Source organism: Mytilus edulis, chromosome 14 (assembly GCF_963676685.1).
Source record: "Mytilus edulis chromosome 14, xbMytEdul2.2, whole genome shotgun sequence".
NCBI classification, from domain to species: Eukaryota; Metazoa; Mollusca; class Bivalvia; order Mytilida; family Mytilidae; genus Mytilus; species Mytilus edulis.
In genome coordinates this window covers 14,002,117-14,061,938 of record NC_092357.1, presented here as the reverse complement: position 1 = coordinate 14,061,938, position 59,822 = coordinate 14,002,117, and the positions used below count along the sequence as shown (strand labels likewise).

General features: G+C 32.0%; 2 protein-coding genes across 2 annotated transcripts; both read right to left on the bottom strand.

Annotated features, from left to right (window-relative positions):
- Window positions 1-20,655: 20,655 nt before the first annotated feature.
- LOC139503991 (uncharacterized) lies at window positions 20,656-27,532 on the bottom strand. Its single transcript, XM_071294039.1, has 3 exons — window positions 25,820-27,532; window positions 21,731-24,472; window positions 20,656-20,661 (listed from the first exon to the last, which is right to left on the bottom strand). The coding sequence occupies exons 1-3, from the start codon at window positions 27,530-27,532 to the stop codon at window positions 20,656-20,658; spliced, it is 4,461 nt and encodes a 1,486-aa protein (XP_071150140.1).
- A 755-nt stretch (window positions 27,533-28,287) lies between these two features.
- LOC139503612 (uncharacterized) lies at window positions 28,288-57,089 on the bottom strand. Its single transcript, XM_071293421.1, has 3 exons — window positions 56,603-57,089; window positions 38,088-38,297; window positions 28,288-29,718 (listed from the first exon to the last, which is right to left on the bottom strand). Exons 1-3 carry the CDS (start codon window positions 57,057-57,059, stop codon window positions 29,057-29,059), a joined length of 1,329 nt encoding a protein of 442 aa, XP_071149522.1. The 5' UTR covers window positions 57,060-57,089; the 3' UTR covers window positions 28,288-29,056.
- Window positions 57,090-59,822: the final 2,733 nt, after the last annotated feature.

Below are 59,822 nucleotides of genomic sequence, written 5' to 3'. Positions count from 1 at the left end.
TATACAATGGAAATATTTTAAATCGTCCATTAGAACAACGATGGAAATGGTCGTTTGCCCTGATGAGTGTTAAATCTTCATGGTTGGTTTGCTGTCTATGTAAAGTCATTCTAGTCCGCAGTTCATTTTTTGTCTCTCCAACATAGAATTCCTCACAATTTGAACATATGAGAGAATAGATGACGTTTGAACTTTTACAAGACATATTTTGCTTAACAGTAAAATGCTTTCCATTTTTGAAATAAATTGAACTTTCTTCTATTAAATTTGGACAAGTCATACATCGTTTATCGGTACATTTTTTTACAATTGGCACAGTTTCATTGAAGTCAAATTTCGAAGATGTTAAATATCGTTTCAGACTTTTTGACCGTCTTTTCCCAGTCAACAGACTAACAGTGGGCCAACGTTGGCAAATTGTCGGCCCGTTGGTCGACTGTTGGTGTTGGCTACACAACATTGGCCCAACGTTGGCAAATTGTCGGTCCGTTGGTCGCAAGTTTATGTTGGCTGCACAACATTGGCCCAATGTTGGCAAATTGTCGGTACGTTGGTCGCACGTTGGGGTTGGCTGCACAACATTTGCCCAACGTTGGTCTGTTGTTGTAAATCCGTATTATTATCTCATGTTGGTTATAAAAAAAATCGGGCAAATGTTGGCATTATGTTAATAGCAACATAGGGCCGATATGAAATTTTGTTTATAAAAATTGATTATGAAATATTTTACGCTTTATTTCTCTTGGGAGGCGGATAATTTCGATTGCTACATGCTTTATGAAAAGTTAATGTTATACCGAAAGTGTTTATCAACTGAAATTACATTTACAACTCTATGTTGGGCCAATGCTGGGCCAACGTTGATCATATATTATACTCCATATATAAGCCAGGTAAAATTTATACTGGAATATCATTACTGTTATAAAAAAATGTATATCGTAAACATAGATTGCCTGGATAAAAGTTTAAATTTATTGCAATCATTATTTATAATAACTTTATTCATTAAACTTTGTGAAACATAATAATTTAGCAATTATATGCAGAGTGATATTTGATACAGCCAGTCTGTTAATCAAGCACATTCTGATAAGGTTGACCATATGTTCGACAAATTTCAAAGACAGTTGCTATGGTAATTAAGTTTATAAGAAATCTGAATATAATGGGATGGTCACTTTTGTGGTTATTTCCTGTTGTGTATTTGTAAGAAAGCAGTAAAACGAAGAAAACAAATGAGAAAATGATATCATATGAGGTTCAAAGAGAAAGAAGTAACATGTAAGTTGTAACTTTAAAAAATCTGATATATAAATATACGATTTATAATAATGACAAATACAATATGAATTTTTAATCTGAGGGATGTTGTTAAAAATTAAAACATATATTAATTTCTATTATTTTCTAATGTTGATCTTGAAGTTTATACGTTTCGGGAGAAATATTTTCTTGATTTTAAATCATTTCAATCCTATTAATCTTAATGAAATATTTGCCTATGAATATTAGTATCTTCAAACAAATTGTAAATTACCAATATTTTAATAGTTTTTTTTTCTAAAATCTATAACCATGATAACGATAACATTTATGACCATTACTGAAGTTAATGGAAAAAATCTGTCTTAAGATGTACCTTATTCCGTAATGTTCCGAAATGTGGTATAATGATTTCTACTTCATTGAAATATAAATGAATTTGTTAGTTTTACATGTTTTATTGTATTTCTAAATCGCATGCAAACATATACGATACATTTGTGAAACCTGATCATATACACACTTGCATGTGTAACAGTGTATGATATATCAAATAGAGTATTTATTTCTTAATCTTATTTAAAAATCTTATCTAAATTCATTGCAAGAATATGTTGTTATTTGTATATAATTATACGGACTCGGCTGAATTTAGTTTTTTGTCCTCGGCAAAACTTTTGCAAAATAAAATCGGGGGGTGCGGTAAAAAAACTATACCACACAGACGGATATTTATAAAAGAAAAAGACTATAAATTAGTGTCTGAATTACTTGAAGTAGCTTTTCTTTTTAATAGACAATTTTGTTTTAATATAAATTTATAGGTCAGGTATTTGAGTACTACAGAAGACAAATAAATCAGAGTGCAAAAGGAAAAAAAAAGAGAACTAGGAATAGTAAGAATTATTGACAACATCCAGTCTACAAAATGCATTGGAATGGAGATGGGAAAAAATGCATTCTACCATTTGATAGCCCAGAATGAATAACTATAAGAAAGTAAGTTAACATAATAGCCATACTTTATGCTACATCGGATTCGAATTTCACAGATATTATATGCATAACATGTTTAATACTACCGTTAATGCTAGTGTATTTAGATTTGACTTTGTTTTTTATTCAACTAGTTTTATTTATTTACTTAGAACATTTTTTGACAAAGTTTCCTGTAACCATTTCTACACTCAAGTGTCCTGCTTAACCTACCTAGCTTGGTGAAGTCTAACTATTATGGTAAAGCATGCAATATGCCTTTTGCCGTGGCTTGTATAGGCTAGGGAAAATATTAAAAAAAGAGTATTTTTTCTAACTGTTGTAAAAAAATGTTATGTGCCAGGACACCAGAAACAGTGTATTTTTTATTTTTTTTTTTTTATTTTTTAGGAGGATTTAATATTTTCAAAATATACATACATTGAGTACTCATTTTATTCATTACTTTATTACAGAGTCAGTGAAATAACTTTTATGAAGATATGCTAAACTGGATAAAGGATTTAACATAAGACGGAGCCAGAAATAGTGACAAAACAAAGTGTAGCAAAAAACAAAAGGAAAACTCTTGTGAATAAAAACCATGTTGGAATAAAGAACTAGAAAAATAGCTGTATGAAATGAATTATCAATGCCTTCATACAGAGCTTTGATATTTCTACATAAACTGTAATGGGGATAAATGAATTATCATGAATAGACTTTATAATTTTCATTCTAGATCTGATTTAGCAACGTATAGATACAAAACAGATTTTTTTTTAAACTTTGCTGTTTGTCTAGCTAATAATAAATTATATTTAATCATACCTTTGTATTTACATTATTTAAGAAAATTGGGTAACATGGATATGTTGATTGCATTCATTAAAATTTGGGTAAAATTCAGAAGTACAATTCCTGGAGAGACTGATTGGTTGTTGGTTACTGAAACATCCATTGGCAAATATTTCATGCATGTTCAGGAAGATGGAGAGAAAGTGGCAAAATACAAAATTTTCGGGTAGTATTTAAGACACAACATGGTATAGTGGAAATGAAAAACGCAATAATTGCAACATTTAAAAAAGTAATAGTTTCGCCATTTTGAACTGATGTAAAAACCAGGAGTTGTATTGCAGTTGTTGCCTGGAATGGATTTTAGTTTCCTTCATATGAATAGAAAGGTTTATAAATTGAACCAACGGAGTTCCGACGTTTGCTAACAGTTTGTATTACTACGTTGGCCTAACTTTTGTTCAACATCAGCAAGTATTATTCCATCATTGGACCAACGTTGGGCCAATGTATTGTATAAAACCTTACAACGTTGTGCCAACGTTTAGCCATCAAGTTGGGCCAACATAGGGCCACTTTGCACTTATACATTGGGCCAACGTTTAAAAACAACGATGGGCCAATGAATGTAGATACGTTGGGCCAACATTGTGCCAACGTACCAATGTTGTCTGGGTTGCTGTTGATAATCTTCTTATTCTGTAAAACTTTGTCCATTCTTTCACTTTTGTGTAAATTTGTTTCAATTTGTCGCATGAAACTAAATATGTCATAATCTCGCGGATTATAAGTTGTGACAATCGGAATAATTTTGTTTAAATTGTTGGATGATTCCTCGGTAGTTTCGGATCGCCGTGATTCTGTAGCAATTGGTCCTTTTGTCAGTGCCTTTTGAATTCCGTAATTTATTACTTGTTCTGGGTAGTGTTGCTTCTTTAAATACGCTTTTAATTCTTCCAGTCTTTTATTGCGTAATATGTCTGTACTTGTAATAGTGATTATTCTTGACGCTAGATTAAAAGGTATATTTAATTTTACATGTTTTGGATGATTTATTGATATTTGTTTGGTTCTCCTACTGGACAAAATCTTATACATGTATTTCCACTTCAGACTCAGCACATCAAGTCTAAAGAATATGTTTTCAAGATGTTGAAGCACTTATTCAGGACGTTACCTTTATTTGTTGTTTTATTACCTAAAGTTGTCAAATTTAAGAACGTTAATAAGGATTCACTTTCGTCTTTAATCAGCCCTAAAGACATCTACAGATATTTTGAAAGGTTTTATGTTGGTTGTTATAAAGTTGATTAGACGTTGTACAGACATCTGAGGATATTTGAAGAGGTTTATTTTTGGTTGTTAAGACGTTGTTTAGACGTTGTACAGGCATTAGGGGATGTTTAAAGAGGTTTAATGTGGTTGTTAGGACGTTGATTAGACGTTGAACAGACATCTGAGGATATTCAACAAGGTTTAATGTGGTTGTTATGACGTTGATCGGACGTTGTACAGACGTTGAACATCTTTATTTAGGTCCATCCTGTTAGTTGGTCGGATGTTGTACCAACGTTGTACAGACGTTGAACGGACGTATGTTTTTGACGTTGGATAGACGTCAACTTTCGACGTCTATTTTTTTTTATATACAACCAAAATCTAACGCAGTCGCGACGTTAGGGTCTGACGTCAAACTGGTGTTAATACAACGTCAAATGTCTGCTGGGAAACTTCTGTGGTACAATATAGATTATTAAGAGCAATTTATATATCCCTCAGCTGGATAACATGCAAAACTGGTTCAAAATTGCATGTACAGTGAGATTTTGGAATTCTTATATGAGTATATATACTAATTGCCTAGATTGTAAATTAAAGGCTACCATAAGAAAACCAATAAAACTTGAAAAATCATTGGATTATTTGACCAAGAGCTATTTTTTTACAATAAACAAGTCATAATATGCATGTTTTATTGATTTAAATCCCAAATAATGCAAAAATAAGAACTTGGGGTGACAAGTCTTAACTGCATGCATGTTGTATGACCATAAAAGGCTAAAATACCTTATTGTGTCAATTTAAGAGCTAAAATTTGGCATAAACAAAATTGTTCATCCACAAAAGTTAATTAAACATGATTACTGACATCAAATATGACCAATTTTCATTGGAATAGGTAAAACTTCTAAAAATTGAATTTCTGATGATTTTCTGTAATAGGAAGTACACCACTAATTCATGGCCCCATTGCTTGCTATGTTAAATTCCTCAAGTTCAAGCAGACACAGCTCTTTTGTTTTAAGTTCAAATAAAGTGACAATCATTGCATGTCAAAGCAACACTTTATGGTGTCTTAATGTACTGAAAAAATAGATTTTACCTTTTTGTAGCTGTAATTCATAACAATGTGAAAATCGGTAATATTATCCACAACGTTTATTTTTCGCTATCATATATGCAACAATTTAATATCCTATCGGGACCTAGCGCTATTTATAGAATCGTAAACAGACATCAAAATTTTACATGCATCATCCTGAAGTTGAGAACAGTAAAATTTTGTAGGTATCATAATCCAATGTTGTCAATAAGGTGTCTAATTTTGAAGAAAATCAACAAAATTTTGAGTTTTCCCCCGAAAAGATACCCCATGTTCACATATTTTTCAAGGATCCATCGCTCCACGCAATCTACAACATATCATCTTTACAACAATGTCCAGTTTAGGTAAATGTGTTACGAATTGATGAGGCGCCAGTGCGTCAAAGGCGGCAAGGTCCAGCATTAAAAGAACCAAAAAGTGCCGTAACGTTAGATTTATTCACTGTTCACATCATCATGCAGTTAGTTAAACTTTCAATTTCTGCTAAAAAAAAATACACTGACGAACGTAATGGTTGCGTTATTCACGATCCATTGTTGTCACTTAATCAGATTATAAATTCGAATACATATTTACTTCCATGCACAAATACGACAAAGATTCGCTCGAAAACTAACTTCATGAAATATTTTCATATAAGGGTTAATTCCCTTTGTTTATAAAAAATAGTTTGGGTTACTTTGCAGGATATTCTGTACACTTGAATTCACATAACTTAATAAAAACTGTAATGCAATAGTAAGAGTTAAGTATAAATAATTTATTTACTCAACCAATTAATACTTTCCTTTAAAGAAAAAATATATTATTATAATTGAATTCAAACAAAATATGCAACTTACAAGCGACGTAAAATTTTTCTTTTTTAGAATGGTCCACGTTTTGTAAAAAAATGTTGAAAAAATAAACTATTCCCCCCCTTTCCAAAAGTAAAAAAAAAAAATAAAAAAATAAAAAAATAAAAAATAAAAATAAAACAAGACGAAAAAGAAAAGTCAAAATGATTAAACGAAAAATTAAAATGAAAATAAGCAAAACAAGCAAAAAAGAATTAACAACTTCATGTTTTATTTTAAAATAATATGGATACCGGCAAAACAAAATAAAAATAAGGAGATGTGGTATGATTGCCAAAGAAAAAAAATATCCATCAAAGTTCAAATGAAGTGGATGTAGCAATTAAAGACAACCGTACGGCCTTTAACAATGAGAAAAAAAACATACCATATGGTCGGCTATAAAAGCTTGTTATTGATTGTCCTCAGTTATTACCATTCAGTATTGATTAAATTTGAAAGAAACAAGTATAATATTTATAATAAGCATTTGATTCAACATTGAATTTGTGTCACGGAACACATACTACACGAAACACGTCTTCTTTAAAATATTAGACCCCGTTTACAATTGTACGAAATTGAACTGATCTTTATTTGAATCGATCTTAAAAAGACCAGTTCGCGTTTACATTTGCACAAGCAAGATCGATCGAGATCGATCTTATTTAATCTAGTGCGTTTACACTGCATCATAAACAGAACCGGTCTGATCTGATTACTTTACATTTCGTAAACAAATAATCGTAAAAATAGAATTGAATAATAACGAGTGCATTTCGCGCGGACTATCACACACTGCAAAATTATGGAGAAAATAGTTGGATCATTGGAATTACGTATGCAGTTATCAATTATCTTTTTGGTTCACAAGTCATAAGTTATTAAACAAAGAAATGCGAGAAGACTATCACTTAAAAACAAACTGTCAATGCCTTTGAAGATAAGGATTTGCAGCAAAGAACTAGAATTTATCGGTTCAGAAGAATGATCCAAAAACGGCGGAATCATTTCCCATTCATCGTTTTTAAACACGTGTGTTTTTGCCACCGAACATGCACAGATTTATTTTCATATCCAAATAGAACATTCACTTGAAGAAAGCTCGATCACGATCGATTGCGATCGATCTTAGCGTTTACACTTGAAGAAAGATCGATTCAAATCAGATCGATCTTTTTAAAACCACCTCTGGAGGTGGACTTTTTAAGTCCGATTAAAGATCGATCTTTCCCGTTTACATTAGACTAAGAATCGGTCTTAAAAAAGATCGATCTCAAGAAAGATTGATCTCTTTTACAAAAGTAAACGGGGTATTAGAAAGTTACATAAATGCTTCCAAAAATACTAAACCGCTCTCTAAATTCATTTCGAAATTGCAAAATTGCTGCACTTATTTGAACCAAGCGTATGTCAAAGTGTTACATGTATATGTTTAAAATCTAATAACATATCCCAAGTCAAAGTTAAAGGCAGTTTCTTGGCAGTTTTTTAGCCTTCCCAGTTCAGAAATTTAGCAGTTTCTGATGCTTGATAGTTGTTAACCTTTCAAAATTAACCAGTTACTTCATATACAAAAAATTAGCAGTTTTTCTAAACCTTCACAGTTATTCTGGCAGTTCAAAGCAGTTCCTTAGCTGTTTTAGGCAGTTCGTTAGCAGTTTTTTTGACGAAATATTTAAATTAGGTACAAAAAACTGCTTTCAGTTCATGAATATTCATATTTAACTGCTTCAGGTTAATTAATATTCATATAAAATTGGGAAATAACTACTAAGGAAATGTTAATATGGTCATGATCTTATGCATTATTCATACTAGTAGCTGTTAAAAAGTAACATAGTTATCTAAAACACAAATATATTTTCTGAACAAATTTATTGTTGTTATCCATGCAACTGCAACATGTACGTAATCTTTCAAGTCATCTAAAATAAGGGAAATGGAAATCGAGATTCATGCAATCTTATATACAATATGATATACTTCAAATTCATTATTTGTTATATTACCTGATTAGTAAGAAAACTCTTAAATATTAATATGATTAAGTATATTTGTAAGCTGAATCAATTTTATTCTTATATTATCTTAAATACATGACACGTAAACCAGCTGGACAGTCACAACGAGGAGCAAAAATAAGAATTAAGCTATAGATATATACGATATATATCATACTTGTCATTATGGTTTTGTTATGTTGAATAAAACATTGAAAGTACAATTTCAAAACATCATATTATAGTAGAATCCAATTTTTTCCACTTACCAGAATTAAGATGTAATCCAAAATTCACACAATTAATATGATTATAATCTTCAAAAATTGCCATTGAGACAATTAGGCCCATCTTCAGTATTCAGTGTGAAAAGAACTATTTCCAAGTATATATTATATCCCATGTAAAATTTTCATTTTGTTCATGTAAGAAGACACATCTTTTCTTGTTGTCTTCCTGTATATTCCAAATTTTTTTTTTTTTATCAAATTGCAATATATGGGGATGTTTAAGGAGTTGTTTGATTCTGTGGAAGTATTCCCTTAAAGATTACTAGCAATTAATTGCCTAAATCTTTAAAATGAGATATATATATATATATATATACATAATATTAAGAAAAAAATATCCATTTGTTTAAATAAGATATTTTTATTAAAAGTGGTAGTAATTGCTGAACAATATATTAAGATAGGTGTTTTCCCTCATGTGTCTTCAATTTCTTTGTAGATAGTACTTCCTGTGTCCACCACAGAGAGGTCAATTGTAAACAGATGGCACATTTCTTCAAGACCAGTTTTATCTAAATCACATTAATTCTGTTTGATGCAACTGCCAAGAAATAGTTTAGAAATCAAACTGCTATATAAAAATAACTGCCAAGCTTAGCTGGGAGACAATTAGAACCTTCATCAAAGTGCTAAGAAATATTTAAACTGCTTAAATTAACAGTTATCTTTCACTTGTATAGGCAGTTATTTTAAACTGCCTAAATCAAAACTGCTTTAAACTGCTCCAAAACTGCTAAAAATTCAAGATACTGCTATATAACTGCCAATGAACTGCTTAAATAGGCAGTTCACTTTGACTTGGGTATTTATCAAGTTGAATTAAGATTTTTTACCACGATACAGTTTATATTTACATGTAACAGCGTTCATTCATAAAAACATCATTTTTAAAACTATATATCCCTGAAAATTTTAAAGTTCCTTTCAAATTATATATACTAGAACACACCCGCGAAATCGCGGGCATTTATAGCGTGGTTGAAAGTATGTAAAGTGTTGTAGGAAGAATTTTGTAAAAGATTTACTGACTTGTGAATTTCAGGAAAAGTATCAGAAGTAATAGGTACTTGAGGACAGGAAAAAGGTTTTTTTTAACCCTCCTTCTTTATTTCCTATTCCTATTTTTTTGTTTTCTATTAATTTCATTATGAACATACATGTACATGTAGTATATTATGAACATTCAAGTCAGGGGCCTGTAATTCAGTGGTTGTCGTTTGTTTATGTATTATATATTTGTTTTTCGTTCATTTTTTCATAAATAAATAAGGCTGTTATATAATTAGTACTTTATTTTAATTGTTTAACATTGTCATTTCGGGGCCTTTTATATCAGACTATGCAGTATCGGCTTTGTACATTGTTGAAGGCTGTAAGGTGACTTTTAAATGTTAATTTCGTGGTCATTTTGGTCTCTTGCGGAGTGCCGTCTCATTGACATTCATACCTCATCTTCTTTTTTTGTAAACAACTTAATGACTGGAGAATTTCAAAAAAGGTATCAAAAGTCATAGGTAATTTGGGACAGCATAATTGTTTTTCTAGCCAAGCTCCTCCTTTTTCCACAAAAGAAATCCTTTTTTTGTTAGTTCTCTATTACCTTTAATGACACATGGATAATTTTAGCGCTTATTTGTATATTATGAACATTCATAAAAGGGGGGATCGCCCCGGGAGGGGTCCTGATCCCGATATCCGGGTCTTAAGAACATGAAATCCCGAGGTTCCGAATTTAATATAAATTAAATATCTCGACATCCTGTAATTCGAAAAAAGAAATCTCAGATCCCGAAATGGTCAATCCTGAAATTTCGATCTTAAAAATTTCCTGCCCTTCATTCCGCGATCGTCTATTTTTGAAGACCATAAATAAATGAATAATTTGATTTGCTAACTTATTGAGCATATATGAAATGTTTGCCACTGGACATTAAGCAAATTTTAATTATAAACCACATATCGTGTCATGTATAAAGATCAATCTACAGATGAATAAGAGTTTCTTAGCTTGTTTGACTCCTTCGTGTGAAATAGTTGTCGTTTTCATCCACCACCACACGGATTTATTCAAATACATGCATTGTAATATTTCGATTAAATATTTAAAAAAAATAACATCTTATTATTCAACAAGTTTTTTTACTTGGCAGTTACAAATCCGAAGTATTCTAGAGTCTAAATCAATACATATTGAAGATTTTACAAAAAAATTTACACATATCTATCTATTAATTCAAAAGGTTATTCAGTGCTATATATTGTTGTAGGGGACAGTTTTAAAACAGTATGTATAAACAAAATATAAAATGATATTCAAAATTTTGATTTGAAAGACATCCTTAAAATAACTAAAATGATTTGTATCGTATCTGAAATACAAGAAGGAGCGTTACTTTAGAGTTTAGTGTGGCGTCCATTTCGATGAACTAGTATACATTATTATTGAGGGGCCAGCTGAAGCCCGCCTCCGGGTGCGAGATTTTCTAACTGTGTTAAAGACCCATTGGTAGTCTCCGGCTTTTTTCTGCTCTCTGGTCGGGATGTTGTCTCTTTGGCCATCCCGTTTCCATTCTCAATTTTATTGGTTTTGGTAAAGTATGTTATTCTTCTTCATTGTTGTGGTACAAATGTACATGTGCACACTTGTAACAATCTACCCAAGTTGCAGCTATGACCCATAATTAGATGATATGTTTTTAAAGAAATGTCATAATGTTGTGGTTAGACCTTCAAAGTATACACAAGAAGATACCATACTCTAAATATTGATAATAATGAAGACTCTTTGGAAATTGTTCGGATGTCTAATATATTCAGGGAAATTTAGCTCTATATTTTTCAGAAGAAGATACCAACATTATAATATCTGAACATGGCCACATGAAATTAGATTAATTCATAACATATAATGAAATTGTTCATATTTGAAGTCCATATTTTGAATTGAATGTATGAAAGAGTGCCTGTACATATATATGTTACGTATATACAGGCATGTGTTATTCTCATTTTCTGTACATACAAGACATGTTCAGTAGCCTGTCTTCATCCTTGAACCCCAAAGGTGACTGGTGGTATAGACATATGGTTTTCCTCCGACCACAGGTAAAACCCTATGCAAAGTGGAGCATCCGTTTGTTGTGCGGGATGTGTGAATACGCAACCACGTCCGGTTAGAAAAGGGACGATTTGAGGCCTCGTGAAGAGAAAGTACCACGCTCCCTGCACTTTAAGAATTTTTGCAACAACTCTTTTATGGGTCGGTGGGTAGCCTGATGCAAGGGAGAAAATTCATGTTCTATCCATTATACCCACATTTTCAGCTGGCGACTGTTGAAATTCCCCTCCTTTCCCCCGGTCGATCCCTATTACAGAACCAAGCTATTACATCTATTTATATTTTGTTCTCATCCTGAACGTGTTTGAAATATTTGCCACTGGACATGAAACAAACTGTCAATAAAATTGTTATCTTGGCTCATGAATGAAAGGAGATGTATAGAGTAACAAGACAGCAACGTAACCACAAAAATAATTAGAAATAAAAATTAAAAACACAAATCCAGGCACGTATCATATTTATTATGCACATAATTTGTTTCTCATATTTACTGCAAATTATAACTCAAAAGCATAAAAGAAAAAGACATGCAGCTTTGCGTCAAGTTATGATTTTGTATGCTTAATTTATTATTAGTCTGCAATCTGGAAATCTTTAAGGTTGATGTAGAGGGTTTCACATGGAAAGGTGGATTAAAACTAATTTTCTTTGATTTTATCATAATAAAAAATGGTAAAAATAGTGGGGGGGGGGGGGGGGGGGGGCAGTTCTAACCCTGGACCTTAGACAAACTGACTTGTGCATCCAACAATGGTAGCCTTATTAAACACTAGTTTTTGCATCCTTTCTGCTCATTTTGTGTATGATGTGTGCTGCGGTAGTTATATTTATTTACTAAGTTTTTAAGTGTGTTTTTATTGTAAATTGGAATGTTGGCAGACAAATGGTATGAATGTCATGAATATCAGGCAGATGCTTGGGGTCAAAGGTCAAACATAAACATGAAAATTCTTGTCCTAGAATATTTCTACCACATATATATTTCAAAAAATAAATGCTTTTTGTGTATATTTTTCATTAAAAAGTCCCTAATATAAGAAAGAACTGGTTTCCAAAACCTTGGATGTACCAAAATAGGTACTTCTGATCTGACAAACAGGCAAAATGTACCCTCTTTTTTTAAATTTCATGCAATTTGTTTTATTATTAAAAATTGTAAGTCAAAAAGTGTTTTACAATGATCACCAGTCATTCAGCTTTCATTTGATATCAAAATTGCCTAAATATTCTACATATTTTGAAAGTTACACCCATGCGTAGGAACTATTTTGTGTTAAATATGTACTACTTTCTGGTATGTGCTTTGCGGCAGGGCCCGAATTAGTGGTGTTACACCTATAACAGAACCAAACTTGCTATATTGACTTCAGCATTTCTCAATTTCATTCTATGATCTATTCTAAGCAATAACCAGGTGCTCCGCAGGGCGCAGCTTTATACGACCGCAGAGGTCGAACCCTGAACAGTTGGGGCAAGTATGGACAAAACATTCAAGCGTGATACAGCTCTGAATTTGGATTGTGATCAAATTTTTGACATTACATGTTTTTTTTTTTACACAAAACAAATGTCAAGATTTTACAAATCAATTAAAGATTTCTTCTTCAAACTTTTTAAATCTAAAATTAAATAGTTGATCATGACACAGCATAGGTTTCTGACACAGAAGGAATGTGGTCTAATGAACTTAAAAGTGTTTTTTTTGCCTTTGAGCAATTCACTATGCTGTTGAATATTAATCCTCTCAAAAAAATGTTTGAAGAAATTTTCTTTTTATTTATGAAATCTGAAATGAGAAAAATTTAACCCCCCCCTTTTTTTTCACATCCCCGTTTCCCTTTTTCCAAAACTGATATCAATTCAAATTTCTAATGGAGTTTGCAACAATAACTACTCTTTTAAATACATCATAAAATATTAAAATGTAAAATAAAGTGCTTGTTATCACTGAATGGTAAAGATTGGTTGGTAGTAAAAGTGAATATACATTGTTTATTGTATAAAACAATAAAAAAAACTTCATCAGCAACATTTTATATTGGCAAATTTCCAATGAAGTTATTTACATAAAGTTATTGGCAAATAAAAATAGAAAATGACATCATAGTCATGTCTGGCAAATTTCCAACATATATTGTCAACTACTATTCTATACAAAGAAAGATAACTCCAATTGAAAATTAATTGCTATTGCACAATATTGTGCAATTAGATATTTCTTGCTATTGTGCAATACTGTGCAATTGAAAATTTCTTGCTATTGCACAATACTTGATATGGAATCCTGATTTGGACCAACTTGAAAACTGGGCCCATAATCAAAAATCAAAGTACATATTTAGATAAAGCATTTCAAATAAGCCCAAGAATTTAAGTTTTGTTAAAATCAAACTTAGTTTAATTTTGGACCCTTTGGACCTTTATGTAGACCAATTTGAAAACTGGACCAAAAATTAAGAATACATACTCAGTTAGATTTGGCATATCAAAGAACCCATTTATTCAATTTTTGATGAAATCAAACAAAGTTTAATTTTGGACCCCCATTTGAACCAACTTGAAAACTAGGCCAATAATTAAAAATCTAAGTGCATTTTTAAATTCAGCATATCAAAGAACCCCAAGGATTCAATTTTTGTTAAAATCAAACTAAGTTTAATTTTGGACCCTTTGGACCTTAATGTAGACCAATTTGAAAACGGGACCAAAAATTAAGAATCTACATACATAGTTAGATTCGGCATATCAAAGAACCCCAATTATTCAATTTTTGATGAAATCACACAAAGTTCAATTTTGGACCCTTTGGGCCCCTTATTCCTAAACTGTTGTGACCTCAACTCCAAAAATCAACCCCAACCTTCCTTTTTGTGGTCATAAACCTTGTGTTAAAATTTCATTGATTTCTATTTACTTATACTAAAGTTATTGTGCGAAAACCAAGAATAATGCTTATTTGGGCCCTTTTTTGGCCCCTAATTCCTAAAATGTTGGGACCAAAACTCCCAAAATCAATCCCAACCTTCCTTTTGTGGTCATAAACCTTGTGTTAAAATTTCATTGATTTCTATTCACTTTTACTAAAGTTAGAGTGCGAAAACTAAAAGTATTCGGACGACGACGACGACGACGCCAACGTGATAGCAATATACGACCAAAAAATTAAAATTTTTGCGGTCGTATATAAAACATATAAAGCTTTAGTCCAAACACTATTTTACTGATTTTAAGCTCAAATTGGACTGGTAGTAACATATGTGTTATGCAAAAACTAGAGGCTCTAAAGAGCCTGTGTCGCTCACCTTGGTCTATGTGAATACTTAACAAAGGACGCAGATGGATTCATGACAAAATTGTGTTTTGGTGATGGTGATGTGTTTGTACATCTTAATTTACTGAACATTATAGCTGCTTACAATCATCTCTATTAATAATTTACTTGGCCCAGTAGTTTCAAAGGAGAAGATTTTTGTAAAAGATTACTAAGATTTACGAAAAAATGGTTAAAACATGACTATAAAGGGCAATAACTCTTAAAGGGGTCAACTGACAATTTTAGTCACCCCGTTGACCTATTTGTAGATCTTACTTTGCCAACATGTATTGTTTATCTCTATCTAATAATAATATTCAAGATAATAACCAAAAACAGCAGAATTCCTTAAAATTAACAGTTCAGGGGCAGCTCCCAACAACAGGTTGTCCGATTCATCTGAAAATTTCAGGGCAGACAGATTTTGACCTGATAAATAATTTTACTTCATGAACTATTTGCTTTAAATGCTTTGGTTTTTGAGTTATAAGCCAAAAACTGAATTTTACCCCTATATTCTATTTTTAACCGTGGCGGCCCTCTTGGTTTTATTGACCGGGTCACCAGACACATTTTTAAACTAGATACCCCAATGATGATTGTGGCCAAGTTTGGTTTAATTTGGCCCCGTAGTATCAGAGAAGAAGATTTTTGTAAAAGATTACTAAGATTTACGAAAAATGGTTAAAAATTGACTATAGAGGGCAATGACTCCTAAAGGGGTCAACTGACCATTTCGGTCATGTTGACTTATTTGTAAATCTGACTTTGCTGAACATTATTGCTGTTTACAGTTTATCTCTATCTATAAAAATATACAAGATAATAACCAAAAACAGCAAAATTTCCCTAAAATTATCAATTCAGGGACAGCAACCCAACAACGGGTTGTCCAATTCATCTGAAAATTTCAGAACAGATAGATCTTGATCTGATGAACAATATTACCCCCCATGTCAGATTTGCTCTAAATGCTTTGGTTTTTGAGTTATAAGCCAAAAACTGCATTTTACCCCCATAGTCTATTTTTAGCCGTGGCGGACATCTTGATTGGTTGACCGGGTCACCGGACACATTTTTTAAAATAGATACCCCAATGATGATTGTAGCCAAGTTTGATTAACTTTGGCCCAGTAGTTTCAGAGGAGAAGATTTTTGTAAAAGATTACTAAGGTTTAAGAAAAATGGTGAAAAATTGACTATAAAGGGCAATAACTTCTAAAGGGGTCAACTGACCATTTAGGTCATGTTGACTTATTTGTAAATCTTACTTTGCTAAACATTATTGCTGTTTACAGTTTATCTCTATCTATAATAATATTCAAGATAACCAAAAACAGCAAAATTTCTTTAAAATTACCAATTCAGGGGCAGCAACCCAACAACAGGTTGTCAAATTCATCTGAAAATTTCAGGACAGATAGATCTTGATCTGATGAACAATATTACCCCATGTCAGATTTGCTCTAAATGCTTTGGTTTTTGAGTTATAAGCCAAAAACTGCATTTTACCCCCATAGTCTATTTTTAGCCGTGGCGGCCATCTTGGTTGGTTGACCGGGTCACCGGACACATTTTTTAAACTAGATACACCAAGGATGATTGTGGCCAAGTTTGGTTAAATTTGGCCCAGTAGTTTCAGAGGAGAAGATTTTTGTAAAAGTTAACGCCGGACGACGACGGACGACAGACGACGGACGCCAAGTGATGGGAAAAGCTCACTTGGCCCTTCCGGCCAGGTGAGCTAAAAACTCCATAATAATAATAATAATAATAATAAATTCTTTATTTAAAGAGGGTAACTCAATTAGAAAAGTTCTAATTTTCATTGAGGCCCTCAAACAAAATACATGCATATGTAGTTAACATTGATACATTAAATTACAATATATATTACTAGTATATACAACAATTCAATCACTAAAATATACAAAGGGTAATAAATGACAATATTTGATATAGTTTTGTTAGAGAAAAACAAATTATTTGACTTGCATATAATTTTCAAGAAAATGATTATAACTATGTTTCTTGAATAATTCCACATTAGGACATTTTTTTTATTTCGAGTGGTAAATTATTCCATACTTTGGTTGCAGAGTAATGAAAAGATTTTTTTATAAAAATTTGTATTTGGCCTTGGAACAAAAAGATCATTATTAGAGACAGATCGTAGGTTGTGGCGTTGCACATCATCAATATTTAGAATTGCTAAGTAATCAGGTGTTAGCCCATTTACAATTTTATACATTAAAATTGATTGTTGGTATTTTATTCTTTTGGTAAAAGATAGCCATTTTAAAGAAGAAAACATGAAATTAGATGGAATAGAAATATCGCATTCCAGTATAATTCTTGCTACTCTTTTTTGAAGTTTTATGATTCTATCTGAATCTTTTTGTAATAAATTTCCCCAAACTGAACTACAATAGTCTATATATGGTAGAATATATGCATTATAAAATAGTTGCCTTGTGTATATTGGCAAATATACTTTAATTTTATATAAAAGTGATACTTTAGAAGAGATTATTTTACATACACGATCAACATGATCTTCCCAGCTTAAATTTTCATCAATGTCAATTCCAAGTAATTTGAAAGAATGGACATTCTCAATACATGTTTCGTTGACGGTAATGCATAATTCTGATAGTTGTTTAAGTTTTGGTTTTGAACCCAATTTCATACACTTAGTTTTTTGTGCATTGATTTTCATACTGTTATTGTTACACCAAGATTGTATAGCATTTAAATCATTTTGCAATATGCTGTTTATTTTTTCAATGTTTTTATCATGAAAATGCAATGTTGAATCATCAGCATATAAATCCATATTGGATTGTTTAACATGAAGTGGTAAATCATTTATATATATTAAAAATAACAGCGGACCTAAAATAGAACCTTGAGGCACTCCATACTTTACAAACGATTTATCAGATTTAATGTTAGCGTATTGGACTTCTTGTTGTCTGTCAGACAAATATGATTTTATCCAATCTATTATATGTTTTCCGATATGATAAAATTTTAACTTTTCTAAAAGTATGGCATGGTTAATAAGGTCAAAAGCCTTACTGAAATCTAAAAACACTGTACCAACTATTTCTCCATTATCTAAATATTTTAACCATTCGTCAATTAGTTTAGTTAGCGCTGTTTGGCAGGAATGACCTTGTCTGAAACCTGACTGGGCGATATGTAACAATTTATTATTGTTTAGGAATTCATATAACTGTGTACATACACGTCTTTCGAAAATTTTAGATATGGTATTCAAAATAGAAATTGGACGATAGTTTGAGGGAATATCTCTTGGTCCTCCTTTATGTATAGCAGTTACTCTTGCAAGTTTTAATTTTTGCGGAAAACGATTTGAAGTTATACTTTTGTTTATTAAAAAAGTTAATGATGGGGATATTATTTCTGCACTTAGCTTTAAAAATTTGGGACCAATTCCATCTAAACCTGCGGATTTATTAATATTAAGATGTTTTAATTGAGAACACACCTCTCCAACGGAAATGAGTTTTAAATGAAAATTTTCAGTTTTCTTTAATTTTTCACTAGTAAAATTTTGTAGCATAGAAAAATCCATATCTGAAGTATTATTTCCAATAAGTTTTTCAGCTACGGATGAAAAATGAACATTAAGAGTATTTACAATATCTTGGTTGTTATAAACCGTTTGATTTTCATACTGCATTTTAGATGGGAAAATATTATCTTCTTTTGGATTTAACTCTTTAATATGATTCCAAAGTTCTTTACTATTTTTGGAACTAGTTATGGCGTTTTGGTAATATTCCTTTTTTGCATTAAATATTAACGACGTTGTTTTATTACGCCACTTTTTAAAGTTTACCCAATCTTTTTTTGAATGATACATATTCCTATATTGAATGGAATTTTTAATTTCTTCATTAAACCATTTGGCTTGTTTAAATGTTTTTACTCTTTTAGTTTTCATTGGTGCATGTTTGTTAATAACTTGATTAAAAAGTTCATACCATTTGTCGACAGCAATGTCAATATCATCTTCCATTTCAACAATATCAAAAGGGGTTTGATGTAAGTCTGTACAAAAGGCATCTTCATTAAATTTTTTGAAACATATAGGGATATTACCAATGGCCAGTATGATTTTTTTTTCTCAATATCGTGGTTCTATTTGTTAAAAAGTAAAATCACAAAAATACTGAACTTAGAGGAAGATCAATTGGGAAAGTCCATAATCACATGGCAAAATCAAATAACAAAACGCATCAAAAACAAATGGACAAAAACTGTCATATTCCTGACTTGGTACAGGCATTTTCAAATGTAGAAAATGGTGGATTAAACCTAGTTCTATAGCGCTAACCCTCTCACTTTAATGACAGTTTATACTACGAAAACAATTTATACTACGAAAACAATGTGCTTACCAATAGTCATATTTTTGTCAGAGGATGTTCATTTAATAAAAATATATTAGTCCAAACCTAAGACACAATTGAGAATATTGTCCCCCCCCCTTTTTTCTGCAAATTAGAAAAGGGACATTTTTGGTATAAACCAAACTTCTGTGGTACAATATAGATTATTAAGAGCAATTTATATATCCCTCAGCTGGATAACTTGCAAAACTGGTTCAAAATTGCATGATTGTACAGTGAGATTTTGGAATTCTTATATGAGTATATACTAATTGCCTAGATTGTAAATTAAAGGCTACCATGAGAAAACCAATAAAACTTGAGAAATCATTGGATTATTCGACCAAGAGCTATTTTTTTTTACAATAAACAAGTCATAATATACATGTTTTATTGATTTTAATCCCAAATAATGCAAAAATAAGAACTTGGGGTGACAATTCTTAACTGCATGCATGTTGTATGACCATAAAAGGCTAAAATACCTTATTGTGTCAATTTAAGAGCTGAAATTTGGCATAAACAGAATTGTTCATCCACAAAAGTTGATTAAACATGATTACTGACATCAAATATGACCAATTTTCATTGGATTAGGTAAAACTTCTAAAAATTGAATTTCTGGTGATTCTCTGTAATAGGAAGTACACCACTAATTCATGGCCCCATTGCTTGCTATGTTAAATTCCTCAATTTCAAGCAGACACAGCTCTTTTGTTTTTAGTTCAAATAAAGTGACAATCATTGCATGTCAAAGCAACACTTTATGGTGTCTTAATGTACTGAAAAAATCAGCATACCTTTAATGGCATATAAGAAAGAACTGGTTCCCAAAACCTCGGATGTACCAAAATAGGTACTTCAGGTCTGACAAACAGGCAAAATGTACCCTCTTTTTTAAATTGATGAATCTATTTACAAATTAAGGTAACCGAGGTAATTGTGTTGAAAATATATCATTGGATATTCACATCCACTTTAACATCAACACCGTGCATCATTGTACAATGGAGATAGGTACCAACCAAGCGGGCGTGATCGATTTTGATCTTACACGGTAACGAAAAATCTTTGTTTTGATTACTAAAAGCATGTGCAAATAATTGTAAAAGAAGTTGGCCCTTGTCTCATCCGATATAATTCTATATTCATTGCAACTCTTTTTCTGATAGGTCAATGTGTGTGTGTAATAGGTATAGCTTTATCAATAACTGGCATTGAAATCTTTCATACATATTTTGATATTTTATCCCTAAAGATAAGATAAGATAATTTTATTAACCAATCATGGTGCCCAAAATTTGAGCTATACAATCAAATGAATTACAAAATAAAGCACAGAAAATGATTAGAATGATTAAAGTACAATTAAACAAAAAAAACCACATGAATACACATTTACACTAATTAACCTGATATAAACCAAGTTATTGACAAAACATAGTTGTTATGGGTGCCACTGTGACCTGGAGAAATTACATAAATCTTTAGGATAGTTCTAGGTCTATGGGAGACAACTCCTGATCAATTTTAATTTATATATATATATATATATATATATATATATATATATATATATCTAATATATATTTTTTTCTTCTATTTTTTTTTTAAACAACAATATTTTCTATAATTTTCTTTCGTTCTTCAAAAAGGGAGTGCAATAAATTAGATAAGTTTGAAGTAACAAACAAATCTTCAGATGAAAGAATCCAAACAAATTTCATTTCATCAGATAATCTTGAAAAATTTTTGAATTTAGAATTTAAATTAGATAGATGTTGAGATCTAGTATCTTTTAGAACAGGACATTTTAAAAGAAAATGTAGTTCGTCTTCAACTGCGTTCTTACATAGCTTGCACTTTCTGTCTTCAGCTTTAATTCCAATATACCTCCCTCTTTCTATTTCAAGATCATGACAGCTAGTTCTAAATCTTGTGATTATTTGCCTGTCTTTTTTTGAATTCATTTTTAAATATGGTTCAAACATAAAAATATTTTTAAATTTTCTGTAAGTTCTTAATTTATTGCCAGATTGTAAATTAGTACACTTCCCAGAATTGCTTTCTAAACTCGCTAACCAGCTTTCTTTAAATTTAATAGTTAAAGATGTTTTTACTTTTTTTAGAATATGGTTTTGTTTAAAGTTTGACTGGTTAACAAATAGATATTCTAAGTCTAGAAATTTAAATATATGTTTAATGCTTCCTATCCAAGATTCCTGGTTATGTTTGTCCATAGAATGAGATAGATTTATGGCTTCCCTTAGAATAATATTTGAAGGTTCAATATCTTTCATAAGATGGATCCAATATTTTACCATATTCATTATTACATAATACAGTGTAGGGAGTGAACCTAGTTCTCCTCTACATGCCATATTTGATGTTTTTATATTAACTCCAAGTGAAAATTTACAAAGCTTAGTATGAATTTTCTCTAGTACAAGATAATCAGTTTCTTTTGATATAAAGTTATCCAAATGTATTTGTTTCTTATGTGGTATATAACCCCAAATTTCAGATCCATACAACAAGATTGGTCGGATTGTATGGTTATAGATGTGTAATAAAGTACTAGGTTTTGGGCTTTCCACTGAAAAGGTCTTCCTTAATTTGAAATATGCTTTCATTCCTTTGTTATAAAGTTCTTTCTTTGCTATTTGGAAACTCCCAGACGATGAAAAATTTATACCTAAGTATGTGTAGTTCTGTACACATTCTAAAGTCTGGTTTCCTAATGATATTTTAATATTTTTAAGTCTTCCTGATTTGTTAAATACAAGAACCTTGGTCTTTTTTATGTTAACTGTCATTTTATAATCAACTGTAAATTTATTTAATTTGTTAACACAATTTTGAAGTCCTTGCTCTGATGATGATAAAAGAACTACATCATCAGCATACATTAAAATATTTAAAGGATGTGTATTTAATGGGATTGGGTCACATGTTTGGTCAAAATAGGTTGGCAAATCATTTAAATATATATTAAAGAGACAGGGACTGAGATTATCCCCTTGTCTTACTCCTATATTTGATTTAAAAAGGTTTGTCCTGTGTTGGTCTATTTTCACACAAGTTTCTGTGTTTTCATACATACATTTTATAATGTCATAAAATTTTGTTCCAACACCTATACATTTAAGTTTGTAAAAAAGGTGGAGATGTGAAACTGAATCAAATGCACGCTTAAAATCTACAAAGCATGCATACAGAGGCTTCGAATTATTTTTCACAAATTTTTGAATGATGGTATTTAACACATACATATGGTCTGTTGTGCGACATCCTTTAGTAAAACCAATTTGCTCACTTCTAATTATATTTCTAGTTTTTAAAAATTTTGTCAACCTGTTATTTAGAATTGAATTAAATAACTTGCCTATGTTATCTGCAATAGTAATGCCCCTGTAGTTTGATGGATCATGTTTAGATCCAGACTTGTGAAGGGGGGTGATAAAGCCTTGGCCCCATAATTTTGGATAAATACTACTGGAAAATACTAAATTAAAGAGTTTTTGTATTAGAGGGATACAAACGGTTTGGCTATATTTTATCATTTCATTCGAGATCATGCTGAATCCACTCGATTTAGAATTCTTAAGACTTTTTATTGCTTTTTCTATTTCCTCAGGTGTTATTAAGTAGTCAAGTTCATTAAAAACATTTTCATTATGGAATGATTCAAGTTTCTTCTTAATCAAATCATCACTATATTGTTCATTCTTATTTAATTTTTGAAAGTATTCTTGCCATTCAGATGGGTCGATAGTATTCTCAGATTTGTTTTGACTATTATTTGAGATATTTTTAATTTTATCTAGTAGTTGCCAATAGGCTTTGGGATTTTGATCATATAAATTATCGAGTTTATTCATGATGTCTTGTTTGAATTTTCTTATTTTTGCTCTTCTTTGTTTTCGATATGATTTCAGGCATTTAAAAAAGGACCCTCGTATATAAGGATCTGTGTTGTGATTTTGCATTAATTTGTATTTTCGATATAAGTTTTGTTTTAAATGTATTATATCTTGATCTTGCCATTCTCTATTCTTTTTAATTTTCTTCTTCTTGCTTTTTTTGGGTTTTCTAATAATTTTCTTTAGTGATAAATCTGCGGCTTTTAGAAAAATCTTATTTAAATCTTCTGCGGCATTATTAATTGAATCTTGGTCATAAATTTTATCTTTATACTGTCTAATAAAATTTTTGATTTCATTTGAATTTATGGCATCTTGAAATGCTGAGACTGAGTTATCATCCCATATATATTTATCTGGCATTAAAGCTAGATTTAAGTTTCTTTCATAAATTTTTGTGTTGCATTTTAACATGCATGAGATCTGACAATGATCTGAGAAATCAGGTAAAAAATTATGAGTGTGAAAATATGTGAAATTTGGTAAGAGTTCCTCAGATGCTAAAAAATAATCAACAACACTACTTCCTAAAGGTTGGAAGCAAGTGTGTGCACCCATTAAATCACCCATTGTTCTGCCATTAAGGATACGCAATGATGAAGATATACATAGAGATAGGAGTTGTCTGCCCCTAGTGTTAATAGAACTGTCTTTACTTTTTCTTTGAATTAGACTAGAATCACATTTGTAATTGTCAAATAATGGAATATGTTTGTCTGAATCCATTTGGATATGATCAATTTCACAAGCAGTTCTTGCATTTAAATCTCCTGCTATCATGATTTTTCCTGATTGGGAATATTTTACTATATCATTTTCAATCATTTCAAGAATATTACAATCCAATTTTCTATAGTAGGAAGAATTTTCAGGTGGATTGTATACAAAACAAATGTATAAATCTTCCTGAAACCCGAAGAATGTTCTGTCTAACTTTAACCATATAAAATCATTTGTGGCATGTTCTAAAAATTTAACACCCGGTCTTATTGTATTAAGTATATATACTGACAAGCCACCATGTCTTTTCCCACTAGGTTTGGTTCTAGGTCTTATAAGATGAACCGGTCTTTGAAAATTTGGAAGTTCTAAACAATTATCCAGATCACAGTGGGTTTCTTGCAAGCAAAAAATGTCTTGCTGTAAAAGATTGTCAACAAAAATATCATCTTCAAATTTGTTAAATCCCTTACTAATATAACCATTGATATTCCATGTTGAAATTTTCAAGTTTTTTTTTGTATAAATCATGTGTGCTTACAATGATCAATAAAATAAGCATACACTAAAACCAGTAAATATAAGTCATAAAAATATGAGTTGCATGTAACTGTGTACTACAGAGATTTGTGATGTATAAATTAAAGTACATATATATATTTCTTTATATTCATAAAATTGTACATTTTCTTAGGAAATGTATACATATATCAGTTGTTGCGTGTGTGTACATACATGTATTTCTATAATTTATAGATTCGCACAATATTTATGTCTGAAGATATTGTATACAGACTCTCTCTGTAGAGGAGAAGAGTTAATAATAAAAATTAAAAATTGTTACTTATGATATACATTTATAATATAATTCTTTTCTTTTTTTTTTTTTTCTTTAAAATCTAGTTCTCATTCATGTATCTTTTAACATGTTTTACAAAATAAAAAAAGTCAGTGTCATGATGGTCTTTTTAACTAACTTTATCTGTCCTGATTTTAATATTATTAACTTTTGTAACATATCATTTGCACTAGTGTTTTGAGTCTTTAATCTCACATTAAAAAAATTAAATAATAATCCATATACAGATCATAAAAACAGTGACCATGGTACTTAAATTCTTAACTAGAGAAGTACATGTATATGTAGGAAACTATAAGTATATAAACATCTATAATAATGCAAAAATAATAAACAATTTAAAGTCTTGTTACATTTTTTACATACATGTATGTGCCTATTCAATCATATTATCTAAAGTATGGATAATTCCAGTCATAATTGTTTTGATCTGATATCCAACTACCTTGAGTGTTTCTATTTCTCTTAATATTAAGTGCTTTATATAATGCATATTTGAGGTTTGTGACAATCACTTTGGTTCCTTCAAAGTTGAGGTGAACCTTGTCAAAATTTAGAAATCTATAGTTTGCATTGCCTCTGTACCCCAAGGAAGAATTATCACAAAGGTGTATGTACTTTTTATGCATGAATATGTGCTGCAAGATTATATTGCATTCTTGTATTTTTTGGTTCAAGATATAAGAGTCTCCTCGACATATTCCCAATGAGACTACTATAGAGGCAGATGGCCATTTTACATGTATGCTATCAACTAGGGAAGCGAATTCTCCACAGGCGTTCTCCATGTTTTCTTTGTTTCTTACATCATTTGTGAAAAGGTGCAAGGCTATACAATCAAATACCTCAGTACAAGATTTAATATATGATTTGGTTTTTTCAATTGTGTAACATAACTGTTTTCTTACTGAGTAGCCTCTAATAAACTCATTTGTTCTAATTGGTCTTAGGTGAGAGTTTCCTAACAATAAAATCTTTTTTTGTGTGTTTTGTTTGTTGATGCTACCTCTTTTATTGGTTTGTTTATCTATACTCTGCCTTGTGTGATCAGGGTTTTTTGTTGTTTGACTACTTTGGCCTGAAATTCTGTTTTGTGTGTTGCCCTTTGGTGAATTACCTACAGAATTTTTGTTTTGTGTGTTGCCCTTTGGCGAATTTACTACTGGTGTAAATGTATCATTGTGCTCATTTTTTTCATTACTATTACATATTTTATCAGATACCTTTTCAACATCAATATTTGTACATAATTTTTCGTTTTCTAACAATTCAAATTTGTTTTGAACTTTGCATGCATACATGTAGTTTGGTTTAGTTGTATTTTCTGATAACGCGTGCATGGTACCATGTATATCTTCAAGCTTGCTCTGATGTTCTTCAGATGACGTTTTGATTTGATTGCCTAATTTTTGAACTTGTTGTACGACTCCGTCCATTTTCTTCCTATCTTTTGGTAAGTCTTGTGTTGCATTCTTAATTATAGGGATCATCATACAGCTTTTCTCTACTAGCTCGTAGAGTGATGGCTCTTGAAGTGAATTAAGTACTTTAATGTCTTTTTGAATTTGATCTAGCTTCAGAGAAGTTTGTTTTACTTTTTTACCCATTTCTAATAATGAAGCATCACTTTGTGCTCTTTCTTCATTTGAGTGACTTAACATTGTTATGATTGTTGCAAGTTTTTCTTTTAGAATTTGCTCTATGTTGTTTACTTTCTCTATGGTTGCTGTCAAGTCACTTTCACGATTTGGCAAGTCTCTATTTAATGTATTGATTGATGTTACTAATGATTCTTGAAATCTGCTAGCTACACTGTCTAGATATGAACCATCCGGTTGATTGTCTATGGATGTCTGACATGAAGCGTTGGTGGTCGATGCATTTTTGTTGTTTTCCAACTTTTGAATAAAATCTTCAGGTATAACAACGCATTTTCGGCACATGTATTTTCTTTGTGTTGAGCTTAAGGTAAAAAGAATATAAGGTGGTAAGTTTGTACATGAGTAATGAGTCCATTTGTTACAAGAATTACAGGTTATCATGCTTGAGTTGTCTTGGGTATGGCATATACAGCATGTCTTGGCAAGCTGAAATACTCGTTTAAGCTCTGTTTGCTGTGACTGAAGGTCATCATGCTGTTTTAGTGGAGCTGTGTTATTGTTATTGTCAGTGTTGATTGAGATAATGGTGTTCTCGAGGTCATCCTGACATTCCAGTTCTGATATGTTGGAATCTGTGTCAGAATCGATAAGCTCAGATGTTGAATTACTCATTATAACAGAGTTAATATTATGGTTTCTTGAATTTTCTGATTGATCATTTACGATTTCTGTTGACAATGATGTATCACAATTACAGCATGTATGTTGGTATTCTTTGACATTTTTCCTTTTCCCAAGGTCGTCATACACTGGTGTTGTTGTGCATTTAAAGGAGTAAGGTGACAGGAAGTCAAGGGCACTATTGATGTCAGGGAAGCCTTTATATATTTGTCCCTGGAATTTATCTACACTTCTACTACACAGGCTCCAGGAGGTGAAAATGCCTGTGGTATGGCCTTTGGCAACAGCGTAAAAGTTTTTTCTCACTCGACTAGATTTTTTTATTTCTGAATTCGCCATTTTCCATTTATATTACAGTGGACAGGACCACGAATCACGATACAAAGTTTATGGTGTCGATAATGGTGATGTGGCATGTGCTTTTCTGATGCACTTCGTACGTGTTATTTCTTACAAACCCTTTACATATATGTAGCTGAATGTTTGTATGTTGATTTAGTTCATGTTTAAACCTAATTTGGCTGGTTCTTTGTGTATTTTTGGCTTATTAAATGCTCATTTTTAAAAATATTTTGTTAGAGCTAAAAATGTGCTGGGGGCCGCCATTAGCCTCGGTTTCAGCAATCGGTCTCCTAAAGTGTTGTGTACGGTATGATTATGATTGGTACCCATTACTTTTGCCCTGTACAATGTATAAGGTTTCTTTCAGATAAAACATGTTAATGTCTCAACAAATGTGTTGAAAATGAAAATAAGTGTTGACATTCACAACTATATATTTGCACATAAAACAAGTTAATTGTTTTTATTAGAATATCAAAGTTGTGTAATGAATAGGAAAAAATCATTGTAAATATTTTTTTGGAGCAGGAATTTCAAATGTTGATAAAAGCACATTGAATATTGATAAATAAACAAAGATTTTCATTACTGTGTAAGGTCAAAATCCATCATGCCTGCTTGGTTAGTACATGTACCTATATATGGTGTACTAATGATACACGGTGATCATACATGTGTAAAAAAAAAATCATCATAATAAGTGCAAGATGCACTAAAATGTCTTGCTTGTTAAAACATTTAATAAGATGTAATAACATGAATTGTATTACTATATTTTTTAATGTCTTAATTCATTTAGAAAATAAATAAAAATAAAAATTGGATCACATATATCTAAAACAACAACAAGAGTATAAACACTGAAACATGTCCATACTTTTCCAATTACAGTGAAAGTATTTTTATTCATTTGGTACTAATATTCATCAAGACCCATCAAGCAAATTACTATCATTTCTTGTGATAACATATGTTACAGGAGTGCACCAATTATGTTTCCTTTGCAAGTTCTTTCATTTTAAAAAATAAACATCAAAGGTTTAAAAGTAGAACAATGAAATCTGTTACAAAGTTCTAATTTGTTTATTGAAAATATGAGTTTTAAATTAAGCATACACTTATCTAAAATGTTTCAATAAGTAGAATGATTATACCTTGATGCAATCTAAATGTTGTGTTGATATGTGCAGTTTTAAAATAAGGATAATTATTTATATAACCTGTGTTTTCTGCATTTGTACATCTAGTACTGTCATGTGATTAAACAAATTGAAATTTAAGCATAAAGAAGTCAGTTTGCTTCTTCTACAAATAGAATTAAAATCAAAATTGAGAAATTGGGAAAAAAGTAAAAAGCAACAGAAAAATGCCATTTCATGAATATTATTTCTATGAGCCTAATTGAAAAGAGACATAAAACAAAATCAATCTATCTCTTACATAAAATAAATATATATATATATATAACATGTTAACTTGATGAAAACTTACAATAACATTTCATCTAGCTTTTAAATTGTTTTACTGACATGACTGATGCTGATTGTTTGAATTTATAAGTTTACGTTTAAAGGATGATTTTGGGGCTTTAATTTCCTTTATCTCATGATCAAGGAACTTAGTCCTCATTGTAACTTCTTTTTCAATCCTACTCAAACGTTCATGAGTCAAACTAGATGCAAATCCACATGTCAAAGAAAATTTTTCAAGTTCTAATGGGGAAAGATTTGGTTGAACACTTAAGTGATTAATTAGCATCCATAGCTGAAGAACTGCACCCATGTTTAATGTTGCATCACATGGATTGTCTAAATTGTTCCATAAGGGTATTGGATCCCCATCATTTCTTAAGAGAATATCGTTTTCAGTATCATACATGTAAACATCAAAGCATTTATCACTTATTGCAATAGTTGGTATCATTGTAACTATCTGAGGAAAAGACTTGGGTTTTCTAAGCTGAAAGCCTTTCTGATAAAAAGAAAATGTAACTGTTTGTGACACAAACTGGCTAACATTTGTATGCCCCCTTAATAATTTTGATTCCTTTTTTACTTCAATTAGTTGTTTTTCCTCATCAATATACATCTCCTTTTTCTTTTCTTTAGGCAACACTATACTACAGCTTCCACCAAGGGGAAATACCATTATATCTGGTTTACCATACCATAATAATTCTGAACCTGAAGAAAAAAATCAATTAACTTATTTAATAAAAAAATGTCTTTATTTCATGTTTTTCAATCAGCCAACCATAGCTTACTATAAACATCATGTGTTTCTGTTAAAAGAAGTTGAAGAGACTTGGGACCTTCACCAATAATCTTTAATTCATGTGACCTTTAATATGCAGTCAAGGTCAAAGGTCATGAGTGAGTGCAAAAAAAAATTACGCTGCAATTTCAAGCTTACATATTAGGAAAACGATCAGACTTTGCTGCATACATACAGCGCATAAAATGTTCCTCTCGACGAGCTCTACATTTTATATGATAAGTCCAAAAATGTCCGACCGTCTGTTCAAAAGTAACAACGGGATGATTCTTAAAAGTATAGTATTTTGTGTATATCTTTTTAAAGGTAACATATATCAACCTACTATAAACTGCAAAGATGATCAGTAATTCAAGACCGTCAATTTGAGGTCAATGTCAGGTCATGATGAAATTTCACCTTGACCATCACAGTATGCAATGACCTTGACCTTGTGATAAATGAAAGGTCAAGTGGTTCTGAGTTGAATGGTGCTACTCCCATGTCTCTACGACTTCCAGTTCTCAAGTTTGGTATTGCATCATATATTTGATGATTAATTGTGACCTTGGTGAACTTTGAAATTGTCCCAATTCTTTTTCTTTGATGTTGTCCTTCAACTGTAGATCATTTATCATTAAACAGATTTGGGATATCTATTGTCGTTTAAGAGATATTGCAGTTTGAAGTTTTGCGAACGGAGGCATGTATTTCTGAATCAACAAGAGCTTACCACTTAAAAAGTTTTAGAAATTGAAGAGGTTAACATAGTTATATGTTTAACAAAATACCAAAAACATTCCATGGAAAAAAACACCAAAAATTCAATTTGAAATTTTCATGTTTTGCATTGACTTTGTAAGTTTCATAACTTCTATTTATATAGTTGATATTGCATCATTATTTACACCTTGTCAAAAAGGGTCATCTGATATATCAAATTAAAGGTCTTAATAAACTCTACTTAAAAATGAAAATTTTAAACCTCATTTTCATCCCAGGGTGATGGTCGGGGTCATTTAGTGCAAAAATTCAAACTTCTCAAATTGTAAGGTTGTCGCATATCAAATGAAAGAACATAAAGCGTGCATTTCAAATTTCAAATTGACGTCTCTCAAAAATGGGTTGGATGGGGTCATTGAGTGCAAAAAATAAATTACTTTTAAGATATGGTTGTTGTATATCAAATGAAAGGTCGTGATGTGTACATTCAAAATATCAAATTCCCAACCTTCAAAAATTAGTTGGATAGGGTTATTAAGTGCAAACAAAAACCTTTCTAGAACACGGCGTTGTCGCATATCAAATGAAAGCTCATCTACTCTATGTTACATATATCATAATTCTGATCTCGAAAATTTAGGCGGATGAGGTCATTAAGTGTTAAAAGCGAAAAGTTTGAGAAGGTATGCTTGTCGTATATCAAACGAAAGGTCGTACAAAGTTCATTACAAAAACATCACTTTTACAGGAAAGACCTTTCAATTGTTTTACAAACAATTAAGATACTAGTGTTTGGTTTTTTTTTCTTGTTTTTTTTCTTCCAGCATTTTTTTGGAAAGCCCTCCTACAGCTTCTATTGCAGTTATCAATACCAAATTTGAACCATCGATAGACCTCATCATGAAATTGTACCAGATGAACTTTTGTAGGATATCATCATCCCCTTGAGAAGTTATCTCCGTTATATTGATTTTTTTCAACATGCCCCCCCCTCGTTGTTTTTAAAGATATCATGATTTTATTTGGACAATAGGTAGATCTAATCATGATGTATTACCATATGAGGCTGCAAAGGATTTCATCATCCCCTATGAGAGTTATATCCCCTTGAAACAATTTCTTTCCTTTGCATTTTTCTCAAAAAAGTATAAGAGATAGAATTGATTTGAAAATGGCAACATGTACAGGAACAGATGGCAATGTTAATAAACATGTACAATCATTTTGTTATTAACCCTTATAAGGAGTTATTCCCCTTGAAAAATTAAACATAATTTTAGAAAAATTGTATTTTGAGAACCAGAAGTCGTAGAGACTTGGGACCTTCACCAATACTCTTTAATTCGTGTGACCTTTAATATGCAGTCAAGGTCAAAGGTCACCGAGTGCAAAAAAAAAGTTACGCTGCAATTTCAAGCTTACATATTAGAAAAACGATAAGACTTTGCCGCATGCCCTCAATAACCCCATCCAACCCATTTTTGGGAGACGTCAATTTGAAATTTGAAAAAGGAAGTTGTACATACATCAAAACACACCCTCTGGTGTTGGTTAATAAACATGTCAAGTATTAAGTATAAAATCATAACGGTTATCTAGATATGGAGCGGACACGATCTTCACCACAGGACATGGAGTTGTCAACTGAAACCAAAGTTTTTTTACCTTGACCTTTGACCTAGGAAGTTGTACATACATCATGACACACCCTCTGGTGTTGGTAAAATGGGTGTCAAGTATACACTTTGAAATCATAACGGTTATCTAGATATGGAGCGGACACGATCTTCACCACAGGACATGGGGTTGTCAACTGAAACAAAGTTTTTGACCTTGACCTTTGACCTAGGAAATTGTACATATATCATGACACACCCTCTGGTGTTGGTTAAAATGGATGTCAAGTATAAACTTTGAAATCATAACGGTTCTCAAGATATAGAGCGAACATGATCTTCACCACAGGGCAGAGTTGTCAACTGAAACCAAAGTTTTTTTACCTTGACCTTTGACCTAGGAAGTTGTACATACATCATGACACACCCTCTGGTGGTGGTTAAAATGGGTGTCAAGTATAAACTTTGAAATCATAACGGTTCTCAAGATATAGAGCGGACATGATCTTCACCACAGGACAGAGTTGTCAACTGAAACCAAAGTTTTTTTACCTTGACCTTTGACCTAGGAAGTTGTACATACATCATAACACGCCCTCTGGTGGTGGTTAATAAACATGTAATGTATAAAGTATGAAATCATAATGGTTCTCTAAATATGGAGCGGACACAAAGTTAAAGTGTTACGGATGGATGGATAGACAGATGGACGGACAGACAGACAGACTGATCACTATGGGCGACCCGCCTAAAGGCGGGATCCAATATAAACACATGCAAGGGATTGAGTGTTTTAACGCCATGGACAGTCAAAGAAGACATGACTTGTGCAACGCAAAAATAAAAGTATCAACTGTTACAGGTACTAGGATAGTTACAGAGGCAGATTTAGGGGGGGTGGGGGGCCCTTTTTGGGAAAAAAATTTGGTTGCTTATATGGGGCTTATATGACCCCTCTTAAATCAGTCAGTGGACCACCACTTATGAAAATTTCTGGATCCGCCACTGAGTTAGGAGTTAACCTTATAATAATCATGTCATATATGGACCATTATTTGGTATTCGGCCTTTGGTTTCTTTTTGTATCCTTTTTTATAAGTTCTAAAATTTTAACTTTTATTTTGTGGGTTGTGTTAATTTTTTGGTGTTAGAATAGTATGAATGGAACAATTGAGTTTTTCGAGAAAAAATTAATACATTTTGATTCACCGTTAACGTGACATGAAACCAAACAGGAAACCAATCTTTATTTTCTTTATTTTGCACAATATAATTCAAAAGGCATAAATAAACACCATTACTAGTGTTACTTGCTTCATGTTAATATTTAAAATCTATTTTCAATGTTATATTAAAGTTTTTTTTAAACCTGACAGGAAACCATAAGAAACCGAAAGCATTTTTTTAGTTTTATTTTATTGCAAAATCTGCTTAAAATAATCTGAACAGTATACCTTTTCTTAAAATATATCTTAAATGCAACAGTATTATAAAACTCCTAAATATGTGCTTGTTTTGAAAAAAATTAGTACAATTTATTCAGAATTTTCCATATTTTCTTCATTGATACAGGATACCATAATTGTTGTATCTTGATGTTTAAGCCGAAAAAATGTATTTATATTTGGTTATAATTACATTAGGTGTATGTTTCATTATAATACTTTATTTTGATTGGCTAACGGCACATCACTTGTTATTCCGTAAGCAATTGCATCACTCAATAAAACTTTTCATTCATGATAGCATGTGGTCCCACAATAAAGTCCACAGGTGATATAATAATATACAAAATTTATAAAATTCGTGTTTTCATGATCATAGCTAAAAAATGTAATTATAAGTATTGAATGCTTCTTTTTGTAACTTTATAGTGTTGTAAAAGCGTTGACCGTGCGCACATTTTTTGTATGAAGCGTTTCCGCGCTTCATACAAAATGTACTTCGGTCAACGCTTTTACACCCCAATAAATTTACAAAAAGAAGCATTCAATTCTTAATTGATATTCCAGTTATATACAATTTATTCCAAATCATTGGCAATGTGACATTCTTTAAATCCAGTAAAGAAAAAAACTTTTAACTTGGAATTAAAATCTTTAAAATAGGCACAATGTGATACTTGTGACCTGTACACCATCTACATGGTTTCCACATTTTGACCTACTTTAGTGGGCTAAAATCAATAAAGTACTTCCTTTCAAGTCATGCATGCATGGTAAAAGTATACTTCTCCTTTGACAAGTTTATTGCGTTTCTGATAAGTGTTTGCAGAACATGAATAAAAAATATTAATTAAAACTGTGACAAAGATGCCAACTTTGTACATTCCAAGTGTAACGGTATATTAACATGTATTTTTTATTAAATTATATTTATTCACCTAAATATCCAGTAATATTTACTGCTGAAGTTAAATCAATCCAATGAGCATTGGTACAATGATAAGAGACGTAATTTCGATTGATTTTTCCAAGGACTCTTCACGTCATTATCGGGAAACGAAGTGTGTTTTAACGTCTGTCAAATATTAAATCGATTTTGTCAAGTCATTGGGCATTTATTTTCACACAGGATCGTATGTACATAACATTATGCACATAGGAAAAATAACAGACCACCGGCGCAATCTCTTTGACAATTGTATTTTCCTCTTTTAAACAAGACGAAACAAGTCTACAGATTATGTTTGCTAACATCCCGTTGGAAACACAAACAATGTTTAGACCACGGGGGGTCAACTTCCTATTATTGGATATACGGGGATGTGCCAAAAATATGGGTCATAATTTTGCGAGATTATATATAAAAATGACCCTCCTTTTTAATGACATCCTATATTAAAATGCATTTACGTTTGATAACTATATATTGATTCGGGGTATGATCTACATATCATATATAAATATACTATTGAGAATCATACATTATTAATGGTCAATTATTATATTAAATTAAATCAATTCATTTGAAAGTTCACCTTTCAAACAAAGTGCTTTCAAATAAGTTCCCAAATGAACCCCGGTGAGTTAGTGCTTATATAAGCATGGCTCATATTTTAAATATTGTATATAAGTATAGGTCTTTCTTTCTTAAATATTTATATAACTATAGGTACTGAATTTCAGTGAATGTTATATTAAAATGGGTACGTTTTTTGAGGCAAAAATGGCACACCCCTACCAAGAAAATATCAAAGTTACCCCCCCGTGGTTTAGACCTAGTATTTCGTACATCCGGCCATAATGGTGTTATCACATGTTAGTCACATGTTTCACGTATGACCGGAAATGATTAGAACTTAAGGACAAAAACAATTTTAATAAATAACTGGACTTCTGTTTCGTGTGAAATGTAACGCATAACGATAACGTCATTTTCTTACTTAACTAGATATCATTGAGATGGGAGCCATCTCTGTGGGCCCCGCTGTCAATAACGTGGGGTAAATAAGTTGTATGGATAATCTGATATGAAGCATTATTTGAAGTTATTACATAGTCTCATGTGTGATTTTGATCTAAGATTTTAAGTTAAAACTGATAAATATTCTCATCTTACTTTCATAGTATAATAGTGATATGACTGCATGATGTGAACTCATTGTTTACTACTCTAAGGTGACTTCTGGATATATGGATTGATGTTTGAACAATATGTTTAAAGGTGCTGCCCAATTGATATTTGTCACATATTTTTAGAATTATGCCTTCAATATATTATGACCCACCAAGTATAAAGTATGAAATATTAATGGTTCTCGAGAGGTAGAGCGGACACAATTTGTTAAGAACAACGAACGGATGGACAGACCGACAGACTGATCTTAGACCTAGGATGCATACATTATGACACATTCTCTTGTGTTGGTTAATATATATGTTAAGTTGAAAATGTTTGTCAGGTATAAAGTATGAAATAATAACAGCTGTCCTCTCAAAATATAATGTGGATCAAATTTGTTAGCGATGGACAGACCAACAGACAGACAGACCTTTGACCTAGGAAGTGGTACATACATCATGACACACCCTCTGGTGTTGGTTAAAATGGATGTCAAGTATAATATTTGAAATCATAACGGTTCTCAAGATATAGAGCGGACACAATCTTCACCACAGGACACAGGGTTGTCAACTGAAACCAAAGTTTTTTTGACGTTGACCTTTGACCTAGGAAGTTGTACATACATCATGACACGCCCTCTGGTGGTGGTTAAAATGTATGACAAGTATATACTTTGAAATCATAACGATTATCTAGATATGGAGCGGACACGATCTTCACCACAGGACACAGGATTGTCAACTCGAAACCAAAGTTTTTGACCTTGACCTTTGACCTAGGAAGTTGTACATACATCATGACACACCCTCTGGTGGTTGTTAAAATGGATGTCAAGTATAAACTTTGAAATCATAATGGTTATCTAGATATGGAGCGGACACGATCTTCACCACAGGACACGGGGTTGTCAACTGAAACCAAAGTTTTTGACCTTGACCTTTGACCTAGGAAGTTGTACATACAACATGACACACCCTCTGGTGTTGGTTAATAATCATGTTAAGTATTAAGTATGAAATCATAACGGTTCTCTAGATATGGAGCGGACACGAAAGTGTTACGGACGGACGGACAGACGGACGGACAGACGGACGGACGGACAGACTGATCACTATAGGGCGACCCGCCGTCGGCGGGGCCCTAATTATTACGAAGATCAAAGCAAGAATGTAAATCATCTCTGATTTACCTGTTTGAACATCTCGCGAGAGTTCATATTTGCATATTGTTTTTAAGAATTCTATTACAGAGGGCCCTCATGGGGTTTTTGATTATGTCATGTATGTGATTACTTGGCCGTTTTTTTAATGATTATTTGATTATTAAGCCAAATATTTCATGATTATTTGATTACCTAGGACTGTATTTTTAGTTTATGATTATAATGATTATGTGATTATATTGGCAAAAAAATGGTGATTATGTGATTACTAGGACCCCCCATGAGGGGCCTCATTACAACAAAGCAGATTACATCATCTAAAATTTGCGTTACGAAATCGGACACAAAAATCACGCCACTGTTCTTACATCTGCTACATAAATACTTATAGTTCTCAGCATTTTCTTCTCACTATTCTTATTGGTCGATGTTCTTTGTTATTTGAAAGCAAAAGTTACGAATTTGCCGGTGACGATTATCTATAAATCAGTCAGCATTATGCTCTTTGGAAGCAAAAAGTAACGCGAGAAAGGACACAAAAATACTGTTGTAGAATCTTTGAAATTCGTATATTTCAATTTTTCATCTAGGGAAGAGTAGCATACACTTATATGTTGATAAAAATAATGGCATCTTTAGATGTAGTTACAACTTTTCTTACAGTAATTCACATTCTATCACTTTTCTATAGTTATAGGAAACGGAGCCCAATAGCAAATTATGGTCCATATCATGTATATAGATAAAGCAATCTCTATATATAAAAAAAAATAAACGTGATATGTGTATTAATATTTTTCAATGACTGATGAAATTTAACAAAGTTTAACCTGAATATTTCATGTCCTTCTCGTAATCATGTAGATGATTTTGTCATCATAGAGCTTCAGAATCATTTAAAATTACTCATAAAGAAATACATGAAATACAAATGACACAAATAGTTTCTAAGTTTTGAAAAATATTTTTTACTGCTCTCAGGTTTTCTTGTCTATGTAATGGTCCCTTACAAATAAAAATCCTACCTCCCTACCCAAACAGCAAGGCATGGGTAGGCAAAATTAAAGGTGGCCTTAGCTTAAGTTAAACCCTTACTTTTCATACACATTTCGCTTGTGAAGCTGAGACCCACTAGTACTAGTACTCTTATTCAATTCTGAGAAGAATATGTTGTTTATAATTAATACTATACATCATTTGTTCATGTACACCATAAAAAATACTATTTTACCTATTCCAGAATTACCATACCATATCTTGTCACCACATTGATCTGCACAAGGACATAACTCAAATTTCTTAAAATGGTCATTAGTAATGAAGTACGTATTTCCTGGAGTGGTAGCAACAAGTCTTGAAAATAAATGGTTTGCTAATAGCACAGTAATTTTTCTCTCTTCATTGGTTTCAAGAACAGACCTAAGGCATCTCTCATGATGTTCTGTAATATAAATAATATTTACATGTATATTAACATCATGACCATTAGGCACTCTTTTTGTAAATGTACATGTATGTAAGACTATTTTCATGACTATTTTCATATATATATACAGACTTTTGACTCTGTAGTTTATAATTTATTGACAGGTTGCCTACTCTGCAGTAGCCTAGGACATTCGGATAATCATTTATCATGTTCATTAGTAAAATCAACCTTTTTCTTTGATTTGTAATATTTTTCTTATCTGTATATTAAAAACTACATGTAATAGTTTCTAGTATTCATTGGTATTTGTCAATAGCACTGGAAAATCAGTTTTTTTTCTTCAAAATTTAAACTTCAAAACTTAAAGTGATCTGTTTTACATTTTTTACAAGTTTGGACCCCAATACCAACCGACTTTAAAACTGTGCCTAAAACAAAAATCTGATATATATATATAATTATATGCTAAGATTCAGCATATCAAACATTTTGTCAAATACATGAAATAACCACCAGAATTCATTTTTGTTAAAATCAAACTTAAAGTTTAATTATGGATACTTTGGACATTAACATGTTAAATGCGGACCAGTTAACGTTTGAAAAACGGGCCAACAATCAAAACTTTAAAACACAGTTAGATTGCAATCATGCACAGAAAAGACAAATGAAAGAACACCAATCAATCAAGATCAAAAAATCTGAATACATGCAGTGGCGGATCCAGAACTTTGCCTAAGGGGGGGCCCGCTGACTGACCTAAGGGGGGGCCCGCTCCAGTCATGCTTCAGTGATTCCCTATATAATCAACCAAATTTTTCCCACGAAAGGGGGGGCCCGGGCCCCCCCCTGGATCCGCCTATGACATGTTCAGATTCAGCATATCAAAGAACCCCAACAATTCATTTTTTTTTTAAATGGAACAAAGTTTAATTTTGGACCCTTTAATTTAGACCTTAACACTTAAAACATGCTGAATTGTTTTCAGAAAATGTCTTAATTTTTGTGTATTTGCAAAAATATGCAAATGAGCTTCACACTTACAGGTTATTTAAATCAAATTATTGTACAGACAAATATTTAAGTATTACTATGCCCAGTAAATATAGAAGTGCATATGCTAAATTTAGAGCAGGTGTTGCTCCGATTAAAATTGAAACTGGCAAATATGAAGGTATAGATGTAAATGAAAGGTTATGTTTTAATTGTAGAAAAAATGATTTGAATATAATTGAAGATGAAAAACATGTTTCATTATAATGCCCAGAATATGAAGATCTGTGAACGATATTTTTTAACAGTGTATGTAATATAGAAAGTAGTTTTAGTAATTTAAGTAATGAAGAAAAGTTTTTATTTATGTTTCATGATGATAGAGTTTGTTATTTTACAGCCAAAATCTGCCATGAAGTACTTTTTAAGAGAAATTGTATTTTATACTCGTAATAAGTTTTTTGATGTTGTTTGTTTTCTTTTGTATAAGTGTTTTTAATAGTATGGTGTTTTATGCTAAGATATATTGATATATATATATGTAATACATGTAGATGTAATATAAATGTATTTTAATCTGTATTTTTACAGTCTCTCATAACTCTTTTTAGAGTGGGTCTTTTATAAATTGTTAATATTATATTGTGTTGTATATCAAATGTTTTAAAGAGGTGAGACTCTAATAAATTATTTGTTTGTTTGTTTGTTTGTTTGTTTGTGATTAAATAGTTGACACAACATACACTGGTAGACCTATTTGGCAAATGACCGCGATTTTTGGCAAATCTCCGCGGAACGGATAATAAGTAGAGGTTCATCGTAAATTTTTCGTTTTACAGTATATTTTGCGGTTCTCCGGAGATTTTCCGTGTCTCAGGGAATTATCCGCGTGTCTCAGGGAATTATCCGTTTGTCCGATTAAACTGGTGTGTATTGAGTCAGTGATAGAACCAGTGATGCGTGAGCGACGGTTATTAATAGATCGTTGTATAATACGTTATCTGTGAGCAACGGTTATTAATAGATCGTTGTGATTATATACACTGTTTACAGTCAGATAAAAATAACCGTCTTATTACCCTTTTCAGTCGAGAAATAAAAAGCGGTGGTTTTGATATTAAAGTTACTTGCAATTTAAATATCGAATTTAGTTCAATAAAGAATAATCTATTTAAATGTGACCAATGAACAGGAAAATGCACGTGGTAACTTTGCAATACTACAAATATGTTCACCTTACAAAATTCTTCTTTATTGTCATGTTAAGATAAATCAGTTCCTGTAAAAACAGTAAAAACAGAGTCTTAATTACTGCAGATGCCGTAATCCGACATAATGTCATACTGATTTGACACTTGTCTAGTGTGAGTAACACCTGCTGTGATATGTTTGCAATACAACATGGACAAGCGGGAGGTCGTAAATCAATCTGTTGATCCGAATTTAACTTTACCTGTACAGATATTTATTTATGGAGGATATCATAGATACATTTAATAAATTGTATTGTATTCAATGGAGATAATTTAAATACACAATATAATTTATTAAGACATATTTGCAGGTATACATTGAACATGTTTTCTCCAACCAAGAAGGTTTGATATTGAATGCTTTTTTTTTTTTTTTTTTTTCTTTTTTTTTTTATCAAACTTCGATCTGATCAGTCTCGTAGATTATAAACGAGTAATTCGTTTATAGTTACACATTGTTACTCTTCTAATGTCTTTTTCTTTGTGCTATTAAAAAAAAACTCACAATTTTCCACATCAGATCGACATTTATATATATATGAATACTGGAAATCATTTTTCCGTTCGACACCACGCTCCCCACAAGAGCCCCAAGATATAATCATACCTGTCAATCACTAGCCGCAAGTTGAACATTTTGGCCAGCCTTCCTCATGCTTTCAATTATGACATCGTTGCGAATTTATTTTTTTTTAAATTGACATGTGTAAAGAATAAAGTGATGGGAAGTTTATTTTACGACCTATCAGAACTTCTTGTGATTCTAATAAGATTTTTCTTAGGCCGCATTTCTTTCTAAAAAGAATTTTGTAAACGTTGTGTCTCGTGTGTTACTGTTTTCTAAACGATACACGAGTAGAAACAAATACATCATTTGATAAATCTTAAGGTTCATGTGGACCCTATGGCTAAAATGGCCGTATTTTCACCTCAAAATTTTCTCTGAGTACAGACAAACCTGCGCATCTGGAAAAGTTTTAAGGCATAGCATGCCCTAGATAAATAGAATTCAAATGCATTGTATGATTTAGAAAATTCATAACTTAACTGGATTTTGCCGTACACTTTTTTTAGTCTCTGCAGAAGACGATAAAATTAACAAACAGTTGAGTTTACCTTGATATGGTCCACTCAGGTACACAGTTTAAATAACCAATTATTGTCAGGTATCTATTGTCCGTCTAATGTCCATGTCAATTAAAAATGCTCACTTTAATTTTTACCTGTGGGGAAGTTCTCAAACCCGGTTCCCAACTTAGTTTATTTTGGCACCTTCTGGAGAAATGAAAAAAAGTGCACGTCAAAATCCTGGTAAGTTTTTACTTTTCTAAAACATAAAACATACTTAAAATTCATTTATCTAGGGCATGCTATGCCTGAATTTTTTTACAAATGCGCAGGTTTGTCTGTACCCAGAGTAAATTTTGAGGTGAAAATACGGCCATTTTAGCCATAGGGTCCACATGAACCTTAAATGACCCTGTTTGAATTGTCAATAATGCATGCACATGTTGTTGGTAATCAGACTTTTTTACAAACGTAGAAACAAATACTTCGTTTAATCAGATTGAAGTTAGAAACAAATGCAGCGTTTGTACTAACAAACGACAAACTGCAGACGCATTTTTAGTGTTTGCATAGTTTGTCAAAGTTTATGTTAACTTTGCAAACGTATTTGTTTGAAAAAAATGATCAAAACATGTGCGAGCTTAGCCGTTTGCATCGTTTATGTTAGAAAGAAATGCATCTTTAATGAGTCTGAATCCGTAACCGTCAAAATAGCATGCTTTACAAAAAGATCAGCCAATTCAAACGTTTCTTTACACAAAGATGATTTTAAGTACGTCATACATTAATACATGTAAATTAAACATTTATTTAAGTAAATTTTTTTCGTATCTATCTTTTTCGTATCTATCAATTTGGTTACAGGGTTTATGCAAGTAAGATGTACCGTGTGGTGCGTTTTCAGATTCATTTCTCAACAACTTCCTGTGAACCGAAATATTTCGGCGGGGGTATCAACGGCGGCAAGCTTACAGTTTAACTTGCTTAAATTTTATTCAAGTCAGTTTATTGAAATAAAATTGAAAATGGAAATGGGGAATGTGTCAAAGAGATAGCAACCCGACCATAGAAAAACAGCAGCAGAAGGTCACCAACAGGTCTTCAATGTAGCGAGAAACTCCCGCACCCGAAGGCGTCCTTCAGCTGGCCCCTAATCAAATATATACTAGTTCAGTGATAATGAACGCCATACTAATTTCCAAATTGTACACAAGAGACTAAAATTAAAATTATACAAGACTAACAAAGGCCAGATGCTCCTGACTTGGGACAGGCGGAAAATGCGGCGGGGTTAAACATGTTTATGAGATCTCAACCCTCCCCCTATACCTCTAGTAGCCAAAGTAGAAAAGTAAACGCATAACTATACGCACATTTAAAATTCAGTTCTAAAGAAGTCCGAGTCTGATGTCAGAAGATTTAACCAGATAAAATAAACAAAATGACATTGTTTTTGCAGAAGATTAATCCAGACATTAACGTACTTTGGCTTCCCATTTGTTCCACTGTGTAGGATAACTTATTTACGCATTACATCATTAATAATTACCAATATTAAAATGCTGAAATGCAAGTTGTATACTTATTATTTTACTAATTTGCGTTTTGGTTCCGTTCAAATTTGCTGTTATAGCATGTATAGATTCCTTGATTTTCAGACCTTCAGTTGTTAAATACTAGTCAGTAAAGAGCTAAAGATTTTGCCTTCCAGCAGAGCCAACAATTAAGCATCAGACGTATACGTGATACATTAATCATATATATATGTAATATCAGTAATGGACTCCTAGACTTTTTCTCCTTTTATAGCCGACTATGCAGTATGGGCTGTGCTCATTGTTGAAGGCCGTACGGTGACCTACATGTATAGTTGTTAATTTCTGTGGCATATGGTCTCTTAACGAGAGTTTTCTCATTGGCAATCACACCACATCTTTTTTTTAAACGGACTCATTTAGCATTTGTTATATTCTCAACGGTTGAGAAAAACTCCATGGATGACAAGTCAACTGGGGTTTTGAGTTGAACATTTTGATTGTGTATGTTTATAAGGGTTTGAATAGGATTTATATAGAAGAAGAGAGAATATATATGGACAAAAAGTGCACAACAAAGGGCCAAAAAAGTAAATAAAATAGACACCAAGAAAACAAAGAATATAGAATAATGGGGGAAAATATGAAGACTACAGAAAAATTACCTACAACTATAAGACAATATTCAAGACCCTCGTATGTGTTCAAATACAATCTGTATACACTATAGTATATATCTTGCTATAAAGTTCCGTTCTCAATGTTATTTGCTCGAGCATGACTGTCTGATTCTATTTAATTTTTAAATTGATGTCCAGTGGCAAACATTTCTAGAGTCGTGTCATTCAGGAAGTAAATACAAGAAAAAATGAATCTGTTCATGCGCGGGTTGGTTAAAAATAGAGCTCCCTACATATATCTTGTTTAAAAAAATATTTATTTTACTCAGCTATCTTCAAGGCACTATCTTCTTCTGTTACATGAAATTGTGATACTGTGAAATTGACTGATTAGATTTTATTTTAGCCATGATTGCCAAAGTTTTAAGTAGTAGAGACCATTTCCGTGACCTGAGTTTGTTGCACTCTGTGGGTAAAATCAGTAGTTTTTTTTTTTTAGCCTACTGAGATTTTAATAACTTATTTTCGAATGATGGAACCATATCAAAATAATAAATTGAACACGGGTTTGACAGTCAGTAAACTGTCACACAAGAAATAGATTGAATGTTGCATGTACACTAGTCCAATTTGTAATGTTGCATGTACACTAGTCCAATTTGTAATGTTGTCTTTACGTCCTTCCACATTCTTTTTTTTTCAAAATCCGGGATCCGCTTTCGAATATATTATTATGGGAGTCTGTCAATGGAGCTAGAGATACATTTAACGACCTTGACTGGCTACACAACCCTTGCACGGTAGATAAATACATCATACACAGATACACTGGCTGGTTAAAGGGACAATAAACCAGAAGTGTAAATTGCCCCAGGTATTTTAAGTATATTGTGTGTAATGTGTCAACAGCCACGTGTTAGTGAATTCACAGTCGCTTGAATTTTAGTGATATATGTATGAAAAGAAATTTAAAAAAATATATTATACATATAACAGTATTTAAAAAAAAAAAAAAATTCATACATATAACACTAAAATTCAAGCGACTGTGGTGAATTCAAAGATAATCAAAATGATCTAATTCACGTGGTAATCTACCATACAGCTACGCATCATCGCACATCGCAAACAACTAGCTTTGCATTGTAAGATATTTAATTATACCCCCGCTTTGAAAAAAGGGGGGTATACTGTTTTACCTCTGTCCGTCAGTCCGTCAGTCCATCCGTCCGTCCGTCAGTCAGTCCGTCCGTCCCATGAATATTTTTCGTCACATTTTTTGTCAGGAACTACACTACCAGGATTTCTGAAATTTGGTTTCAGGCTTGATATAAGTCAGGTACACTTGGAACTTGATGCGTTTTCAGATTCATCACTCAACAACTTCCTGTTTACCGAACACTTGTTTGATTTTACACATGATAGCCAAGTTTAAAATTTTCGTCACATTTTTCTCAGGAACTACAATACAAGGATTTCTGAAATTTGGTTTAATGGTTAATATAAGTCAGCTATACCGTGGTAACCAAGGTCTGTCGTTTTTAACTGTTTATATGGGAATTGGTGAAGGTCTGTCGTTTTTAACTGTTTATATGGGAATTGGTGAAAAAGTCATAGTTCAAAGTCATAAATGAGCGTAAATAAGTGTTCCGTGAAAATTCAGGGCCGTAACTACATTGAGGCAAATGAGGCAAATGCCTCATGTTAGAAATTTCAAAAAAAAAAACTTAAACAAAAGATTGTCTTAATATCAAATTAATTTCATAGAAAGTGTCTAGCAAGAAGCAAGTTCTCTTCACTCTCTGGTGTCTGCCCCTGCATGTTTTTCGTGATCCATGTTTCTATTTTACTTTTAGTTTTCAGAGTTGATAGTCTATTGTTTGTACTTCTATGTGACTGTCCCGGGTTTGTCATTTGTTCATTTATTGTCCTACTTTATGACTATAGCTGAGTGTTGATTTTCATTTGTAAACGTGTGGTTTTGCAATGTTTCATGCCCACCGATGTCCAGATATTGTGCGAGAAAATATTTTAAGAAGATACGATGCTACAAGACACAGAAAAAAATTGTCGTTTCTGCATGGAGAATTGAACTTGATATCAAAGAGTACAAAACTGTTTTTTTTTAGGGTAGATAAAACTAGAAAGCTGACATGGTTTAAATTAAAGTAAGGTCACCAATTTCCCGGATTCAAATAATTTGGTAAAAAAAAAATAGTGTATTGCCATATGACCTAGCTTTTCTATTGAAGGGTTTAACTTGCATTAAGTCATGTTCAGACCCTCTAACAGAAAATAAAGGAATATGGAGTAAATGTGCACGAAACATAATCGCACAGAGACAATGCATAGAAAAAATTCTAAAAGACAATGGTCAAAGTTGCTGGAGGGTCTTCAACAATAAAAGAATCAATAATACCGTAAAACAGGGCCAAGATGGTCGGCCCTATTGTCGACTGAAGCAGTACTAGTACTTAAAGTACAATCTGTCACTTTATTTAAATCTAGTCATAAAAAAATAACTATAGTCCAAGCACAATACAATTAAGACAAGAACAGACAAGACAGGTCCTGTATTAATGATTATGAGAATTACGATTTTTGCTTTATCCTACATATCGGTCTTTTAATGTTTTCCATAAAACCTAAAAGTCTTAAATCACAATGAATCTATGTTCTTGCTTTGAGACCGGATTATTGTCGAAAAATAGCAAACAATTAATTGCGTTTTAATGTCGGAAAGAGTCCGGGAAACTTTCAGAATGCACGATTTTTCGTAATTTTTCTCAGAGCTTCTGGGGGCCTTGAGCGGCCCCCAAACCCCTCGTCAATTTTTTTTTTTTATATATATAATTTTTAAATATATTTTGCCTCACTATTAGATGAGGCTAGTTACGGCCCTGAAATTGTTTTCGAAAATCTAATTTGTTCATAATTCTTTTATGTAATAAACTTATTTAAATAAATTTGTACCTTCCCTTGTCTGATCACCACCATGGCTAAAGGTATTACTCCCAAATGTATTGTGAGGTGACACGTTCAGGTATTCAAGCGATTTCCTGTCGGACTTGCAAGTTCATGCATCGCTTCACTTCTAAGGGTATTGATCAGTGTATACGACCGATAACTTGTAACTTACCATTTTGAACTATCAGGTGTATAGTATAAATCTCTGTCTTGGGTGTCCGATATACTAGTCATTACTAAACGCATAAGCTTGTTTATAAATTACATTTCTGTTGTGAAGAATATTATTTATAAAAATCTAAATAATTCCAAAAAAAAAAGATTTGATAAAATAAAAATCTGTTTTCACATTTTTTCCAAGGGTAAATTTGGGGAAATGTATTGTAAGTACTCGTTCTCAAAAGTGAAGGACAGTTTGAAACATACAAGAAATATTGATTTAACAAACAATACGCAGTTATCGACCATTCTTTTATACGCCTTGATAGAAAGTTACGGAACTATAGATAGTTGCAATTCAAAATTATATACATTTTTACATTGAACATAAGAAAGACACATACATTTTGTTTATTTGGGTTAAAAGTTTTGTAAATGAACTAGTCCTCGTATGACAACAGTATGTTATCATGGGATGTCGATGGACGAAGAAGAAGAAGAGAACTTATTTGAATTAAATACAGGTCGATATTTAACTTGCTTTGGGTTCATCGAAGTTATGGACATAGTAAAATCACAGATTTCTATTTCAACAATATTGTTCTCGAACAAAGGAAGGAGTTGTCATTACAATTGTTGGCTATAATGTATAATGATGTGAACATGGTTCCTGTTCCGACATGCATGTTATATATGCCACTGGACAAACACTAATTATCCCCAAGGGATGTGAATATTTTGCTGGAAAACTATTGAGTTTCAAAGTTTCAAATTAATTTCGGGATTTATTTTCCTTCTTGGTATTCAATATTCAATAACAGAAAAAAAGAATAAACTGCTTGTCCGCTAAATAGGGATATTCTTGTTATAGTTATATTAAAAAATAGGGATATATGACATTAAATTGGTTCTGTCTTTTTTTTAAAACATCGTTAAAAAGATGTGTGTCTAAGGTGAACGACACAAGAACTCTGTAATACTAGTACGAGAGCATATAAACATTCCTTCTCAATAATATGGTTGTATTGGAAATCTTTTCATACAGATTGACAACTCATGGTCCGATATGCATGTAATATTTGCCACATGACGCCCATAGTTCTTTCTACCCTCATCATCTTATTCTTTGATATTGCTGTAAACATCGATGGTTCACACCCAAACAAAATGGGAGTAATGTACCTTCTGATAGCTTCTCCGTGTTATACACTTGTGAAACTTAATATATAGACGAAATTTCGGTATTGAAATGAATCTACATCTCACAAACAGGATTTTTAAATAACGATTTTGAGCAATCGTTGTAGGTTCATGAATATTCATATGGTGCTTTTCTTTAGCGCCAATTGGAAAAAACGTATCTTTAAATAAAGTTTTCATTATTAAACATATTCCTCAGAAATCAGTTATCATAAAACCATACGAGTTATGATAAACCTTGAGAGTTCTAAGCACTGTACATGTACTATAGTAAAGTTGTAAGTCTGTTCTGTCACAAAACTTGTAAGCGATGGTCCATGCAGTTATATTCATGTCTGGAAATGTCCTTGGCTGTTTATCCAAAAGATATAGTCTGTTTTTTTTCTGTTTCCCATCGTTTTTTGAGAAATTCATTTAATCGTTAACTGGGTAAAGACCAGTGGCAAATATCTCTCTGTTCGTTCTGTCGATTTGGGAAGATATTTTCTAATTCATTTGAAAATATCTATATGTGTTTGCAATGTTCAATGCTTAGACTTTGAAAAGGCGCTAATAAAGCTAACTAAATATTATTTTGATAAAAGAGGTAATACAACAAATTTAATTTTTCAAACAAATAATTCTGTAAACATCGCGTGTGAGGGTTTACTCGGAGTTAAAAGAAAAGACAACAGGGCAAATCTGATGAAAAAAAAATCCCGAAAATTCGTAGTAACAGGAAATTAAACAGTAATTAAAACCCCCTCCTCAAACAAATGTACCTCATGACCTGTATTATGCTGAGGTACAATTTATTTGGTGAAAAAAATATAGAATGCTGGAAGTGTTTCGATGTGCTATTGGAAAATCCTTTGAAAAAAATGGGTAGGGTTCACCAGGCCACGGCTTAGATAGCACTTCACAGAAAATATAGTTACAATTGAGCCACAGAATGTTGAATAACCTTCCAACCCTGGCATTCTAATACGTTAGGCCAACTGTTAGTGTCATACATGCAAAACTACAGACCTATCTACGGAGTGCTACCATACTCACATGCTCCCGATACTAGTATGTTGAAGAAGTAATGAAATTAATAGAACCAGAGCCGGATTTAGTGGGGAATGGCGTTGATGAGAGTTTTTAATAGTCTTGATTTGATTGATTGATATACATGGAAGTTTTTAACGACACTGACTCAATGACTGGCTATACAACACATAGAAGCTTTTGACGACATTGACTGCCTAAACAGCCCTTTGAGTTTCTCAGTCGGCTATAAAGGGGGAATGACACGGTGTCCGCCCCCTTTTGTTGAAAAATAAATATTGATTATATAGGGAATCACTTGAGAATGACTGGAGCTGGTCCTCTCATGACAATATCAGTTAGTCTCCCCTCTCCTTATATATAAAAAAAATCTGGATCTGCCACTGAAAACAAGTTGAATAAATTAAAAAAAGAATGTGTCACTAGTATACACGGATGCCCAATCCGCACTATCATTTTCTATGTTTAACAGACCAAGGACTTTCTTTAATTAGTATAGATAGTCCCTGAGTGGACTGAGGAAATGAGGTAATTCTAATTTGGCATTAAATTTAGAAAGATCATATCATTGTGAACATGTGTACTAAGTTTAAAATTGATTGGATATCAACTTCATCAAACACTACCTCGACCAAAAACTTCAACCTGAAGCGGGACAGACGGACGAACGAACAAACGAACAGACAGACCAGAAACAATGCTGAGAATGGAACATCCAAAGTATATATTTTTAATCTTTATTGCAAAATTACACCCATAAGGGTCAAGCAATATAAACAAACATTGTAATATAAGGTAATCTTATACACTCCCACTCCTGAAACACAAACAAAATTAAAAGTCATCTGATTGCAATCTTATAACTGTTAATACTGATGAAGTCGCTTTATCATTGATTTATAAGATACAAGTTGTGACCTTCGAAATTGTTTTATATTATTTTATTTGTATATTTTCCTATAGAATTTTAAGGTACCTCCGTTGTCCTTAAAAAAATCCCTTCCATAATATCCAAAACTTCATTGTTGATTTGAAAAAAAAATGATTTTAGATTTTCGATTATCAATTGAAATGAACCAACTAGAGCCTCAACTTTCAAGCGCACAATCATTACACATCACTTTAACCCTGAGTTGACATTCCACAATCGGTCAGTAACATCACCTGTGTTTATAGTTACAGGGTATTTCCCGCCGTTGGACAATCCCGTGCAGTCGACACAATTGATTTTTAACATTCTCTATTATGAGCGAGGTCAAGTTTTAGATCAAGTTAATTACATATATTTTTAACGTTAATTATTAAAAAAAAACGTATCATCATTTCTTTTCTTTTCTTTTTTTTTGCTAGTATAGTAAATAAATCTCAATCCCGGGATGTAGATACACTTAACATTAGACCTGGAAGTGCCTTCTTATAAATGGAGAAACTGTCTTTCACATTAAAATTTAAAAGAATATTATCGCTCAGGCATATTTTAAATTTTGTAATAAGATGATTGATTGTTGGTTGTTTAACTTCCAGTGGCAAATATTCCATAAATGTCAGGACGAACTTAGTTTTAAGATCGAACTCTCAAAAGATAATTGAAAAACAGTAATGATGACAGAAGAACTTTGATACGTGTGAAATAACCATCCAACCTTTTAAATATAACTTATTTATATTTCAAAAAGTAACAGATTAGTTTACAAGACGTGCATTGACGTACTTTCATATCTTTAAAATGGAACTTCTTTGTCTAAAAGACAACCCACGAGTTGTCGAAATCCAGTTGCATGCATACTATATACATACATATGCATATTATGCATCGACGATCGTTGTATTACGTAACATACTGCTATACCAATTGACCCCTGATATCAACTAAGGTTAGAACTTCCTCCAGGCCGTTCATTTTATTTTTGTTCCAATAAACGGTTCTTGAATCAATTATAATTTCTGAAGTATTTACGATGAAAGCATTATTCTCAAATCGTCTTACACAATGATAAAATTGTATTTATACCACAATTGAAAAGTAATTTAATAAAACAAATGACAGATGAACTGATTAATTATAAAGATGAATGTATGTCCATATGCTCATATATATATATACACATTCGGACTAAAATTCGTAACTTGTTATTATCTCATCGTAGCATATTGTTAATTTTGCTAATATATGCCTTCAACCCCAAGAGGTATAAATGTGCATTTCATTCTGAAAGATTAATAGATCAGCAGGTGATCAAGACCGTTTTAAAAATTCCTATTTGCCAATGAAGTTTAAATGATCTGCGTCCTCAGAAATACACATGTATTTTTCCATCATAAAAGTAAACCTTAACCCCGAGAAATATATAATCTGTTTCTCTCTAAATTTACAGAAACAATAAATTTTTGAAAATTCCTTATATCTCAATCGATTAATGATACTAGTAGTTCTGTAAACTTCTACATATATCACAATCTGTACCTCAATACAACCGTCCCTCACACTTAACGGATTATACAACGATCAATTAATGATTGAACGTCGCTCACGCATAACGGATTATACAACCGACCTTTTAATAACCGTCGCTCACGCATCACTGGTTCTATCAATGACTCAATACACACCTGTTTTATCGGACAAACGGATAATTCCCTGAGACACGGAAAATCTCCGGAGAACCGCAAAATATTCTGTAAAACGGAATATTTACGATGAACCTCTATTTATTATCCGTTCCGCGCAGATTGGCCAAAAAACACCGATTTTTTTACAAAAATCACGGTGATTTTCCAAATAGGTCTGCCAGTGATAGGTTTCTGACACAGAATGAATGTGGTCTAATGAACTTAAAAAAAAAAAGATTGCCTTTGAGCAATTCACTATGCTGTTGAACATGTTGAATATAAATCCTCTCAAACAAATGTTTGAAGAAATTTTCTTTTTATTTATGAAATCTGAAATGAAAAAATTTGACCCCACCCCATTTTTTCTTCACATCCCCCTTTCCCTTATTTCAAAACTGATCTGAATTCAAATTTCTAATGAAGTTTGCAACAATAACTACTCATTTAAATACATCATAATATATTAAAATGTAAAAAAAAGTGCTTGTTATCACAGACAATGACTGAATGGTAAAGATTGTTTTAATCTATCAGTTGGTAGTAAAAGTGAATATACAACTGTACATTGTATATTGTATTTATAAAACAATGATTTGAGATGATTCAACTACTATTCTGGACAAAGAAAGATAACTCCAATTGAAATTGCACAATAGTGTGCAATTAGATATTTCTTGCTATTGTGCAATACTGTGCAATTGAAAATATTTGCTATTGCACAATGCTGTGCAATTGAAGATTTCTTGCTATTGCACAATACTGTGCAATTGAAAATTTCTTGCTATTGCTGAATTTATAACTGTGCAATTGAAAATTTCTTGCTTTTGCACAATACTTAATATAATAATTTTGGATCCTGATTTGGACCAACTTGAAAACTGGGCCCTATTCAAAAATCTAAGTACATGTTTAGATTCAGCATATCAAAGAGGCCCAAGAATTAATTTTTTGTTAAAATCAAACTTAGTTTAATTTTGGACCATTTGGACTGTAATTTAGACCAGTTTTAAAACGGGACAAAAAATTAAGAATCTACATACACAGTTAGATTTGGCATATCAAAGAACCCCAATTATTCAACTTTTAATGAAATCAAACAAAGTTTAATTTTGAACCCCGATTTGGGCCAACTTGAAAACTGGGCCAATAATAAAAAATCTAAGTACATTTTTAGATTCAGCATATCAAAGAACCCCAAGGATTAAATTTTTGCTAAAATCAAACTAAGTTTAATTTTGGACCCTTTGGACCTTTATGTAGACCAATTTGAAAACGGGACCAAAAATTAAGAATCTACATACACAGTTAGATTGGGCATATCGTAGAAACCCCAATTATTCAATTTTTGATGAAATCAAACAAAATTTAATGTTGGACCCTTTGGGCCCTTTATTCCTAAACTGTTGGGACCAAAACTCCCAAAATCAATACCAACCTTCCTTTTATGGTCATAAACCTTATGTTTAAATTTCATAGATTTCTATTTATAAATACTAAAGTTATGGTGCGAAAACCAAGAAAAATGCTTATTTGGGTCCCTTTTTGGCCCCTAATTCATAAACTGTTGGAACCAAACCTCCCAAAATCAATCCCAACCTTTCTTTTGTGGTCATAAACCTTGTGTCAACATTTCATAGATTTCAATTCACTTTTACTAAAGTTAGAGTGCGAAAACTAAAAGTATTCGGACGACACGACGACGCCAACGTGATAGCAATATACGACGATTTTTTTTTCAAATTTTGCGGTCTTATAAAAACTGAACTGTTTAAAAAATCTTTTGCTTATTCTGGATCAGTTTTATGGAACGGACTACCTTATGAAATGCGTAAAGTGCAAAACACTTATTCTTTTAAACAAATTATAAAACGATACTTGAGACAGTCCCAATATTCAGTCTGAAATGATTGCAACTATTACTCTTAGAATGTATGATTTTAATGATTTGTATATACAATGGGCCATTCCAGTTAATTTCTGACAGGTGGGGATGGATGGGGATATTTTTTTTCATACCTATCAGAAAAAAACATCATGAAAAACTACCTATCAGATCTATAAATTTAGACCTATCAGATGTAGAGTTTCTGTTCATATTGGGTGGATGGGCTTTCATGGGAAAAAATGACCTATCAGAATTTTTACTGCAAGGATTGTACCCATCAGAATTTTAAATACAATACCAGATAATGCATAATAAGAAACTGTCTTCATTCCAAAGCACCCCTAAGATCTGATATAGGTATTTTTTGTAACCCCTAAGATGCAATTATTTTTAATTATTTACTGCTGCAAGACCCTCAGAAAGGACCATCCATCCCCCTTTAGCAGATATTAACTGGAATGGCCCAATGTATATACCAGGTCTATTTACTACATGTGATATGTAACTGTTTTATATCTTTTAATCATGGTACATGTACATTGAACTATTATGTCTTTAAAATTGTGTTTATATGTTGTATGTTTGCTTTTTTCTCTTATTATTATCATTTTGTTTTTACTTGTATTGCATACATTGTACATGTATATGAGGGTCTCAGGGAAGATTAGTGATTGTAACTAACTGTGTTTACCCTCTTTAAAGAAAGAATTTATTATTATTATCATTATTGTCTGGAAACTATAAAAATGCTAGTTTTTTGCCCCTTATTCCTGAACCTTTTGGGTCTTTCCCAGCCTTCCCTTTATGATATGGAACCTTGTGGTACAATTTCAGAAAGATCCATACAATTACACACAAGTTATTGTCCATAAACTACAAAAAATGCTGGTTTTATGCCCCTAATTCCTACACTGTTGGTACCAGTACAAAAATCAATCCCAACATTCCTTTAATTTGTGGTATTGAATCTTCTGGTTAAAATTTTTAAGAGATCTTTTCACTTAAACTAAAGTTATTGTCCAAAAACTAAAACACTGACGACATCATATCATGGTGCATATAGCAATGTATAGCATTATACGATGCAAATTTTTTTTTTTTAGGGGTTGTGTAAAAACTGCAAAATTTCCTTAAAATAACCATTTTAGTGGCAGCAACCCAACAAAGAGTTGTTCCCTTTGATTAAGAGCTGATAGATCTTGACCTGTTGAACATTTTTACCCCTTGTCAGATTTGCTCTATAAATGCCTTTTTTTTCTTTTTTTTTTAGCCAAAAACTGCATTTGACCCCTATTTTCTATTTTTTAGTCATGGTGGCCATGTTTTTCAATGGATCAAAATTTTGGATACAATTTATAAACTACATGTAGATACCCTAAGGAACATTCACTTTAAGTTTAGAGGTACATGTATTTGGCCCAGTAGTTTCAGAGAAGAGGGTACAAGTCAAATCGGCACCTGGTCAAATAGGCACCTGGTTAAATCGGCATCTGGTCAAATCGCTGAAATCGGCACCTATTTAAAGTCAATTCAGCATCCAATATTATTTGATATAATATATGGGACTGGGACTATTATCATGATTATGCTAAGTTAGTAATTTAAGTATACTAGCATAATAGTTCCAGATATATATAAATGATTCTAAAAATGTATAAATCTGATCATGATCTTTTGGGGGTTGGATTTTATCATGCATTACATGTTAAAAAGCATCACGCAGTAAAACTACAAAAGTTTATAATCATTAAAAGTTTTCTCAACATTAGGTGACTGATGTATGGATGTTTTGATAAGTTTTCTAAAAGATTCAATTAATTAATAACTTTAATCAAGTACATTGTGAAAACACAATGAAACACCGGCTTTTGTTATATTTTCACAACTATATGATACAATCTAATAGTGAAAATTAATACAAAAACATTATTAGACCACAAAAAGACTTTTTATGGATACATGTGGTATCAGGAGAAAATTATAATTAGAATTTAAACCATTACGTATCCTCATTTCTATTGTGAGGACAAGGATAATAGCATGAAATGTTAGGTTCTATATAAATTTGATTAAAGATTGAACTAGAACATTTTTAAAGATAAACTTGTATCACTTGGTTTAAGAAAATGTGTGTCAAAAACTTATAACTTGTACAGAAAGTTACATCTTGTACACAACATATATATTAAACAAATTTTACATGGGTGCTGAATTGACTACATCAAGTGCCAATTTAACCAGGTGCCAATTTGACTAGGTGCCGTTTCACTATACTACATGTAGGTGCCGATTTGACCAAGTGCCGATTTAACCAGGTGCCGATTTGACAAGATTTCAGAGAAGAGATACTGGAAATAGTTTACAATGACAACAGACTTGTAATGTACAACAGGGGACGGCAAGTATTGTCTTAAAGCTCTAACATGTCTAATGGTGCTCTAATAGCCCTTTGCATTTTGAATTAAACCCCACTTCATTGAAATACAAATTGCTTAAAAAAAAAGATTAAAATAATTACAAGAACGATTCTATTTGTTTAACACATGTAACACCATGATTCATGAACTGTCACTAACATGACTAACATTGCTGATACTACGAAATCAGGTTTTGGTAATGCACTATATCACCGGCCTCAAGGAGACTGCTACTGGGGACTCCACTGTATTATGTTTACCTACCCTCTCAGTTCTGCCAACTTTTCATGAAGCAAATGTGTTAGATTTGGTCATTTTGAAAAGAGAAAAAACAATATCATGAATATCTTGCCCTCAGATTAGTAGTCCAAATAATTATGACGTCTTGAAAGGCTATTATAATTTTTTTCTTTGACGCCTTACGTCGAAGTAAGGCGTCAAAGAAAAAATTATAATAGCCTTTCAAGACGTCATAATTATTTGGACTATCAGATTAGACACAAATCTTTACTTAAACATGTTAAAGTTGCTATATGAAGACAAATACCATTCCACATGGTGATGAATATCTCATTATTTACCTTTTTGAACCAAAAAAACACTGACAAAAGACTGAATGGCAAACTGCAATATCTCATCGTTGATGAATTCAAGTTTATTTTCTTCATTTTTATATTTTCTTTCCAAACTCTCGAATGCCTTATGATATAATGCACTGAATTTTAAAGAACTGGTAAAAACATTTCCATTTTCTAGCTCCATTTTAGTTACCGATGATGGGTCCCTTACACACCCGTCAACATCTTCTAAATATTGTACAATGTCTACATTAGCATTCGAAAATTTGTTTCCAAGTACATATCCTCTTATGCGATATGGAACAAAATCAATGTCATTGGATTTAGCTTGTTCTAAAGCTTCTTCGATATATCCACGGCAAGCTAAAAAACTAGAATTGCGATATGTGGATTTTTTTATCCAATTGAGTTTGATATAGGATAATAGACGTGATGTAGAACCTTTCAACAGGGACGCCATGTTCTGAATCCGGGTCCGTTCGCCCTGATTCATGTTCGCCCTAGTACCTGTTCGCCCTGATACCTGTTCGCCCAGGGTCCATTCGCCCTGATTATTATTTTTTTCTAAATAATTGTTGTCTAGTCGCATTATTTTAAATGTTTGAACAAATTATGTTAAAGTTTGTTGAAAAATTGACAGAATATTTATATTACCGCAATTAATTTATCATTTTCCCTTTGATTTGCAGAGTAGAATACTGGAATACAATGTATTTATCCAGAGACATATATACACATATATGTCTCTGATTTATCTTTATTGGTATTTGTTAACAAAATGATTGTAATCAGTCAATCACGAATCACCGAAAGTATGCAGTATAAATAAATGAACTTGTAAATCCGTTCCATAGTTCGTACATCATTAGTTTTATTAATTTCAAGCTGAATATTTTATCAAAATAAAACGTTTGTGTTTATCATTAATCCATCAAAAGACAAGTTTCACAATAATCAGTTATCCGAATTATTTTGTAATTGAACAATTAATGATCAAAAACAAGCCATAAACTTTTTTAATATTTCAATGTTTCCATAAATTTCAAGAATATACATGACATATATACCATAGAAATATAAGTTTATTCAACTTCAATGCCCTGAATATTAATATTTTTATAGTAGGGCGAACGGACTCTGGGCGAACGAACTCGGAGCGAACGGACGTAGGGCGAACATGCATGCGCGTAGCTACGTTTACGTCAAAACGCCCAGGCGTACACTTGAATTTGGTAAAAAAAATTGTTTTCATCTCAATAAAAATAAAAGAATTGATTAACAGTACATCAAACTTCTAAGTCTTTCTTCAATGGCTTGTAATTGCAAATAACAGTGACGTAAATTAGTATTAAATATTTGTTTATTTTCTGTCAAAGTCTAAATCTGCCGTTAATTTTATAGTACTCACTTTCCTTCTTTTTTGTTTGTTTAGAAATTCATTATAAGCTAAGATATGTGGTTTGAAATTTTTGTCGCGAAAGCGAGACATTTCGATCCTAAATTTCATCGGCGGTCCCAATATAATTTATAAATATACACTCTACATTTAATTTAATTAATGTGGTCAAATTTTTTAAGATATCACTAACTTTGTCAAACATTCGTATAATTTTACGGTAGCTGGACAAAAACTGTTAATGGTCAAACAAGTATCCAGAGCACAGTGACGAAATTATATATGATGAGTTTTTCCGTATTTTATGTTTTTTTTCAGTTTTATACCGACAAGCGGACTGATCTTTGCGCAATTTAATTCAGATCATCTGCCCACTGTTTAATAACATATGCACGGAGTGGCAAGCTTTCAAATACTTTCTTTCATTGAAATAGATACGACTTCGACTGAGAGGATATGGTATATATTGTTCATATATCACATGTATTAACAACACTATGTACACAAATAAAAATTAAAATTTGAAGACAAAACCAGTAAAACATATTAAACAAAACTATCTGTCAGAGTGATATATGATGGTCTGGATTGGGAGAAAACGGGGAGTTTGGGGGTGGGTTGTCATATTTTTTTTTTATGTTCTGTCATTCTTTTGGTCATTCTTATCTCTTCGGCGAGAAATATGCTTATTCGTAAAGTTAGGTGTCCCTTTTAATTTGCCACTGCACTATGCAAATGAAATCATTTATCAATTTTGATTAAGATCTGATTGAAACCAACCACAAAACAATATAAATATTTCTATCTATCTGTGATAATTGGATATAAGGGATACAATATCAGTAAATCAGCTGACATAGGGTGACATGTTGTTTTTTACGATTCTTTTTTTCTTATTTTTTTTATTCCACACCTTCTTTCGAGGGCTTAGTTCTTGGAATTATTTAAATGAACCAGTTTTGATGAAACTATAACATAATGTTAACCACCATGTGTAGTTGTGCACCTGACTTTGGAATTACAAAATATCTGTCATTGCCATGGAACGTGACAGCCAAAATATGAAAGATAGAAATATATTCCAAATTATCTGAAACTTCTTTCAAATCTTTGATATTAAGAGACCCATGTACACTTTAACATGATACATTTTTATTTCAGATGGGGCAGGGAAATTTTCATGCAAGATTCCAGACAGAACATAAGAGTTAAATTAATTCTACAGACATTAAATGTTATATAATGGTATATTATTTTGGGGAGCACAATAAGCAGCGAAAATAGCGACCTTTGCCATGAAAAAAAAAAAATATTAAAAAAATCAAGGTTTGTCACGCTTGTTTCGAGCAACATTGATGTGACTTTTGTAAGACGAAACATGCGTCTGGCGCAAGTACACAATTTCAAACCTGGTACCTGGTTAATTTACATGATAAGTTTATAAACCTCCATATTTTGTCATGAAATTGTGCAAAAATTGATATTCCAGTCCAAGAAAAAATAACTAATGAAAATATTTGATTCTCGATAACTTTTAAACTTCTGGATTCTTCTCCCACGCTAATCCACTACCAGCAGGTTATTTGGCCTGGACCCGCTTGTGCATTCAGGCCCCTCACCGAGGTTCGGGCGTACACGTAAAATTGACCTAGCTACGCCACTGACATGTTATTAGGGCGAACGGTCCCGATACCCCATGTTCTTACTTGGAACACCTCGTATCTTTTGCAGCTGACTAAAGTTCTCGTCAATTTATTTCCCTAAGAAACAATTTCCCCGGGAAACAATGTAATTTTTAAAACCACCGGTAGCCGATGGAAAACCATA

Bases quoted from the DNA above. Each gene is read 5' to 3' on its own strand.
- LOC139503991 (XM_071294039.1), bottom strand. From the start codon at position 27,532: ATGGCGAATTCAGAAATAAAAAAATCTAGTCGAGTGAGAAAAAACTTT. The intron at 24,473-25,819 runs GTAAGAAAACAG...AATCTTTTACAG, and splicing joins AGTTTATTAGAGGCTACTCA to CAAGACATTTTTTGCTTGCA.
- LOC139503612 (XM_071293421.1), bottom strand. From the start codon at position 57,059: ATGGCGTCCCTGTTGAAAGGTTCTACATCACGTCTATTATCCTATATC. The intron at 38,298-56,602 runs GTAAATAATGAG...TTTATATTACAG, and splicing joins TGTTTTTTTGGTTCAAAAAG to AACATCATGAGAGATGCCTT. The intron at 29,719-38,087 runs GTAAAATAGTAT...TTTTTTCTTCAG, and splicing joins GTATGGTAATTCTGGAATAG to GTTCAGAATTATTATGGTAT.